Source organism: Cervus canadensis, chromosome 11 (assembly GCF_019320065.1).
Source record: "Cervus canadensis isolate Bull #8, Minnesota chromosome 11, ASM1932006v1, whole genome shotgun sequence".
In the NCBI taxonomy this organism is placed as follows: domain Eukaryota; kingdom Metazoa; phylum Chordata; class Mammalia; order Artiodactyla; family Cervidae; genus Cervus; species Cervus canadensis.
Window position 1 is genome coordinate 49147819 of NC_057396.1, and position 60948 is coordinate 49208766.

Sequence of the window (60948 nt, forward strand, 5' to 3'; positions counted from 1 at the left end):
AGTAGAACATTCGGAAAATACTAAAAGCAAAAAGAAGATATGACAATCATGATAATTCCATAACCAACAAGGACCTACTGTACAGCACAAAGAACTCTGCTCAATGTCATGCGGCAACCTGGATGGGAGGGGAGTTTGGGGGAGAATGGATACATGTATATATGTATGCCTGGGTTCCTTTCTGTTCATCTGGAACTATCACAACATTATTAACTAACTATACTCCAATATAAAATCAAAAGTTTAAAAAAATTTTATAATAGTACCAAAACAACAGGAAATACTTAGAAATAAATGTAACAAAATAAGGAAAAACTTCACTAAAAATTAGAGTGAATTGTTAAAAGAAATTAAAGACCTAAATAAATGGAGATATTTACTATAAAGAAAGCCATCATAATAATTCCATAGTGCCAAAGAAGCACCGTTGCGATTTTAGCAAATTTCCTTATGAAAAGTGTTGGTCACTCAGTCATGTCCAATTCTTTTGTGACCGCATGGACTGCAGCCTGTTAGGCTCCTCTGCCCATGGAATTCTCCAGGCAAGAATACTGAGGCAGGTAGCCATTCCCTTCTCCAGGGGATCTTCCCGATTCAGGGATCAAACCTAGGTCTCCTGCATTGCAGGCAGATTCTTTACTGTCTGAACCACCAGGGAAGCCCAATTTCCTTACAAGGAGATTTAAAATATGAAATATTTTAACATATGAAAAAGTGAAAGAGTAATGTTATTGACAACCATGTACCCACCCTCCAGCTTGAGAAATAAACTGTTATGTATACAATCGAAGCCTGGTGTATCTGTTTCCCATTGTATTTCTTTCTTCCCTGACAAGAGGTCCTTCCAGGCTTCTCTCTATGCATATTGCTTTCAGTTAGTTGATGTCACTGTGATTTTACAATTTTGTTCCTGTAGAGTTTAGGAGAGACAGCAGAGTGTCCCCAACCCTCCCTCAGTTAGTGGTTCTGAGTTTTTTTTTTTTCTTATGGAAAACAGAAAGTGGCTTTGGACGGGCTCCACGCCTGCACATCTGATTCTGGGCGATCAGCAGTGTCACGTCACCCTTGGTGGTTCCAGCCCCAAGCGTGCCACTGAGGACCTGGTTCAGTGCAGCTCCCCCCATCTCCCCTCCTGTCTGTTTTCTGTGCTCCCCATCCTCCCTCTCGGCTCCTCCCCTCGCAGCCTCACTGCCTTCTCCTGTCAGTCCCTCCCCTGGGGGTCCCACCCGTCTCGGGCACCTCTCCTCTTCTAGGTCACTGCCCCTCCTCCCCTGAGTTGCTCAGCCGGGCCGGGCAGCTGCCCGGGTGGACAGAACAGCTCTGCCTCCTAGCAGGAGTCCTGCTGCCCGAGAGTTGTCCAGTCCCTCCCGTCTTCCCCACCGATGTCTGAAATGCCTTCACTTCAGTGAACTCCTTGGTGACCAGGACTGAAAGCACACTTAAGAGATCATCCAGTATCCTCTCTTCCCCCCAGTTTACTGAGGAAATTGGCTGAGAGGGGAGAACCGATCTGCCCGGCATCACTTTGCAGGGTGGATAACAGAGAACAGGAAGCAGGGGTTCCTACCTCTGTTTCAGTGCCCCTGAGACCTCTCTCACGGGGCAGCACCCACTAGGGCCAGGCCACTCCCGGAAACCTGCTTCCAGGGAGCTGGTGTGTTGTGTTGGGGATGGGGGGTCGGTCATGCCCACTGTCACACGTCTGGAGCGAGGCAGCACCTGCGGCAGGGGTGTGAACGGGACCAGCCGAGACCTGGGAGTTGCGTCCATTCAGGGGAAGAGGTTCAGAGCTGGTGAGGTTTCAGAGCTGGTGAGGTCTCAGATCATCTGAAGCCCACTCCTTCCAGAAAGAAGGGGGCTGGAGCACAGAGGGACTGTGCTTGCTCGGGATAACACACACAGCCTGCTGCTTTCAGTCACCTGATTCCTACTGTCTGTCTGCCCAAACTGCCATACTGTTGGGGAGAAAGAAACTCACAAGTCCCAAGGAGACACGACCTCTCCTCCAGTGTTCGTATGTCCCCTTTCTCTAGTTTTCTGAAACACAGATGTGTGTTGGTGGGAATGCATGGGCCTGCCTGAGTACAGTGATGAGACAGACCAGACTGCTGCATGGTTTAGAGGTCATTCTGCAAAAGGTTACAAATACCAGATGAATTTGATCTTTACCCAAAAGGATGCTGTGAGGTGTAGTGAATCAAGAGACAGGATGGAGACCCAGCCCCATCATTTACTACTCATGTGACCTTGGGCAAGTCATTGAACATCCCTGAGCTTCCATTCCCTCATCTGTAAAACTGTATCACAATAACATATAATGTGCAGGTTAAATAAGATGGTATTGAGCGAGCACCCAGCACAGAGCTTGACACACACATTTACCTACAGTAAGGGCCACCTGTGTGTCTCCAGCAGATGTCCTAGGCTCACACTGGGTGCTCTGCCAAGACCCTGAGCTGTACCCAATTCCTTAGACCTTAATAAGCATGTCCCACCCAGGGCTTGACACCACGGAGAGTCAAAAGTGAGGGGGATTCCTTCTAACCTGTCACAGAACTCACAGTCTTTCTGAGGAGCTAGCAGTATGCATGCTGTGATTCTTACTGCTGACGGATCAGATATGCCAGGACAGGAGCAGATGTCTTGGGAGGGAACACATGGAGATGTGGGGTGGAGAGGCAGTTCTGGCCCCACCACATGCTCTTTGGGGATAAAAGTTCAAGATTTTGCTCGGGACGCCAGTTCCCAGCACAAGGCCAGGGTAGAGCAGACATTAGGGAGTCACGGTGGGCAGCCCCTCCTGCTTCATCCAGACCCCTTTCAATATAATCCACAGGCATCCAGGGATGCGGTAAAGACCACATACTCAGAGGTAGCTCCTCCTGGGCACAGCGCAGCTTCTCTGCCACTAACAGTAGAAAGCGGGACAAGCCTCCCAGTGACCTCGCTGAATCTCAGTTTCTCATCTGCAGCCTGAAATAATACCTGATGGGGTAGTCTCCTGATGGGGTTGATTTATTCCATGAAATATCATGTACAGAGCACACCCTCTGCATGACGCTGGCACAGTGGGTGCTCTCCAAAATAGTGGCAATTATGTTCTGTGTTAATCCCATCTTCCCAGACAATGAACCCTTGGAGGGCTGTGCTAGGGTCTTTTTCTCCTCGGTCCCTTAGACCCAAATGGTGCCAGGCACCCAAGTTTTTTTTTTTTTTTTCCTGAACCATTGACCAAATGACTGAAGAATCTGCTAACCTGAGAGAGGGGAGAAGGCTAGGATTTGCCATTTGGTGTTTTCACACGGCTGAGGTCATAAATGATGAATCACGTGTAATTGGATGCTGAGTCTCCATGTGGTTTCCAATTTGTGATCTCATTTTATTCGCACAGCCCCGCCCCCTGCTAACATCATGTTTTGCAAGAGGGTATGGAGAAATGGGGATTGGTCGCCCCAGTCTCCAGATGGGAAAACTGAGCTTGAGAGAGGCTGAGTAACTGATCTGGGTCACCTGGCAGTTAATGCCATGGCTGGGGGCATTCTTCTCCCTTCTAGCCCGAGGGTTTTTGCAGGAGTTCTGTGCTAAGTGTGGGTTGCTCCAGGTTGCAAGGAATGGAGACCCATTTATTATCGTGGGTACATTTTGGGGTGGTGAGGGAGCATGGGATTTCTCAGGAGGAATGGCCTTTTTGATACCAGGGTCTACACTGTGACTGTGGTGGCTTGGCAGCCCCCGCCCCCAGCCCCCTTGAGAGGTGCAGCCTCAGCTTCCGCCTTAGCCCCTCCTGGTCCCATGACCCAGCCTCTTGCAGTCTCTGCTTCTCTTTCCTGCCTGTGTTCTGTACCTCCCATTTAAACCACCTAAAACACAGAATCTGTTAGCTAGACAAGCGTTTTGGTTGCAAGGAGCACCAGTTCTCTCAGGCCATCTTAGGAATCCATTTCTGCAATGGCGGGACACATGGTCTGGAACTAGGAAGAGCTCAGGCACCAAGGCAGCCCTCCACCCACTCCACTCTCACATGCCACTGCTCTGACCCTCTCAGTCCAGACCCCTGCAGGGCACATGCAGACAGGCTGAGCTAGTCACCACTGGTGAGCTAATCATCTCACCAGCCGACCCTTTGCAGACACCAACTGGGGCCCAGGGACCCTGGGAGCTGATGCTCGCCTGACCTCTCGACAGATCAGTGGCCTTCCCCGGACAAAAACACCTGCCCAGCAGTGCTTTCTCAAAAGAGTTCAGGGTAGCTGCTTTACTAGAAGAAAATGTTGGACAGGTTAGGCTGTGAACATCCTTATCCATGTGCTCAGTCAGGTCGGACTCTTTGTGACTCCATAGACTGTAGCCGATCAGGCTCCTCCATGGAATCTTCCAGGCAAGAATACTGGAGTGGGTTGCCATTTCCTACTCCAGGGGATCTCCTCCACCCAGGGGCCAAACGCATGTCTCCTGAGTCTCCTGCATTGGCAGGTGGGTTCTTTACAACTGAGCCAGTGTGAACATCCTTATTGCCTTCAGATTGACTTTGCCTCTACTTATCCTCTACTTATCCATCGCAGTAATCCAAATCTATGCCTCTGCCACCAATGCCGAAGAAGCTGAAGTTGATCAGTTCTATGAAGACCTAGAAGACCTCCTAGAACTAATACCTAAAAAAAATGTTTTATTCATCATCAGGGATTCAGTTCAGTTCAGTCACTTAGTCGTGTCTGACTCTTTGCGACCCCATGGACTGCAGCATGCCAAGCTTCCCTGTCCATCACCAGCTCTCGGGGCTTGCTCAAACTCATGTCCATCAAATTGGTGATGCCATCCAACCATCTCATCCTCTGTCATCCCCTTCTCCTCCTGCCTTCAATCTTTCCCAACATCAGGGTCTTTCCCAAGGAGTCAGTTCTTTGCGTTAGGTGGCCAAAATATTGGAGTTTCAACTTCAGCATCAGTCCTTCCAATGGATATTCAGGACTGATTTCCTTTAGGATTGACTGGTTGGATCTTCCTGCAGTCCAAGGGACTCTCAAGAGTCTTCTCCAACACCACAGTTCAAAAGCATCAATTCTTCAGTGCTCAGCTTTCTTTATAGTTCAACTCTCACATACATACATGACCACTGGAAAAACCATAGGTTTGACTAGATGGACCTTTGTCAGCAAAGTAATGTCTCTACTTTTTAATATGCTGTCTAGGTTGGTAATAGCTTTTCTTTCAAGGAGTAAGCGTCTTTTAATTTCATGGCTGTAGTTAACATCTGCAATGATTTTGGAGCCCCCCAAAATAAAGTCTCTGTTTCCATTGTGTCCCCATATATTTGCCATGAAGTGATGGGACCGGATGGCATCAGGGATTAAAATGCAAAAGTAGGAAGTCAAGATATACCTGGAGTAACAGGCAAGTTTGGCCTTGGAGAACAAAATGAAGCAGGGCAAAGACTAACTGAATTCTGCCAAAGGAATGCACTAATCATAGCAAATACCCTTTTTCAACAACACAAGAGATGACTTTACACATGGACATCACCAAATGGTCAACACTGAAATCAAACTGATTATATTCTTTATAGCTGAAGATGGAGAAGCTGTATACAGTCAGCAAAAAGAAGACCTGGAGCTGACTGTGGCTCAGATCATCAGCTTCTCATAGCAAAATTCAGGCTTAAACTAAAGAAAACCAGGAAAAACACTAGGTCAGTCAGGTATGATTTAAATCAAATCCCATATGAATTCACAGTGGAGGTAATAAAAAGATTCAAGGGACTAGATCTAGATAACAATGCACCTTAAGAACTATGGACAGAGGTCTGTAATAGTATACAGGAAGTGGCAAACAAAACCATCCCAAAGAAAAAGAAAAGCAAGAAAGCAAAGTGGTTATCTGAGGAGGCTTTACAAATAGCAGAAGAACGAAGAGAAGCAAAAAGCAAGTGAGAGAGGGAAAGAAATATCTGATTAAACGCAGAGTTCCAAAGAATAGCTAGAAGAGACAAGAAGGCCTTCTTCAATGAACAGTGTTTAGTAATGGAAGAAAACAATAAAAGGGGAAAGACTAGAGACCTCTTCAGGAAAATTGGAAACATCAAGGGAGATTTCCACCCAAAGATAGGCACAATAAAGGATAAAAATGGTAGAGACCTAGTAAATATATGATAGATGCTGAAGAGATCAAAGAGATGGAAAGAATACATGGAAGAACTGTATAAAAAAGATCTTAATGAACCGGATTACTATGATGGTGTGGCTAGTCACCCAGAACCAGACATTCTGGAGTGCAAAGTCAAACGGGCCTTAAGAAACAGTGCTGTTATTAAAGCTAGTGGACGCGATGAAATTTCAGCAGAACTATTCATATCCCTAAAGGAGGATGCCAGCCAGGTTTTGCATTCATTATGTCAGCAAGTCTGGAAGACCCACCAGTCACCAGAGGGCTGGAAAAGGTCAATCCTCATCCCAATTCCCAAGAAGGGTAGTACCAAAGAATATGCTAACTATTGGACAATCAAACTTATCTCCCATACTAATAAGGTCATGCCTAAAATCTTGCATGCTAGGTTTCAGTATTATGTGAACCAAGAACTTCCAGATGCCCAAGCTGGGTTTAGAAAAGGAAGAGGAACTAGAGATCAAATTGCCAACATTCGGTGGATTATAGAGAAAGCAAGGGAATTTCAGAAAAACATCTCTCTCTATTTCATTGACTACGGTAAAGCCTTTGTCTATGTGGATCACGACAAACTGGAAAGCTCTTAGAGAGATGGGAATACCAGACCATCTTACCTGCCTCCTGAGAAACCTGTAAGCGGGTCAAGAAGCAACAGTTAGAACCCTGCATGGAACAACTGATTGGCTCAAGATTGAGAAAGGTGTACGACAGGGCAGTCTGCTGTCACCCTGTTTGCTTAACCCCTGTACTGAGCACATCATGAGAAATGCTGGGCTGGATGAGTTATAAGCTGGAATCAAGATAGGTGGGAGAAACATCAACAACCTCAGATATGTGGATGATACCACTCTAATGGCAGAAAGGAAAGAGGAACTAAAGAGCCTCTTGATGAGGGTGAAGGAGGAGAGTGAAAGAGCCAGCTTAAGGCTAAATATTAAAAAAAAAAAAAAAAAAACTAAGATCATGGCATCTGGCCCCATTCCTACATGGCAAATAGAAGGGGAAAAGGTGGAAGTAGTGACAGATTTCCTCTTCTTGGGCTTCAAAATCACTGTGGACGGTGACTGCAGCCATGAAATCAGAAGATGTTTGTTTCTTGGCAGGAAAGTGATGACAAACCTAGACAGTGTGTTGAAAAGGAGAGACATTACTATGTTGACACAGGTCTGTATAGTCAAGCCTATGGTCTTCCCAGTGGTCACGTACGGTTCTGAGAGCTGGACCTTAAAGGCAGAATGCCAAAGAATTGATGCCTTTGAACTGTGGTGCTGGAGAAGACTCCTGAAAGTCCCTTGGAGAGCAAAGAGATCAAACCAGTCAATCTGAAGGGAGATCAACCCTGAGTATTCACTGGAAGGACTGATGCTGAAGCTGAAGCTCCAGTATTTTGGTCATCTGATGTGAACAGACGACTCATTGGAAAAGTCCCTGATGCTGGGAAAGATTGAGGGCAGAAGGAGAAGAGGGCTTCAGAAGATGCGATGGCTGGACGGCATCACTGATGCAATAAACATGAACTTGGGCAAACTCTGGGAGATAGTGAGGGACAGGGAGGCCTGGTGTGCTGCAGTCCATGGGGTTGCAGAGTCAGACACGAATGGGTGACTGAACAACAACTACTTATCCTGGAGTGCCCCTAGAGGGCAGGATTCCCAGGCCAGGGTGAACACTAGTCTCTCTGAGGTCCAGTCTACCAATGGGGTATTTTTTGCCTTAGGTGTGGTGGGTAGAAGGGGCATATAACTCAAATCTGGCAATTTATGTGTCCACAGGAGCCATTTTCATCAGTAGGGGCTATGCGAGTAGAAGGCTCCCCGAGGCAGGAGTTCTCTCTTCACTGTAGATGAGTCTCAGAGCGTGAGCAGAGTGAAACAGTCAGTGACTCCCTGGGTTCACGGTCAGAGCCCTGTCAGCCAACCAGATGTGTGATAGATGAGGACTCAAGGCAATTGTGGCATTGAGGTGTTCTGGAAAGTTCTAGGCAACAAGTGGGCAGGTGCAGATGTGGTTAGGTGCCCCTATGGGTGTAGGGGAATGGCTAGAGTGAATGTGCAGGCCCCAGAGAAGCCCTCCTGGAACCAGCCCACTGCAGAGCAGAATTCACTGTGGCAAGGCCAAAAGAGGAAGAAACGGTATGCAGGCCCCCCACTCCAGGTGAGCCTGGGGTTCTAGAGACCACAGGGGGCAATGCTCAGGGCTCTGGTGAGGGACCCGGCACAGTCAGGCCCCCTGGAGGGAAGTCAGGTGTCTTTGCGCTGCTGACCACTGGCCCCTCCTGCTCTAGACCCTGCATGTGGCCTGTGTGAGGGCCAGGAAGATTACAGCTCTGGCTTTTATTCCAGGAAAGGGCCTTCGCATCTGGTCTGATTCATGGGGGTGTCAAGGAGAAGCTACCTAGTAGGGAGCAGCCAGGCTCTGCCATGACTCTCTGAGGGCCAGGATCGACCTGTGTAACGTGTTCAAAGGCCGCCACTGAATCCAGTCAAAGATGAGGCACTGAGGGCAATCTGGTGTTTCTAGTCACGGGACGTCCCAGCACCCTCTCAGCTCTCATCCACACAGACATCCAGGACAGAAGGCTTCCAGAGGCAAGTGACGCCTCCTACAGGCTGTCTTCGCTGTCTGAGAAGGAATCCAAGGCCTCCTGGGGTAATATGCAGAGGTTCCAATCCCAACTTTACTGCCCGACCTTGGACAAGACATTAACTGTCCCAAGCCTCGGTTTCCTCAACTGTCACCTGGGAAACACAATATGGATTCTGTTTTGTGAGTTCATGTGAAAGCACCTTGAACACAGCAGAGCTCTGTGTACACCTGAGCACTTCTGGCCGTTCGAGTGTAACAGGACTTACCAGAAAGCAGGGGCCTGCCTCCAGTTCACCTTTGTGAACCGAGTCTGGCATGCACCAGGTGCTCAGTAAATCTTTGCTGAATAAGCCAATAATGGGAAAGGAGCATTTTGAGACTCATTATTAACAAGGGTCACTCCATCAGCCAACAGAGGAGACCAATTGGGCCTTGTGGAAAGGGCACTGGGCCGGCAGACCTAGTCCTGCCACTGGCTTGTTAAGGAACCTGGAGCAAGTCTACCATTCTGGGTCTCAGTTTCCTCATCTGTTCAATGAAGGGTTGGATAAGAAGAGTCCTCAGGCTGCTTCTCAGTCCTGAGGGCCTAAGGATTTGCTGGGAGTTGACAGCAGGCTCACACGCATCTGGATCCATGAAACCATTCTCCTGGTCCCGCCCTCCTCTCCTCCTGTTTTCTTCCTTCATCTTCTTGGTATGTTTTGCTCTAATCAGGCTGTTTTCTTTTGTAGGCGTTTAAATACCATTTTGGTCTCTTTATTCTTATGTGTCCTAACCCCCCCCACCCCCATCCCTGACCTCTTCGCTGATTTGGGGAGCTCCCTGTAGGCTGCCCTGTCTCCTCCAACCACCTTATAGGCAAAACCGTCCTTCCCCTCGGCCTGCACATCCCCATAGCCCCCATCAGACTGGGACAAGCCTCAGCTTCTCCCTTGGGTTGGACCCAGGCTGTGGCCGCCCTCACGCTGGGTGGGGGGAGGGCAGAGTGACAGGCTTGCTGACAGACCAAGGCGGCGCTCGGAGGGGAGCAGGCCAGCGGCCGCAAAGGTGCAGCATGTGCCAGGTGGGCCTTGCCAGCTGGGGCTATTTTTAGAAGCCATGTTTGCAAATTTTGTGTTAATAGTGTCTCTGTCCAAACTCTAGCTCCCAGGGCTTAGGGAGGCAGAGAGTCTTTGAGAAGAACTCCCTCCCTCCTTGTTCCTCCCCTCCTCCTCATTAGTGTTCTTCTCCTCACAGGTGCCTGGGATCAGTGGGGGGACTCCATCCAGGTCAGAGCCCTACCCAGCCAGCCATCTGCAGACACAGGGCAAATGTGGGGGGATTGATGTGGGGGAAGGGAGGTGAAGAGGCTTATAGCTGGGGTCGTCAGAGGCCCAGTCTCGGAGGGGAAGGTCCCAGACACAGGACCCTTCTGTCAGTGCTCACGTCACTGCATGGACACTGTCAGTTGCCTGGTCTGTCATCCCCCCACCCCCACCCCCACCACTGCATGCATGTGATGAACCCAGGCTCCTAGTAGGCTTTGTATGTCTCTGATGACGCCCACCCTCACCCCAAGTCCCCTGACCGGTCTTCACTGAGTCTGTTCTGACTGAGGCTGAACTTTGATCCCGAGGCACCAGAAATGCCTTGAATTGAAATACTGCTCAATCAGTGTATCTTCCCAGGGTGCTGAGAGGGTGCCACCTGCTTAGAGCTGACAACTGAAGGATGAGTAGAAGTCAGGTGAAAAAGTGGTTGGAAGGGACTTCCACATGGTGGGAGCAAGTTCTCATCACAGGAGGCCCTAGTGGGCCTAGGGTTCAGTGATTCTGTGACCTGAGCGGCCAGGGGAACCTTCCAAACACAGGGGCTCCCCAGGAGGAGGCTCCCATCTTTCCTTGGTCCCCACCCACCCACACAGACCTGCACCCCGACAGGCACACACACTACTCCATTCCACCCAACCACCCAGGACAGCCCAGGATGAAAGCCTCCCCTGGAGAGCAGTGCCACGGGTACATTCCCAGGGGATCCTAGTGACCCGTCTGGAAGGAACCTCAGACAGCCGCCCTGCTCCTGCTGGATCTCTGCTTGAATACTCCAGCACTGGGGAGCTCACTCTGACCTGCGGCTTGACAGGCAGGGCGCATGTTCTGACCAGGAAAATACTTCCAGCTGAAACCCATCGTCCTGTGACACTGGCCCGAGCCTTGGTCCTCCTCTGCTGAGAGGCAGCCTCCTGTAGTTCCTGGAGTCACTGGTCTTGGATTCCAGACCTGGCTCTTCATTTAGAACTCTGTGACCTTGGGCAAGGCACTCAACCTCCCTGGGCTCCATCTGTAAAATGGGGCTATAAACAGAGTTGCCAAGTGAAAGTGAAAGTCGCTCAGTCATGTCCAACTCTTTGTGACTCCATGGACTATACAGCCCATGGAATTCTCCAGGCCAGAATACTGGAGTGGGTAGCCTATCCCTTCTCCAGGGAATCTTCCCAACCGAGGAATCGAACCGGGGTCTCCTGCATTGCAGGCGAATTCTTTACCAACTGAGCTACAGCGGTAGGAGACATGAAATGACGTGGGGAAAAGTTTTAGCCCAGGGCCTGGACTACAGCAAGCGCTCAACAAATCTGAATTCTTAGTGATACTACTAGGTTACCATCCTTACCATGGACCGCATGGGGACACTCCGAGAGGGAAGAGATGGGGCTCTAGGTGGCCCCCCCAGTGCGGGGGCGGGGGGGAGGCGGTGGCAAGAGCCGCCGACCGGGGGGCAGGCCGGGCAGGGGCGGGCGGTCGTGGCCTCAGGGGCCCTCTCCCGGCCCCGGCCCCCCTCGCCGCCAGGGCACCACTAGGCTGCTGCGCTTTACGAGCGAAAACAAACACGTCCCACAAGCGGCCCCTGTGCCGCGCGGCCCCGCGCCCGCCAGCGCCGCCGCCTCCAGGTCAAAGCCGGCTTTGTGCCCGCCCCGCCGCCCCCGCGGCCCAGGCGATTTTAATTAGTGTCTGGGTCTGCGCCGGGAGATGGGAATCAAAGCCCCCGTTCTTCCAGCGTGCCCGCCCCGACCCCCCGCCTTTCAGCCTCGCGGATCCCCGGGGCTCCGCGTACCCCTGCTGGCTGCTGCGGGAACTGGAGCCTTCCCGAGCAGCCGCCTTGAGTTCGAATCTTGCCTTTTTATAATGGAGGGACCCGGGGCACTTTCTTGGCGCTCTGAACCGCGGTGTGTCCGTTAATAATAGCATTCACCCGGTCAGCCCGCCCTTAACGTGGGCGCTGGGAGGGTTTACATCAGAAAATAGGAGGGCTAGCCCTGGAGCAAAGCACCGATCGAAAACACTTCTTAGGGGAGAGGCCGGGGAACAGGGTGGGGGTTGGGGGTGGGGGGGTGGTGTGTGGGTGTGGGTGGGGGTGTGTACACGGGTGAGAAAGGGCAGATTGGCTCTTTGGAAAGTTCACTTGGGAACTGCCCCACAGCGGAGGGAGTTGAAGGGTTGGGACTGGAGGCAGTGGCTTGTGATGAGGGACCGTTTGAGCGGCTGAGGCAGCCACCAGATTGGGGGTGGGGGGTGAGGAGGGGGCCTTGAGGGGGAAGGTCCCACCATGAGCAGCCTTCTACTACCTGAGGTTTGACCCTTATACTCTTGAGGCCTCATAAAGAGTAGCCAGGACCTTCAGCTCTGCCTGAGATGCTTGTTTAAAAATGACAAAGCCTGGCCTTACTCCACACCTGCTGAATTTCAACCTATGGCCTGGGATTCCAGAACCCACGCTTGGAACAGTCCTTATGTTGGTTCTTGTGGGCGAATATGGGGTGTGCAGAGGGTGAATGAAGACCATGACTTTTCCATAGTCTGCAGGAAAAAGTGTAATCCTTGGTCCCCACTCCCCCAGCACCATGAGTGAAGTGGGACATTGAGCCCCTCATTCCCCTCATAGAGCAGCATGCCCTTCACTACACCTCAGTGTCCTTGCCCATAAAATGGGCGCAGCCTGGCTCATCCACCCTCCCTTTTGGGGCTCTGGGAGGACTAAAGGTGCCCTTTTGTGGGAAAGGGTATTAGCCCAAAGAAACTCTAAACAGCCCCCTCTCCCACACACTGCCATTAACCAGCCCCTCTAAAGGCATTGTTGTGTGTGCATGACTAATGCTGCTCAACACTCTTCTGTGAATCCCAACTGCCTTCAAATTAAAACTCTGACTCTTCAACCTAACATTCTAAATTGGGTCCTGGCCTTACCTCCAGCCTCCTTTCTCACAGTCCCTCATCTTGGTCCAAAACAGCATCCTTACCCTGTCCCAGACACCTGTGCTTTCCTGCTTCCTTGCCTTTGTCCCAGTTGGACATAACACTTCGTCCCTCTCTCATCTCCCCCATTTTCAAACAGACAAATCCTGTCATTGCTTTATTATCCTGTTGAAGGGCTACCTCCATTCCTGCCCCACCCTGCCCCTGAACCAGTCTTCTGTGAACTACTCCAGCACTCTATTTCAGTTCAGTTCAGTTCAGTCGCTCAGTCGTGTCCGACTCTTTGCGACCCCGTGAATCGCAGCACGCCAGGCCTCCCTGTCCATCACCAACTCCCGGAGTTTACTCAAACTCATGCCCATCGAGTCGGTGATGCCATCCAGCCATCTCATCCTCTGTTGTCCCCTTCTCCTCCTGCCCCCAATCCCTCCCAGCATCAGGGTCTTTTCCAATGAGTCAACTTTGGCGTGAGGTGGCCAAAGTATTGGAGTTTCAGCTTCAGCATCAGTCCTTCCAATGAACACCCAGGACTGATCTCCTTTAGGATGGACTGGTTGGATCTCCTTGCAGTCCAAGGGACTCTCAAGAGTCTTCTCCAACACCACAGTTCAAAAGCATCAATTTTTCGGTGCTCAGCTTTCTTCACAGTCCAACTCTCACATCCATACATGACCACTGGAAAAACCATAGCCTTGACCAGACGGACCTTTGTTGGCAAAGTAATGTCTCTGCTTTTTAATATGCTATCTAGGTTGGTCATAACTTTCCTTCCAAGGAGTAAGCGTCTTTTAATTTCATGGCTGCAGTCACCATCTGCAGTGATTTTGGAGCCCAAAAAATAAAGTCTGACACTGTTTCCACTGTCTCCCCATCTATTTCCCATGAGGTGATGGGACCAGATGCCATGATCTTAGTTTTCTGAATGTTAAGCTTTAAGCCAACTTTTTCACTCCTCTTTCACTTTCATCAAGAGGCTTTTTAGTTCCTCTTCACTTCTCTGTTAAAGCATGAATTACCATCTACACTGGTTAAGATCTTGAGTTTGGAAGTTTGATAAACCTGATTTGTTGCCATGATTACGTGGCCTTGGGCAAGTTCCTTAACCTCTCTGAGCCTCTATTTCCTCCTTGTGATTACTGAGGGGATTCGGGGACTTAAGGTAAGGGAAAGTGCTTGGGGCAGTCACTGCAGTATCACGGTTAAGACTTCAGACTTTGAACTAGAGGGCATGGGTTTGAAACCACATTCTACATCCACTCATTGGCAGTATGCTTTCAGATACATGCTCAGTCACTCAGTTGTGTCCAACTCTTTGTGACTCTATGGACCATAGCCCACCAGGCTACTCTGTCCATGGGATTTTTCAGGCAAGAATACTGGAATAGGTTGCCATTTCCTTCTCCAGGGGATCTTCCCGACCCAGGGATCAAACCTGAGTCTCCTGCACTGGCAGGTGGATGCTTTACCCCTAAGCCACCAGGGAAGCCTATGACTTTGGGTAAGATTACTAAAATCCCTCTTTACCTCAGTTTCCACAGCTATGCAATTTGGATAATATTCGTGTAGCGAATAGACTATGGGATGGCCCTCGTGATTTCACACCCTGTACAATGCCCATCTTTGAGTGTGAGTGGAACCTGTGATTTGCTTCTGGCCAGTGGAGTGTGTCAGAGGTGAAGGGATTTTGCAGATGTGATTAAGTTCTCAAATCAGTTGATTTTGAGTTACTCAAAAGGAAGATTATGTTGCCTGGGCCTAATTTAATAAAGTAAAAGCTCCTAAAAGGAACTAGACCCTCCTTGGAGTAAGAGACTCTCTGTTGCTGACTTCTGAAAAGTAAGTTGTTATGTTGTGAGACTATACATCCATGGAATTCTCCAGGCCAGAATACTGGAGTGGGTAGCCTTTCCCTTCTCCAGAGGATCTTCCCAACCCAGGGATTGAACCCAGGTCTCCCACATTGCAGGTGGATTCCTTACCAGCTGAGCCACAAGGGAAGCCCTATGTTGTGAGAGGGCCCATGTAAAGGGCATGTGGTGGTCTCTAGAAATCAGGAGTGGCCCCTAACTGACTGTGAGCAAGAAAACAGGGACCTCAGTCCTGTTACCACAAGAAGCTGAGTTTTGCCAATAACCCAAGAGTGCTTTGTGGTGGATCTTTCCCCCAGTCAAGTTTTTGATGAAACCTCAGCCCCTGCTGACATGGGGATTATGAACTGGTGAGCCTCTGAAGCAGAAAACCCAGCAAAGCTGTGTTCAGACTTGTGACCTATGTAAACTGTGAGATAATGTATTTTTTTAAAAGAGTAGTTAATGTACAGTATTATGTTAGTTTCATGTGTATGATATAGTGACCTGACAATCAAATACATTACAAAATGATCACCTTGACAAGTCCAGTAACCATTTGCCACCATACAAAATTATTAGTATTACTAATGCTAATGCTGTAGATTATGTCCTGCAATTTATTTATATCTAGAAGTTTGTATCTCTTAATCCTTCTTACCTACTTCACCTATTTTGCCCAGTGCCCCTTCTCTCCATCTCTGTTGCCACATGCTAGTCCAGGCTTCCATCATCTTTTTCATGATGCTGCTGCTGCTAAGTCACTTCAGTTGTGTTCGACTCTGTGCGACCCCACAGACGTCAGCCCACCAGGCTCCCCTGTCTCTGGGATTCTCCAGGCAAGAACACTGGAGTGGGTTGCCATTTCCTTCTCCAATGCAGGAAAGTGAAAAGTGAAAGTGAAGTCGCTCAGTTGTGTCCAACTCTTAGCGACCCCATGGACCACAGCCTACCAGGCTCCTCCATCCATGGGATTCTCCAGGCAAGAGTACTGGAGTGGAGTGCCATTGCCTTCTCCGCTCTCTCATGATGGCTATGATAAATTACTCATGGATGGCATTGTTTCCATTCTTGGCTCCCTCCAAGGCTTTTTCTCCCACAGAAGCCTGAGGAATCATCATAAAACACGAATCTGATTGAGTCACCTCTTTGCTGAAAGCACTTCCAGGCTTTAAAAAAAATATGGGGGTGATATTCAGAATTACTACTGATTTGGCATAGGCTCTGGGCAATCAGAATAGGCACCAGCATTGACAGCCATGGAAGGGCATCCTCCCTGAGCCCCATCCCTGTTACGAGGGCCCTGGAAGGGCTGGCATCTGCCTACCTCTCCAGGCTTTCCTCCAGAGCCTGTTGTCCCTGCTCCCGGCTGCCTGTATCGCCCGGCACCACTGCCCAGCCCGACTGTTTTGCTGGGCTGATCTGCTTTCACTTCCCCAGATGTACCACATTTGTCTCCAGGCCTCTGAACATGCTGTCTCCTAGGGCTGGAATGTGATTTCCCCACTTTCTCTGGCTACTCCTTTAAAGTCACTAGTTGGGTATCTCCTCTTCTGGGAAGCTTTTTCTGAAACCCCTCCCCCAACACCATGGTCTCTCACAGTCCCTCCGTGCTTTTTTTTCATCAGTGTTTGTCACCTTCAGCTGTCATATTTATGTCTTTTTTCCTCATCAGACTGGGATCTTTTTGAGAGTTCACTGGGACACGGTGGACAGTTACATCATCAGTGCTGGTAGTAATGGGTGATGATGGTGGTGATAGTGAAGGGTAGGACCACCCTTAGATCCAGGCAGGGGGGACCACCATCCTGGACCACACCCTCTAGAGGGCCCCACTCTGACCCCCTTTCAGCTGCACCCCTACCCATGTAGTGCAAGGAATCCATAAGTTGAGAAGGATGTGTACCCTTCAACATTTTTAGACCAGGGAACTTGGGATTCTGGAATTCTCTGCCCAAACAGCCCAAGTCTGCTTCCAGGACTGTGCAGTCCTCTTCCCCAGGTCTGTTCTCTAAGCCTGAGGGGTGTTTGCCTGGGGGGAATGGGCAAAAGGAAGAGGATTTGTATGAAATTTGGACATTTTTCTAGTTACTATTGCTACATAACAGATTACGCCAAAGCTTAGCTTAAAACAAATATTTTTGGAGGGGACTTTACGTTTTTTTTATTGAAATGTAATTGATGTACAATATTATGTTAGTTTCAGGTTGCTACATAATGATTTGACATTTGTATACATTGTGAAATGATTACTACTATAAGTCTAGTAACCATCTGTTCCTATATAAAGTTATTCTAATGTTGTTGACAATATTCTTTATGCTGTACTGTATATTACATTCCTGTGAGTTATTTAGTATATAACTAGAGGTTTGTTATCTTCATCCCCTAAATGTATTTTGCCTACCACCCACGTCCCTCCCTTCTGGCAACTACCCACTGGTTCCCGGTATCTATGAGTCTGTTTTTATTTTGTTTGTTTTGTTTTTTAGACTCCACATATAAATAAGATCATGTGGTGTTTCTCTTTCTCTGTGTGACTTATTCCACTTAGCACAATGCCCTTTAAGTCCATTCATGTTGTCAAAAATGGCAAGATTTCATTCTTTTTCATGGCTGAGAAATATTCTGTTCTCTATGTATGTATCCTTACCGTTTCATATGTTGATGAACACTTAGGTTGCCTCCATATCTGGCTATTATAAATAATGTTTCAATGAGCATTGATGTGCATATCTTTTCAAATTAGTATTTTTGTTTCTTTGGGTAAATACCTAGAAAGATTTAGAAGTATTTAGAAGTGGAATTGTGGTTCGTATGGTAGTTCTAATTTTAATTTTTTGAGGAATCTCCGTGCTGTTTTGCATAGTGACTACACCAATTTATCATCCCACCAATAGTGCACAAAGGTTCAGTTTTCTCCACATCCTTTCCAACACTTGTTGTTGTCTTTTTGGTAATACCCATGCTGACAGTTGTGAGGTGATATCTTGTTGTGGTTTTAATTTGCTTTTCCCTGATAATTAGTGATGCTGAGCATCTTTTCATTTGTCTGCTGGCCATATGTCTATCTTCTTTGGAAAAAAATGACTATTCAGATCCTCTGCTCATTTTTTAATTGTTTTTTTTAATGTTTAGTTATGTGAATTCTTTATATATTTTGCTTGTTAACCCCTTATCAGATGTATCATTTGCAAATATCTTCTTCCATTCACTTATGCTGCCATTTCATTTTGTTGATAAATTCCCTTGCTGTACAAAAGCTTTTTAGTTTGATGTAGTCCCATTTGTTTATTTTTGCTTTTGTTTTCCTTGCCTGAGGAGACATATCCCCCAAAGTATTGCTAAGACTGATGTCAGAGTGTATATTGCCTATATTTTCTAGGAGTTTTATGATTTCACATCTTACGTTTAACTCTTTAATCCATCTTTATTCTATTTTTGAATATGGTATGAAAAAATAGTCCAGTTTATTTTACATGTAGCTCTCCAGCTTTCCCAATACCATTTATTGAAGAGGATGTCTATTTCCCATTGTACGTTCTTGCCTCCTTTATTGTATGCTAATTACCTATATAAGTGTGGGTTCATTCTCTCTATTCTGTTCCACTGATTTATGTGTCTGTTTTTGTTTTTGGTTACTGTAGCTTTGTGGTATAGCCTGAAATCAGGAAGCACCACACCTCTAGCTTTGTTCTTCTTCTCAAGATTGTTTTGTCTATTAGATTTTTTGTATTTCAATACAAACTTCAGAACTATTTGTAAAACAATTGTTTTTTTTAATGCTTGTGAATTCTGTGGGTCAAGAACTTGTATGGGACACAGTAGGAATGGTGCATCTCTGCTCCATAATGTCTGGGCCTCAGCTGGGAAGACTCAGTAACTGGGGGCTAAAGTCATCTGGAGGGGTCTTTATCTGTATATCTGATGGGTGATACTGGTAGTTGGCTAGGAGGTCAGTTGGGGTTGTTGACTGAAGCATCTGTGGATGGCCTCCCCATGTGCTCTGGGCTTCCTCACATTATGGTGGCCGCAGAGTAGTTGGACTTCTTATTTACAGCAAGTATCTTAGTAAGCAGAGAAGTAGCTGTGTTGCTTTTCCTGGCCTAGACTTGGAAGTCACCCAGCATAATCTATTGGTTACAAATGAGTCACAGCCTACCCAAATGTAAGGGGAGGGGACATCGGCCACACCTCTCAATGAGAGCAGTATAAAAGCACTTGTAGACATGTTAGACATGTTTTAAAACAACCAAAGACATGCAGGCTAGGGTATTTCCACCTAGTCCGTGTGTGTATGAGGCCCCCTCATAGTTCAAGCAGAGCTGGAATGAGAAGAGAGGCGGGCCGAGAGTTGGAGGCTAGGGAATGGCCTTCCTGTGCTTCTAGGTTCTGGCAAAGAATTCAGAGAAGTCAGAAATTTTAAAATTGAACTTGGCCTTCCGGGCCATTAAGAAATTATGTTTGTCAAGGTTGGAAGATAGAAGATATTTATTTAATAGTTTGTTTAGTTTGATTTATAGCTTTTAAATATTTAGGATATGATAAGTAGGCTCTATTTGTATTCCTGGCTGGACCCTGCAAATGAGAAGCGTGGTCTTTGTGATGGAGGCAGCAGCAATGGTGGTGGAAATGGTGGTGATGATGGTGAAAATGGTAGTGGTGATCATCTGAAGGCTCAACACTTATTAAACATCGATTATAGGTAATTAGTCAACCACATCACATCACCATTGTCTTCACCATCATTATTTCCCTCCTTTTCTTCTTCAAAAAGCATGTACTATGGGGGCTGTATTAGGGGCTGGGAATGCAAAGATGACTGCAATGTGGTCTCTGGCTCAAGAAGCTTACTGACCAGTGGGATAAAGGCTCAGGAACAGATCTTTGCAATACAAAAGGTTGAATTACAGAAGAACCTACAATGCTGGGGGCAGCAGAGGGGACCAGGAGAGCTATTCAGAGGAGGGCTTAAAATCTAAGCTGGGCAGAGAATAGGGAAAAGCATTCCAGAAAGTGGGAAGAGCATGTTTAAGTTATGGAAGAGAGGACAGTAGTTTAAGAAGTGATAGCTTGGAAACAGGGATTCCTTTTGACCCTGTGTGTGCTATCCACACTCTTATTTGGGGAGGCTACTCCCCCAATCCAATCACAGGATTCTAATACCTCCTTCCTGATCACCCAAGATGGACCATCTGAGTCCTTTCCTAGGATCTTTCTATTGGAATTAGAAGGGAAGAGCCTTTGTATATTATCTGAGAGGGAGCTATCAGGATGCTGAACAGGTCACAGTATGTCTGCTTCTTAAAAGAGTTGGTTGGAAAGGAAGTGCTGATATGCAGGGTAAAACAGAGAGAGCACCCTGATGGTGTCGATACCTGTGACCCAAGCATTTCTAGAGCCCACGTTCATCCCAGCTTGATCAGATGAAGCAGCAAACTGGACCCTGGGATGCAGCTGGGAGAAGAGGTGAGAGAATTGGAGCAGCAGGAGCCAGATCCCCAAGGGCCAGGAGAGGGAATTTCGATACTATTCTGAGAACAAAGGGAAGACATTAAAGCAGGTGCTTAATGGAGGGGAGACAGGGTGAGATCTGTGTTTTTAAAGATCATGCTGTTTTGATAGGCAAGACTTGCTAGAAAGGAGAAGGGGTGAAGAGGAGAGGCTGATGGTAGGGGGCTTGTGAAAAAACAGATCTCATCCTCACCCCAGATATCATGGGCCAGAGGGAAGGGGCAGACTTTGGAGTCAGACCCTGTGGGTTCCAGTCACAGCCCCAGCTCTTCATTGCTTTTTGACTTTGGGCAAATTATGTGGGCTCTATTTTGTGCTGGGGATGGATAAGTGTAGAGAGAGACATTAGATGTCATGTGGTCATTCAAACAGCCTTGAGCTGGGGGCCAGAGATCCTCGTCCCAGTTCCCATTAGAGAAGGTCATGGCTCAGGTGGTAAAGAATCTGCTTGCAATGTGGGAGACCCGAGTTCAATCTCTGGGTCGGGAAGATCTGCTGGAGAAAGGAATGGCAACCCATTCCAGTATTCTTGTCTAGGAAATCCCATGAACAGAAGAGCCTGGTGAGCTCTAGTTCATGGGATCACAAAGAGTCGGACACGAGTGAGCAACTAACACTTTGACTTTGAAGATAACTCCTGTGCGTAGAAACCCATGCCACCCCACCCCTTCCCAACCTCAGCCAACCTCCTAAGGCACTTCCTGTTCATCTTCCACAAACTGACCCTGCAGGAGAAGAAAGCCGGCAGTGGGTCTATTCCAGGGACCAGGGTGAGGGGAAGGAGGGTGGCCAGGCCTGCCCTGGAGAGAGATGCCATTGTGCCTGGTGGAGCCCCAGGCCTTCCCTCACCCCCAGGCCAGCCCCAAACCACAGGCCACGTCCTGTTTCTCAGAAATACTGCCATTTCCCAGAGCCCAGGGTTCGTGAGGGGACAAGGGGAGGTGGCTTCACAGTTGCTAGAGGAGGAGGAGGAGGGAGGCTCTCCAGGAAACCTGGAGGCCAGGCTTGGCCTTATAACAGGATGATCAAGTTTGGAGGCCAGAAAGCTACATGAGAAAGTTGAGTGGAGCAGAGGCTATGCCTGTCCTAGCCCAAGACCTGATCCTTCCAGTGCTCTGGGATCCTTCAGGTGCAGAATCCCAGACCTCCCTCTGGAACCCACCCCCACAACCCCCTCCATTTACTGATGTGTGATCTTGATTAGGTCACTTCCTCTCCCAGAAGTTTCTTCTTCACTGTGTAGTTGACAGTCTTCACCTCACTGAGTCGTCCTGGCCATCAGATGAGACATTGGATTTGACCGTGCATGTGGAAAGGGATGTACATGCTTCATCCAGAGCCCAGGCTATGCCCAGCCTGGCCACCAAGCAGGATGGCGGATCCCACGGGACTCCCTACAGCAGTCTTGGGGAGTGCCTGGAGACCACTCCATCCTCCCTCCCATCACACTCATGGGGAGCCCAGCCAGGGTTAGGCAGCAAGTTGGTGACTAAGGAAGAATGGAAAGTCACTATGGAATAGAAAGTGAATGGAAAGTGAAAGTGAAAGTCATGGGCCATACAGTCCATGAAATTCTCCAAGCTACAATACTGGAGTGGGTAGCTGTTCCCTTCTCCAGGGGATCTTCGCAACCCAGGGATCAAACCCAGGTCTCTCACATTGCAGGTGGATTCTTTACCAGCTGAGCCACCAGGGAAGCCCAAGAATACTGGAGTGGGCAGCCTATCCCTTATTCAGGGGAATCTTCTCGACCCAGGAATCGAACCGGGGTCTCCTGCATTGCAGGCGGATTCTTTACAAGCTGAGCTACCAGGAAAGCCCCTGGTGTGAATGGATCTTAACTTGTTCCTAAACCTTCCCTTCCTCCATCCTCACTCCTGTTTCTTCTACTTTTTCCTTTCCCATGAGGTGTCCTCATCACCAAGACTTGCTTAAATTCTGTCTGAAAAACCCGCTTCTTCTATCTTATGTCTACTGCCAGTCACTGCCCTGCCTCTCTCTCTTCTTTCACTACTCAATCTGTTTCCTCACCTCCCAGACACTGCCTCAGGCCCCCACAACCTGCTCCTGCCTTCCGCCCCTCCTGACATGGCCCATTGCCATGGTCCCCAGAAGCCCCCTCTCCCCATGGAGAGCCCTTTCCAGGCCTCATCTATTGGACTCAGCCATGCACTCTCCTGACTTCTCTCTTGCCTCCATGTGGTTCCTTTGCTGATACCCCAGGGCTCTGTCCTAGTCCCCTTCTCTTTTCACTCTATAGTCTCTCCCACCAGCATCTCCCATCTCCAGGTGTTAGTTACCACCTGCAGGCCGACAGCTCCCAAATCTCTGTCTCTGGTCCAGCCTCCTTTCTGGACCATAATATACCTAAAGGACTGGGGTTCTCGCCTGAGACTCAGCTCAGCTGAAACTCCTGGGTTCTCCCCTCAGCCACCCCGTGAGGCACCAGCTCCACCAGACTCCCTGCTCTTCCTCAGCCTGACATCCATTCCAGCCCAGCGCCTCTCTCCTGCCCAGGCACTGTCCTCCCTTCCCTGGATCCCACAACAGCCTCCTACCTGGTCTCCGTCTCACTCCTCCACCCCACCCTTCACCAGCAGGCAGGGCCAGCTTTCTAAACCACAAACCTGACCGAAGCACTGAAAACCTTCCAGGGCTCTTTGCTGCCCTCGGGGTGATGCCAAAGCTTCTCGGCTGGGTATTCAGCCTCACCTCCCTCTGCTCTTTGCCTCACATTTTATTATCCAGCAACAGTGAACTGTTTGTGGTCCTCCCTGTAAGAAGCTGTTTTTCATCTCCCCTCAGCGATCTCTTCCTGTGCCACTGTCCACCTACCTTTCCCTCCCTCCCCTCCACCTTTTCTTCTAACTCCTGCTTATCCTTCAGACCCAGCGAAGTGTTCTCCATCTGGGCAGGGGCTGTGTTCCCCATGGCCCTGTGGTCACAGCCCTTGCACTCATGGTGTTGTAAAGACTCATCTCCTGCTCAAGATTTTGGCTCACTCAGGACAGGCAGGGAACCATGTTGGTTCCTTATATCGTGTTGGTCATCTAGCACAAGGCCTAGACCAGAGTAGCTCAGAAACTGTTTTAAGAATGAATAAAGGGAAGGAAAAGACAACTCAGAGTGATGTCAAACCCTGGGAGAGCTGCTTAGAGATTCTGAATGTGTTGACACACTCAGAAAGCTCTGGACCAAAGTCAGGAGGTTCTGATGTGCTGAACATGCCTCCCACGGTGGGAAAGATTTTGGGTGTATAGCACAATTTTCGAATAAGTCCATCAGAGAAACCAGGGAGGCAGTTGGCCTGCAACACCAGGACAAGCATATGGGGAAGTCATTCCTGTCCTGAGGTCCAGGAAATGCCTGTGCTCACAGATCCCTGCCTCCAATCCCATTCTCCAGTGAGGGAAGGGGTCCCTGTGCTGGGAGGGGCAGGGGTGGGTTCCAGGAGGCAGGGAAATCTCCACTGAGTTGAAGACATCTGAGTTAGGCTGAAGGATGACCAGTTAACGGTGTTAACTGATTCCTGGGCTTTCAACTCAGGAGATTCAGAAGCCACCCTGGACTTCAAATTAACTCCACGTGGTGAGCAAGCAAGGCTGGAATGAGGAGTCTTCTCCAGGAGGGACAGGCAGAAGCTGGGAGGAGCTGGATGTCTTCTTACTCTGAGGATGAGGGGGAGATTCCAGGCATGTTCCTCAAACCCCATTGTCTCAGAAAAGGCCCTGGGGAGTGGGCAGGGGGATTTGGGGATGATACCCCTCCCTGCTCAGTGAGGCCAGTGAGGCAGCTTAGCTGACTTCCCCAACCTCAGATGCCCAGGGATAAGACAGGGGCTCGGAGCAGAGCCAAGTGGCTGCAGGTGGCAAAATCCAGCTCACAGGCCACTTGACACCATCTCTCCATGGCTTCCCATCAGGTCTGGGGATGGGGGTGACGTGTGACTGCAGGTGAGAGCACAGGTCTGCGAGTCAGTAGGTCTGAGCTCTGGTCCTGGCTTCATCACTCATCACTGTGAGGCTTTGGGGAAGACACTGGGCGATCCTGAGCCTCTGTCTTCTCCTCTCTAAAATGGGGGTAATTCCTATATTGTTCACCTTACGTAGAATCACGGGCATTAAAACGTCTTTGAAAGGGAAAGGAACTGTACCCATGGGCAGGATAAATGACTGATGTTGTCTTTAATTGTAACTGTTAGGCCTTCTTCCCAGACCGTGGTGCCAAGGTTGGCAATCTGACTGCCAAGTCTTGGAAAGCCTCTGAGGTGAGAATATTCGGGTTTATAACATTGGTCACGGTGGAATGGGAAGGAGTGCGAGCTTGGAGCAAGAGACCTGGCATACAATTCCGAATCTGCTACCGCCCTGCTCTGTGGCTTCAGGCAAATTCCTGCTCTCCCCTCAACTCTGTGTCCTCATTGTAAAGTGTAGCTGACGATTATCAGGACCCCTGCCCTATCTGCTGGGAAAGCACTTTGAGGCTCCGTGCATACCCCTCGGCTGGCTGACTAGTCAGTCCCCCTCACTTGGCTCAGTGCCAAAAAGTTATGGGAAGCGGGGCTGGGGACAGCAGCAGCCCAGAGCAGGGGGGAGGCCACGATGGGGTGGGTACTAGCCCTGGCTCTCAAAGCCACTCACTGGGAGGACTGGGGCCAGCCTCTGCCCCTTCTGCCCCTCAGTTCCCAGGCCTATAAAATGGGGATAACCAGGCCCGCTTGTAATCACTATGAGAACACACAGAGACTGGAAATGGACTCAACAGGCAGGGTTGAGGGGTAATGCAACTTCTTATTTATTAATATAAAACAACAAAAATGATAAAGCTCATATCTGCAACTGTTCAGATCTTTGTTATAAGGTCTTGGTCATTTTATCTGGACTGGCCGTGACCTTCAGCTCCGGGGTCTGGGCTAGGAAGACGTTCCAGTGACCTGCATGGAGAAAAGAGGAAGAATTGTGTGTGGGTGTGCAGAGTATGTATGTGTAAGGGTGTGTGTGTGGTGTGTGCATGTGCATACACGTGTACAACTGAGGCAGGGTGACTGGGGTGGGGAAAACTTGGGACAAGGAGGACCGAGTAGCCTGGGTTTGAAGCCCACAGAGGGGAAGGAGATGGGGACCCCATCCTGCCCCCATAATCCCAAGGGTTCTGGTACAGGAGCCCACCTTCAACCTGACACCTGTCGGTGACCCTCCCCTCTGTGACTTCCTCCCCACCCACCTGGGTCTATCTTCCTCAGGGTGGTAGGGAGTAAGCCGGGGGCCTCTGTAGGAACGTGGTTAGGAGGTTTCAGTGGGAGAGGTTCCAGTAGAGCGGCTATGCAGCACCAGGATTTAGGGGCTCAGAGTCCCCTCTGACAGCCCTGTCTCCCTTGCCCCAAGACCAGATCCAGCTGGCTCTGCTTCACCTTCCCACTCCCGAGCTCTCGAGCGCCTGAGTTGGGAAATCTCTGGCCCAGACACCCACTGGATTCCTGTGCCGGGAACTGACGTCTGTGGCTGACAGCACCCCCCTCCCGGCACCAGCAGCCTGGAACTCCCCAGGAGGCCCCAGCTTCTAGCCTAACTCTCTTCCCAGGCCCCCGTCTTCAGCCCAGGGTCCCACCTTCGTGGGTGCCGGTGAGCAGCCGGAAGTTCTGTGCCTCTTTCTGGAAGTCTTGCTTCCTGACTTTCTTGATCTGAATCAAGTGGAAGATTCCTGAGGGCAAAGACAAGGGCATGAGCAGGAAAGGGAGGGTGTGTGGTCAGTGAAATGGGGTGACTTAGACACAGGACAGACTCAGTCACCTCCCTTCCCTCCCCTGTTCTGACCAGACACCAAATCCTGCGGACTCAGTTTCCTAAATATTTTGAATCTGTTCACCCTATCCCCCAGTGTCATCTTTCCCCTCTGGGCCCCATCGCGTCTTACCTGGGTCACTACCCTAGACTTCTGACCTTTAACCCCGCCTCTCATCTGTGATCCTGGCTGCAGGCATTGGAAAACATGCCTGTTACCCTCTCACCCCCTCCTTCCATGACCCTGCTCCTCTCACCATCATCCTGTGCTCACACCCCTCACCTGTCAACAACACAGAGGGGCCAGGAGGGAAGGAGGGAGGGAGGGAAGCTGCCAGGCCTGTAGGGCCTGATCAGTCTTTTTTTTTTTCTGGACATAGAATGTATGATAAAAATCAACAGGTGATTTGCTTCAGACACCAAAGCACTACAGGTGTCAGGGTTGTAGGCTCCCTTTCAGCTCAAGGCTCAGTTCACCTCATCCCTTGCCTGTGCTCCAGCCCTAACCAACTCCTTGAGGTCCCTGAAGGGGTCAAGCCTTCCCATTTGCCATCCCCTTTGCCAAACTCTGTCTTCTGTTGCCACAGGTGAACTTCTCATCCTCCCAGCCTTACCTGGGAGGTCTTCCTGATTCTCCCTCCTCCCTTAAATAGTTATAATTTCCTCCTTGGGTTACCCACAGCTCTTGGCTTCTATTTGTGATTGTTCCTATTTCTAACGTGCTATCATTGTGTCTGTTCTTGCCTCTTCCACCAGACTGGGAATGGAGAGGACTTTCTTCTTGGGTTCCCTGAACCTGGTCCACATTAGGCATGCTGAATGAATGAATGAATGAATCCCTGGATGGATGGATAAGCAAATATATGTGTACCCTGTCTAGGCCAGGCCCTGAGGGGGAATGAGGTATTAGCTGGATCTCCTGATGTTTGTATCCCCCGGGGAGCTGGCCACAGGCACCACACATGGTGCAAAACCCTGAGCACTTGGGCCATGAGGTCGCGCCAGCTGTTACCACCAGGGGCCGTGGCCAGAAAGAACAGATGTGACAGCAAGGCCTCTGCTAGGCCAGTACCACCCTCAAGAAAACCAAGAACTGGCCTTGCTTATGGGAATCCGGGTGGGATCCCACCTAGGGGCACAGACTGCTCTGGTCCTGGAACTGAGCTCCAGGAAGCTGGGAATGCCCAGCACTGTGCTCAGGCCCCCCGCCCAGGTGCCAGGGAGAGAATATGGGAGAGACTTGCTCCAGAGGCCAAGGCTGCATCACAAGTATGAGATGGGACGGGTCTTGGTGCCCCAGCCTGCCACTGCACAAACCCCCAAACACAAATTGGAGAAGTGACTGGGAGGAGGGAGGTCTCCACGCTGTCGCTTGTAAAGCGTGATTGAAAGGTCTGGGCTCTTGGGCCTAGAAGCAAGAGCTTGTCTGAGGGTCATGGTTGTGCCTTTTGACTTGTGAAGGGTGTGCCAGGCCTGAGAGTGGCTGGACCCTGTGTCCCAGGCGGAGGGGTAGTGGTGGCTGAGTTCCAAGAGACGGGACAGGCTCGGCTTATTGAAGAAGCTTCTCGAGCAGAGCCATTCATAGAATGGCAAGTGAACCACCTGTCTGGAGGTGGGGTGGGGCTGAGTGCAGTCAGGGGCTGGAGACCATCAGAGAGGCTAACAGAGGGCCTTCCTTCCCTAGGTGGGGGGAGGAATTGAGAACCTTGAGGTTCCTTCTACTCTTGAAATGCTAAAATTGAAAAATCCTTAACACTAAGCCAGTTCTCTGCTCAGACTCTGGGCCTGGGGCTGGCCCTGCTCTGGTGTGGCCTCAGCCCAGTTTTTAGCTCACTTTGTCTCCAGGTCAATTCTCCTCTTCCTCTCCTGGCCCCCAGGCCTGCTGTTTCCACTTGTCTAGGTGAGGAAACAGTAACGGTCTCCCACTGACAATAGGCCCTTGGGAGAGTTTGTTTTGACTTTCTCTGTCTGGGGCAGGGAGGGAATGGGGCGGGTACTGATGGGGTATTTCAGCCACCCAGGGGCTTAGGAGGTGGTGGGGTGGACAGGTTTGCTAGTGAGAGGGTGGCAGGGCCTGGCATTGTGAAATTGAAGAGTCCTTCCTACTTCTACCTTTTCACTGTGCCCCTGGTAATGAGATTTGGCCTTGAGCTATGACCTCCCCCTCTCTTTGCCATCCTGTGCCTTCCTCAGGTCCTTCCCTAAAAACATAAGGTCACGTTTGTGGAGGCGGCACTGGGGACAGTAAGACCTGGGTTTGAATCTTTGCTTTACTGTTTAAACTGTGTGATTTTGAGCAAGTCATTTTACCTCTCAGACTCAGTTTTCTTATCTGCAAAATGGGGAATTAATACAATACATACCCTTCAGGTTTCTTATGTCTGTGAACTGCAACACATTATACATAGTACCTGCTACTCACCAGTCACAGAGCGCCGGACATATAAGCATGGGCTCTGGAGCCAGAGTTTGAGGCTGTCGCTGCAGTGTGCCCCTCTTGCCTTTTTACATCCTGTCCAGCCCAGGCCCACCCTCCATGAAGGTTTCCCTGACCAGCTCGACTCCCAGGGAGCTCCTGCAAGCCATGAGGTCCTGAGGACAGAGGCTCGTCCTGTTACTCTCTGTGATGCCAGAGCGGGTGGAAGGATAAACTTGCAACCCCACCTGTCCAGGGACTGATGGACTCCCAAGGCTCAGAGCAACCATACGATTACCGAACCTCCTCAGCCTCTGGTCAAGTCCCCTCCCTGCCCTTGCTTACAAACTTCCGTGAATGGAACTTGCTCCCTCCCTTCCACTGCAGGAAGACTTTCAGGTTGAGAAGGCACTTCCTCTCATTTAAGGGGAACCTGCTTCTCTGCCATTCTAACCTGACTGATGAGGTAGGATGAGAAGGGTGCAGACATTTTTAGCACTTATTATGGGTCAGGGGTGGTACCTATGTCATTTCACTTAAGCCTCTCAAGCCCCTTCTCCCCATTCACAGAAGAGAAATTTGAGGCCCAGAGAGGTCAAGTGATTGCCCAAGGCCACACAGCTAAGAAATGGCAGAGCCGGGATTCAAACCTAGGTCTGTCTGATTCCAAAGCCCCTGCTTGTTGTTTTGACCCTTGTGGCCACTCAGAGCACAACTGCTCCCTCTGCCTGGGGCAGTCCTTCAGAGCCATGAAGCCAGCGGTCCTGTTGCCCTGAGTCTTCTCTTCTCCAGGCTGAACAGCTCCGCTTTCTCGGTCCATTCCTCCCACGGCAGGGGGCAGAGTAGAGCAGGGAAGGAGCCGCATCTGACGTCACAAGACCTGGGCTCTAGCTCCTCCACTTACTGGCTGTGTGGCCTTGGGCCAGGTACTTCACCTCTCTGAGCCTCAGTTTCCTCATCTGTAAAATGGGGATAATAATACCTAACTCTCAGGATCGTTGAGGATCAAATGAGATGATGAATGTGAAAGCACTTTGTAAATTTCAAAGTGTTTCACACATTGGTTATCATTGTCATCATTCTTATCATCATTCCCTCTTCCACCCCCCAACTCCCCCCACCTCCCCGCTGTCAGCCAACCACACCAGTAGAGAAAAGTGACCTAAGAACTAATTCCCAATTAAAGGTTTAATTTGTTTTACTCTATCCAGGGGATTTACTTTTAACAAGAAGAGCCCCAAAGCTGAACTCTCTGCAATTCCCTTCTCTTAACCTTCAGTTGGTGATAGAAGTAGCCTGCTGAACAGGGTAAGTTTTTCACAGAATGAGAAATATGTCGACTTACCTTAGAGGGCTAGGATCCACCATAAAGGAAAGGCTAGATGAGACTAGCCTTGAGGATTTGAGGATGCTGTGAGGGCCCTCCTGCCTGAAAAGATCTCTCCTCCCAGTCTGCTGAAATTCTACCAATCGACAGCTCTTTGTTTCATCGGGTAAGCATAACTCTGCCCTGGCTCCTCACAAAGTGTAACAACCCCTTTCCCCCAGGAGAGGGAGCACTTCAAGGCCCTGACATCTCAGAGTGGGTGAGAGTATCTCAACTGTCAGAGTCACTATCTCCCTCTATCTTGGAATCTGAGACTCAGAGCTGGAAGATGACCTGAGGCAGGTCTTCTTGGGCCAGAGGCACTTAATCAATTCCCTTAACACCCCTGGGAGGGGGCGGCTGGAGCACAGGAAGGGGGACAGGCCAGAGTGGGAATGGGCCAGTGCTCACCTTTTACCAGCTTCCAGAGGTAGATCTCCACCTGCTCAGAGGCCTCACGCTCGAGGGCAAAGCGACGCAGGTTGTCTGGGCTTGGGGATACTGATGTGTGGACGAGAACTCGACCCGATGCCTTCGGACACTTGGTGGCACTGATCTCACTGTGGCCAGGGTCTGCCTTGTCCTCTGGGAGAGACAAGGAGCTGTGAACGCCCTGTCTCTCCACTCCTGGTAGCCCAGGAAGAGGGACCACTGGTATGACATCCCCCTCAGGGTCATTAGGGTCCTTGGGAAAGTTCTGGTGCCCCTGGGAAGACAAGGAGATCTCTGGGGAACAGAGAGCGGCCCTCTCGCCTATTCTCCTCCCATTGACTAGCATGTCAGAAAACTTCTCACCCTTCAGGGCCCAGTTCATCTTCCACCTCCTCCAGGCAGCCCACCTGGAACAGCTTAGTTCACCCTATATCCTCCCACCCATAGCTTGTTAACCCTTCTTATGCCTCTCACTCATGCCCTTAGTTCTATGCTGCCTTGCATTGCCTTGTAATTGTTTCATTTGGGTATGTTTTCTCTCTAAAATAAACCCACAGGGGGAAAGGCAGGAATCCTATTCTTCAAGTCTTTTGAGTCACTCACATCACCAAACATAGGCTCACAATGAACACACACAGAAGGAAAGGTTTGGGAGAGGTTGAGGCGCTGATGGCAGTAATGATGATGGAGTATGATACGGAAGAGGTGGTGATAAGTGTGATGATAGTGACTGTAGTGGTGGTGGTAGGGGTGGTGAGGTGGGGGTCAGGATGGCGGTTATGTTTGTTTCTGGATCCTACAAATTGGATCCAGTCCTAAATCCTTGACATGCTGGAATTTCAAGGACATTCCCCAGAACTTTCCATGTATCAATACTCCCTGATTGTCTTTCAGGGACTGAAAGACTAAATCCCTACACATCTCCTCACCTTCTATTAGTTATGAAGACCTTTGAGGTGTCCAGCTAAAAGCTGTAAGCTGTCTCCATATCTTTAGGGGGAAATGGAGTAGGATCTGAGGGTGAGCCCAAGACCATGTGTGTTTGTGAAGGAGCCCAGCAGCAAGCCACAGCCATTCTCATAGAGAATTCAAGAGAATTCCTGGGTGGTCCAGTGGTTAGCACTCTGTGTTTTCACTGCTAGGGGCCTGGGTTCAACTCCTGGTTGGGGAACTAAGATCCTACAAACTATGCAGTGCAGCAAAAAAAAAAAAAGAGGAAATGTATTTTAAAATAAAGGAAAAAAATAAAAAAGGAATTCCCTGGCTGTCTAGTGGTTAGGACTCCATGCTTCTACTGCTGTGGGCCTGGGTTTGGTCCTTGGTTGGGGAACTAAGATTTTGCAAGCCACATGCATGGCCAAATAAATAAAGAGAATTCAAGTTGAACCCTCATCTGTCATCCCATCATGCTTCTCCCTCACCTTGCCCCTACTCTTTATTAGTCTATAAGTAATTGTTATCCCTTATGTCTAGGTATTGATTTGCAATTCATAAAGCACTTTCATCAACTCTATATCTAAGGCTCAGAAAGGTAAAGTAACCTGTCTTTGCCTAGAAGAGTAAGTTAGGTAGATAAGTATGTCAGGGAGCAAGCCCATGCAAACTCACATCTCCTGACAGCAAATTCTGGGGCAGGTGGAGACTTAGGATAATCATAGCCACTCAGCTATCTCATTTGTGAGCTGAGATGGAAGAATTAAGTAAACTCTATGAAATCATAGTACAATACTGGGCGCACAGTTGGTTCTCTTCCTCTGTTTCCTCCCCGTTCTTCTCCTTTCAGTTTTGCTAGCCAGCCCTGTCAGAGATGTGACCAGGACAGTGCCTTCTACCCCACCTGCCTTCCTTCCAGGCTTGAGGAAACGGGCCTGCCCCTTACAACAGCTCCTGCTGACAGTCACAGACTGCTCTTCTCAATGAGATGCTCTGACGTTTTTTCCTGCACAACCATTAATCCTAGGGTCACTGTTGAAAGAACTCAGCCGGCAACTCTGGAAGCCTGACTTCTAAAAGCTTTGTTCTCCCCACCCTCTGCTGTTTCCTCCCACCCTTGGCTTTTAAAACCTTCCTGCTTATGCCTTCCACTCATGCCCTTAATCCCACATTGCCCTGCATTGCCTTAAAACTGCTCGGCTGTGTTTTCTCTCTAAAATAGACCCATAAGGTCAAGGGAAGGAATCAAGTCTTTTGAGTGACTCATACCACCAAACACAGGCTCACAATGAACGCACATAGAAGGAAAGGTTTGGGAGAGGTTGAGGTGATGGTGGCAGTAATGACGATGATGAGTGTGATACGGGAGAGGTTTTAGAAGGACTTCTAGTTCCAGCTTCACTGCTCCTTCGTTGTGTGACTTAGGAAAGTCCCTTCCCTTCTCTGGGTCTCAGTTTTCCCATATGTTGATGAGGACTGAAGAAAGACAACAGTGATCAGGAGTATCGTCTTTGTGGGGATTCCCTGGCAGCCCAAGTGGTTAGCACTAGGCGCTTTCACTGCTGTGGCCTGAGTTCAATCCCTGGTTGGGAAACTAAGATCCAGCAAGCCTCATGGCACGGCCGAAAAAAAAAAAAAAAAAAGGGAGAGCATTGTCTTTGGAATAAGACAGACAGGATTCATATCCCAACTCTGTCACTTGCAGTTTCGGGACCTGGGACAAAGTATTTATCTTCTCATTCTGTAAAATGGAGATGAAGATGACTACCCTGTCCACTGTGGTGAGGATTGCATGCATTCATGCAAAACACCTATGTGGCATGTGATAAGTACGCAATAACTGTTGACCATTCCTCTTAAAAGGAGGTTCAAAAGGGAGGGGATATATGTATACCTATGGCTGATTCATGTTGAGGTTTGACAGATAACAACAAAATTCTGTAAAGCAATTATCCTTCAGTAAAAGAATATATTAATTTGTTTTTAAAAAAAAGTCCTAAAAAAAAAAAAAAGTCCTAATAGCCTAAGATTTTATGACTTCACTGAATCTAGGACATTACTTGATTCTGTGTGTGCCTGAGAGCCTCTGAATCTGTAGCACTAGTTGGTTCTGCACGTCTAGTATTATATGAGTTGGGCATTTCTCACTGCTATGTTTTTGGCATTCTGTGCATCTAAAAGCCCCTGAATCCCACGACTCTGAGTCCATGCCCCATCTATCCAGGCCCACATGAGATGTTCTACGTGTCTGTGCCCTGGGGAGAGAGACCCAGGCCTTGCGCTGGCCACTGCCCTCCCTGCCCCCAGGCTCTCTTTGTACCTGGACAAATCTTGCAGCACTTCCCGGCTACTTTCTCGGGGTGCTGGCAGGGGTACTCAGTGGGGCAGATCACCCGCTGGCAGTCCTGGCGGCCGTCCTGACAGGTGCACACGATGCAGGGCAGGGGTCCGAAGGAGCGGAAGGCTGGGTGCCACACCTCCCCATGGGAGTATGTCTTCCCACCATGCACACAGGCTGGGCCAAGGAAGGCAGGAAGGGAGGAGGGTCAGCACCTTGGGCTTGGGCCGGAGTCCAATAATGGGTGGGGGTAGGTCCTTGGGGTGCCCCTGCTTCACCAGTCTGGCCCAGCCACACTGCTTGTAAAGTAGAGGCCAGGGAATAAACCAGTCCCCTGTCCCTGACATCCCCCATCTCAGCACTCAGGGAAGAGGTGGGATCTGTAAGTTCTTGTTGAAGATTAAGAGACCTTCCTGCCTGTCATGGGCACCTATGGTGGGGTGCGGAGGGGGATGGCCTGATGATAGGAGACCTGTGCTGACACTATCTGGCCACGTGAGTGCGAGCAGGTCCCATCTGTTTTTGCAGCTTCAGTGTCCCATCTGTCAGAGAGGGGCTACGGATGCCACTGTGGCTCCTCCCACTCCACCGATCAGGGTGACCTGCAGTGAGGTCTCTCTCCCTGTCTGCTGCCACAGTTGTCTCCTTGACCCCCTTCCCTGATCCACCCCAACCATCCTCCTGCAGCCCAGCTCTGCTTCCCCCTTCCTTCATCAAAACCTTTCCTTCAGATTTTTTTTTTCTTCAGATTTAAAAAAACAAAAAAAAACCCTTTCCTTCAATACCTCCTTATCTTGTAATAATTGATTTACATGCCTGTCTCCCCTTCTGGTCTATGAGTCCCTTGAGGAAAGGGACCATTTTCATCTCTCTCTTCTCTGCCTCTCAATTCCCAGCAATATCATACTCAAAAGAATATTGTTCTATGGCCTGTAGTCCTGGTTCCAGGACTGGTTCTGTGTCTAACTCAGTACTCTGAACCTCAGTGTCCTCATCTGTCAGATGGAAGTTTAGATCTAAGCTTCTATGAGTCTACCAGCCCATGGCCAAGTTAAGACTGGGGAACCACTGGGTGGAGGTGCAGGGATGGGAAGTGGGAGCAGACAGGGGGCCCCTTTCCCACCTCAGGGTCTGCAGAGGCTCCGGTTCCCACCTTTTTTGTGTTTCTCCTTCAGAACAATCTTGACCGTGGTGCTGCCTGCCTCCTTTGGTCGGAAGTGGCGAGGGATGACGCCCAAAGGGGCGCTGGGCCCGGTGGGGGATGGGGTGCTCAGGTCTCTCTTTCTCCCACTGTCCCCTGAACACGGATCCTGGGAATGTCTCTGCAAAGGGCAGGAAGGATGAAAATCACTGACGGGCTGCTGCCAGTGCAGAAGCAGAAAAACAGGCTGCAGTGAGAGGCCTGAAGGTGGCCCTTGTGACCGGGCATAGGATCTAAGCAGAAGGAAGGTCTGATGGGGTCAAAGACACTCCTAGGCAACAAATCTTTGAAAATTCTCAGAAGTCAGTGGTTTGGAAGTCTAGCCTCCACTGAGCCCTTCTTCTGCTGGCAGTGCCAGAACCTTGTGGCTGAGGTGAGCAGAGGGGGCTGAGGTCTTGATCTGAAAGGTGTAAGTGATCAGGGACCCGGAGAACTTAATATTTAAGAATCAGAGTGAGGATGAGCGTCAGGAAATTCTTTGTCTGAGAAGATTTAGGTGATAGGACAGGGAATGGACCTCCAAAGATCCCACCCGACTGCAGAATCCCCCAGGTGAGAGGACTGAGAGCAGGTCCTGTCCAGAGATGATGGATCTTAGGAGCCCTTTTTCTGAATCCAACACCCCAAAACCCCACACCATCAGATCAGGTCTTGAGAGGGTTGGCGGTGGGAGCAAAGGGTATGTGAGACAGCCGTGAAACAGAGCAGGAGCTTCCTGGTCCAAAAATTGGGGATTGAGAAAGGAGCAAGTGGGCTGGGGGCAGAGGTAGAGTTTATCACCCCCTCACTGACACTGAGTCACATTCCTTCTTCTGCAGCTCCTTCCTGACTGTAAAGTCTCTGAGACAGTCCTTCAATGTCTGGACTGAGTCCACAGGAGTTCCCAGAGTGAAAACTATGTCCCGGGCCCCAGCACAGACCAAGGAACACAGGAGGTACCCAGAAGGAATGGACGAGCCCAACACCCCTATATGACTTACCCACATCATCCAGCAGTTCAGTGAATAGCTGGAACTACTTACTGGAACTAAGTCTGGTGGGTTTCACTTAGCTGCCTCCTATGACAAGGACAGGGGCTTCCCAGGTGGTGCTAGTGGTAAAGAACCTGCCTGCCAATGCAGGAGACATAAGACACACAGGTTCAGTCCCTGGGTCAGGAAGATCCCCCGGAGGAGGGCACAGCAACTCCAGTATTCTTGCCTGGCGAATCCCAAGGACAGAGGAGCCTGGCAGGCTACAGTCCATGGGGTTGCAAAGAGTTGGACACAGCTGAAGCGACAGCATACGCACACCCATGGCAGGGACAGGGAGGAAGGTGGGTGGCATGGTCAAGACCCCCTAGAGAAGGCCCAGCCTGGGAAGGGGGTGAGCTGGCAGAGGAGAAGGGAGAGCTCATTATTTCAGACCCCTGGGGAGTCTCTGGGGAGAGGAGTCCCGCTTCGAGTGTGCCAGGGTCCAGGTGACCCAGGCTGAAAGCACAGATAGAGCTGTTCAGAGGGGAGGCATAGCGCGGCGGGTGGACAGGGACGTGAGTCAGTGTGAGCCCATTCTCCCGGCTCTTTTCTCTCTGACCAGAGAGAGTCAGGCAGTTTAGCCCATCTGAACGCTAGACCAAGATGGAAAGGGGTCAAGATGGAGCTGGAAAGGTGAGGCAGCCCCAGAGAACTGGTACCTTAGGAGCGGGATGGAAGGCTGGCCCAAGTCAGAGGCCACTCCCTCAGAAGGCATGCTGCCCAGAGGCGGCCTGCATAAGGACAGACACGTGCTCTGGACAGGACACTGTCAGAATTTTCCAGGAGGGAAATCAGGATGCTGGACGCCTGCCTCTGCCCTGTGTGGTGTTTCTGTTTTTTTCCCCAGACCCCTCCTTCCTCACCAGCCCCTATGGGAGCTGTAATGGGAGCCTAAAGAGGAACCTAGAATCTGGTGGCGGCTAATGGAGCCAACCCAGGGGACAAATGAGACATGAAGACGATAACTGGGATTGCCTGCTCCACAGTCAAGGCGATTCAGGCCCAGGATACCAGCCCCTTCGCCGCCCCCTCCCCATCCTCTCCATAAAGCTGTGCGCTCACCACCCCTCGGTGTGACTGCGTGGTGTCCTCCTCAGCCGACTTCTCACCGGACCCATCTAGAAACCCAAAGGGAAGTCCGGTCAGCCTCCACCTCCTCAGCCTTCCTGGCCGGAGCCCTGCGGGCCTCCCCACCTCTAGGCTCTGCCCCTCCAAAGCCTGGCGCTACTCCTGCAGTCCCCATACCAGTAGCACCCTTGGCCCCACGGGTATTTATTCCTACTTCTCCTTACACGTCTCCTCACCTTCGGGTTGATGAAATCCCTACAACTGAACTGCAGACTGTATCTCCACACTGGCCTGTTGGTCACTTAAGACTGAACCCCTTGGCTAGGCCAGAGCATGTCATTCAGTGTTCGTTTCAGATGGTGTAGGGGCTGCGAATCCCACCCCCACAGCCTGCCTAGCTGCGGTCCCCCAGCAGCCTCTCAGCCCAGCCACACCTGAAGTCACCAGGCTTGGCTTACACTATACACTCCCTGGCTGCCCTTAGCCCCTCTGTCGCTCCCACTGGAACAGCCTAGGACTCCTCCATCCCCTACCTGCCTGGGCCCCAGCACTCAAAACCCTTTGAAGTCCAGCAGCTTCCTAGAGCCCCCCTTCCCCCTGCCTCACATACAGTCTAGCTGCCACTGAGCAATCTGTATTCAAAGACCCAGAACACAGAAATCAGACTGCTTGCTAGAAATCACCAAGCACAGTGCACACACAGCACCGCTGAGGCCCACAGAGGGGAAGGAATCTGCAGGAATTCACTGGAAGAACCAGGACTAAACTGGTTCCTGGTCTAGTGCTCTTCCACAACCCCAACATCTGGGGAAGCATTCCACGGTGGAGTACTGCCCTCCTCGAGGTCTGCCTCCTCCAGGAAGCTTTCCTGGACTACCTCAGGCCACAGGCCACATCTGTGCACTTCATTTTACCCAAGCTGTTCACCCTTCACTCGCCACTGTGTTGCCTCTCTCTGTTCTGTACAGAGATGCTACTTGGATTCTGCTCGACACAGGAGCTCGGAGCCCCAGTGAACCCAGGCCTGTGCCCAGCTCTGCGATGAGGAAGACAGGAGGAGACGTGGTCTCTGCTCTACAGACCCTTCTCCTGTGCCTCTTCTGATCCTCTTGGCCTCATCTGACTGCAGGCATTTTGTCCCCTCGTTGCAGGCACTGCAACTGCACCCTCTTCACATGGACTGCAGCCAGCTTCCTTCAGACTCAATCTGGCAGCAGGTGCCCTCATGCCACGCCTCCTCCATGTCTCTGCCCCCAGGTCTTATCTCCGCCTCCACCACCACTCCCATCTCCATTCCCAGGACAGCCCAACACAGTAGGGGAGTGGGAGGGAATGACCCCGCCTTGGGGTGAATCTTTGACCAGTGGGAGTTGGTGGCTGGTGGACCAATTCCTCCTCTCCCTCTATCACCTCCAGACCTTTCTGAGGAGCAGAAGGCTACTTGGAGCAATAGGTCGCGCTTGATGTCAAGTCAAGGCCAGCTCCCCAACACATTCCTGTGCTGTTTTTCCCTCCCTCCCTGCTTCACTTTCCATCCCCTCCTTCCTGCTCCCTGGAATAACAATACAAATACTGCACATTAGCCTCTGGCACAGGCTCAGCTGTCTGAGGGGTGCAGCTAAGCCACCACCCTGAGGAAGGAATTGGGCTGGGTGACCCCTGGTCCCCCTAACAGTCCATGGCTAGGTCCCTGTGGTGGGTGGGTGCACACTGCCAGATGTAGGGACAGACTCACCTTTGCAGGCCTGGCAGCAGGAGGGGGGCAGCGGGAGGGGTGCAGGGCAGCCTGGTTCCGGGCAGGTCATGAGGCCGCAGTAGATCTGGCCCTCCTGACAGACAGAGCACACAGGAGCTGGGAGATGAGCTCTGCTGAGGACCAGCCTTGGGGCTGGGATAGCCCCTGCTCTGGTGGTCCATGGCCTGAGGTCTCCTCTGAGGTGGGCAGAGGGGGAGTCGCACAGTGTCCGGGGCAAGACCCAGGCAGCTCAGAGGAGGGTCCTTGAACGCTTCCCACTCACTCCAGGCCCCAAGGTAATAGTTATCCTTCAGCTTCTAAGCCTTTTCATACCCAGGCTCTTCCTAGGCTTCACAGCAACCTAGTGAGGTGAGATTTTCCCAACCTACAGAAGGGAAGGCACTGTGGAGGGGCCTGGACCCCCTGAAGTCAGAGACACACCCAGCAGAATGGACTAGAACCCATGTTTCAGGCTCTTCCTCCTGCTATCAATGTCCTTCTCCCCTGGCTAGAGCAGGGAGCCCAGCATAGACGAGTGGAATGATTGCATGTCTCTTTGGGCCCATCTTGCTCTCATGCAAACTCTAGGTCCCCAACTTTAGGACCCAGCTTGGAAAGGCAAGACTGCAGGAGAAAGGGCCTTCTGGGAGTCAGGAGGCCAGATGACCTTTGGTGAGTCACTTCTCTGGGCCTCAGCTTCATCATCTGTGAAATGGGGGCACTGCTATCTGGATTGTGAAATCAAATGAGGGAACGGTTATGAAAACCCTTTTTAAACTGCAAGGCATAATGTGTCCCTGGGAGGAAGTGAGATTACTTCGAATCCTTCCCCTATTCCTTTTCCAGCGAGTCTCAGAAGTAAGGATTCTGATCCTTCAAACAAGTCCCATATAAACAGGGATGCGAAGAAAGAAGGGGAGACCCAAGTATCCAGGGGGAGGGGACAAGGGATCACAAGAATGCTCTCACCACCTGACCCTTCCATGAGTTCTCTCTTCCCACAGCCCCCTCTTCATCCAGGTGCAGCACAGTACAGGTAAAGGAGTGTGGGTTTGGAACCATGTGGCCCTGCATCTGAATCCTGAGTATGTCACTTAACTAGCTCTGTGTGTGTGTGTGAGTGTGTGTGTGTACGCGCATGCGCTCAGTAATGTCTGATTCTTTGCGACACCGTGGACTATAGCCCACCAGGCTCCTCTGTCCATGGGATTCTCCAGGCAAGAATACTGGAGTGGATTGCCATTTCCTACTCCGGGTAATCTTCCCAACTCAGGGATCAAACCCAAGTCTCTTATGTCTCCTGCATTAGCAGGCAGATTCTTTACCTCTGTGCCACCTAGGAAGTCATGTGACCTTAGGCCAATCACTTAATTGCTCTGAGCCTCAGTTTTCTTATCCATAAAATATATTAGTGATAGCCTTCTCATAGGGCCATTGGGATACTGTATATAAACATAAGGCATTTCCTAGTAGGTACAGTACCCTAGTTTACTTCAAGAGGCCCAGGCCTTGCAAAAACAACCATTGTCTAGGTTGATTTCTAAGTGGTCCCTCTTATAAGTTGTTTGCTCTGCAGCACAGATACCTTGAAATTCACACTCAGAGTGATGGGATCCTTTCACTGAAAAGACGGGAGACAGATCCGAGAGAGATGACTGTCTCTAATGGTCACGCATGGAACCGTGGCAGAGCCAGAGCTGAAACTTGGGTGTCTGACGCCTAGAATGGACCTCTTACCCGCCCATCACTGCTGAATCAGATGATTATTTAATCAGAGAGGACCTTGGAGATCACCTTGTTAGACTCCTGGGTGTGCATGCATGTGTGCTAAGACATGTCCAACTCTGTGCAACTCTATAGACAGTAGCCCAACAGGCTCCTCTGTCCGTGGGATTCTCCTGGCAAGAATGCTGGAGTTGGTTGCCATGCCCTCCTCCAGGCTATCTTCCCGACCTCATGTCTCTTATGTCTCCTGCATTGGCAGGCAGTTTCTTTACCTCTAGCACCACCAGGGAAGCCTAGACCCCCTTACACACTCAGAAGAACTGAGGCTCAGAGAAGCTTGCTGCTCAGGTGGTAGGGAAATCGAGATAGCAGGGGTTTCTCCCACCAGTGCACAGATGTACTAAGCCCAAGGGTGAGGATGACATGCTGAAGGCCACCTACAAACGTGCAGGAGGGCCAAGCCTGGAACCCCCGAGGAGGAGGGGAAGACTTTCCAGCTCTTCCCCTGGAAAGCTGGGTCCTGCTTGGCTTCAGTCTGTGTCCTGATGACACTGCTGGTTGAGCTCTGCCCGACCTGACCCTAGGCCTGGCTCTGCCCGAAGCAGGGGGTTTAATTAGCTTCCGATTAAATTACATTTACTACAAACAGTCTGGCCCCGTCTCTGCACCCTAGGATTGATCACTGATCATTCATTCATTCATGCTGTGCCAGGCCCTGAGCTGGGGGCCCTGCAGGATACAGAAATGAGTTGAGTATGTCTCCTGCCCTCAAGGAGTGCAGTCTACAGAGGACACAGACATGGCCAGGGTCAGTGCAAGGTGACCAGGCAGCTCAGGATGGCGTGAGCAGGAGGTTCCCACCCACAGATGTTCCCTGCCCTGGAGCCCATTCATTCTCCTGCCCTTTGACTAGGAGGGGCAATCCCCCCGGGCCCAGAGCACTGGCCTGCATGAGAGGGGAGTCGGAGGTCTTACGGCACAGCTGCAGAGGACACACTGGTTGGGCAGGTGGGAGGGGAGCAGCTCGCGGGCACTGAAGAGCTCGCCGTGTTGGTACGCAGTCCCATTATGCTGGCAGGACCTTGGTGGGGCCCGGAGCCCAGAAGGGGTATGAGGTTCTGTAGGTGGGGAGGGGAAGGAGGAAGAAGAAGATGGTCTAGGGCTTTATCAGAACTAACTGGGCCACTTCTCTGACATGTTTGTATCTTATCCCTTGTTGTCATTTAAACCATGCTCTGGCCTCAGCCTTCCCAGCCAGACCTCATGTTGATGAACCAAGAGGAACCCTGACATTTCTCTCTGACCATGTCACTCCCGCCCTTGGCCTTTAAGCCCCTGAGTGTCAGAGGAGGCTCTGATTGCAGCAAGAAGGCAAGGCCAGAAGCCTCAGCTCCGCTGAGTGCCACTCAGTTTAGACCTGTGTTAGTTCATTCAATGTTTAGTAAGCATCCATGAAGCACTGGCTAGTGCCAGGCACTGTTCTAGGTTCTGGGGATACAGAAGTGAACAAAACAAGGTTCCACATGGAGTTTCATCCTAGTGGAGCTCACTGGTGTGATCTGGACTGTGCTTGATCTTGGAGTAAGTGCCTGCCACTCCCTGGCCACCAGACACCCTCCCCATCACCTGCCAGTTAGCCTGTCCTCACCCTGCTAGATAGAGGGGATAGCCCTCCAGTTCAAGGGGAACCTGCTCCTTTTTTCAAGACACCTTTACTAAGCACTTTCTCTGCACCAGGCGCCATGCTACATGCTGGGAATGGAGTGCAAATAAGGCCCAGCCCCTCACATCAGGAAACTGATGGTCTCACTGGGTAGAGAGACAGGCCCCAAGCAGTGACACTGGTATGGTCTGGGCTAGGGCAGATGGGAGCACAGAAGTTGTGGCAGCATAAGAGAGGCGCCCTTAACTCAGCCGGGAAGGGCGGTCAGGGAAGGCTTCCTGAAGGGGCTGATGGCTGAGATGAATCTTGAGGAATATGCAGACCAGGCAGGCAAAGGGGCAAGGCTGGGAAAGAGGGAGGGAGTGAGGAGCATGGGAGGAAGAAGGGGGCTGGGCCGAGACACAGTGAGGAGCAGTCAGGACTCCTGGGGTCTGCCTCAGCCGGGAGGAGGTGTAAAGTACCCTCACTGGGCAGGATGAAGCCTAGAGACCCTGCTCCGCTAGTGAACCCAGGCCAGGAAACCATGACCCAAGTTGGAGTCACAGTCAGATCCCTACTGGGATCCCACTTGGAAAAGAAGCCCCTCTATGCCCATACTCCACACAGGTCCCTAGTCTCCCAAGAGAGCTGCTTCCAGAGTCTGGAGCTGAGGCTGCAACCTGGGACTCCCTCCCCTTATCACCTTCTCGATGTTACTAAACACGGGTCCTCCTCTTGACATCTCCTGCCTTCCGAGTTGGCCCCCGCACTGACTGCCCCTCATTTGCCACTTGCCTATGTTGGTTTCTTCTCAGATCACCTCTCCTCTCTCCTCTCTTATCTCTACTTCTTGGAATCCCAGTCTCAGAGGCTATTAGTAGATTCTTAACATCATGGACATTTAGCCTTGGGGCACATATTAGAACCTCTGAACCGCAGCACAGGAGGAGTCTCAGAGTACATATGCCTCAACTCCTGTGGCCATTCCCAGCCCTGGGCGGTAATCCCAGGGTCACCCTGCAGGGCCTCCCAGCCCCAGCTCACTCACCTTCACTTACACGGGGTGCATCCACTCCCTCAGGCTTTGGCCACCCCCTGAGAGAACGGAGCCAGCGTGTGCCATCAACAGGTCAAGCACGCCTGTTTTTCTTCAGCTCTTTTCCAGGTTCCCTCCCTCCTCCTGGCAAGCACAGCTACTCAAGACTGAGAAGTCTGTGGCCACCCCAGCCCTCCTCAGGGATCCATGGAGGATGTCTTCCGTAACCACCTTGGTGTCTCAACAGCTCTGGTGGCTGGGGTCTGCCCTTCTCATTCCAGGGACCTTCTCTGGCTGTGTCAGGAGTGGGTCAAGGGCCAGTGGGCCGGTGGGAGGCTGGCCCAAGGGCAGACGCGAGGTCACTCACCCACACAGCGGGGACAGCACTGCTGCGGCTCGGTCACGGGCTGGGGGCAGTGCACGGGCGGACAGTGGAGGCGGTAACAGCTCACGTGGGCATTCTGAAGGGGACACAGGGGTCAGTCCTGCTTCCAAACAGCCATTGCCTCCCACTGTCCTCTCCTCAACCCCCCTCCCGACTCTGGGGCGCTGCACTCTTTTTAAGCCTGCAGTGGGATAAAAGTGATAAATTCCACGTGTCCAGTCTCCCTCCCGCCTGCTCACTTGTGTGGCTCACTCATCCGTATCCCTTCCTACCACGGACGAGCGCACCACGTGCCTGGATTTGCACGGATCTCGTGTCCCTTAGTGGTGAGGGACGAAGGAGAGAAATACAAGTAAAAGACTTGGGTTATTTTGACACTGACTTTTTTTTAAAGATTTTCTTTTTTTAATGTGGACCATTTAAAAAGTCTTTATTTAATTTGTTACAACATTGTTCCTACTTTATGTTTTGGGTTTTGACCCTGAGGTATGTGGGATCTTAGCTTCCCCAGGGAGTGAACCCACACCCCCGACATTGGAAGGCAAAGTCTTAACCACTGGAGTGCCAGAGAAGTTCCTCAACATTGATCTCAACTGTGCTGTCTTAACTCCAAGACTTTGTTCTTTTACCTCTGGATCTGCGCCTCCTGGCTAATGGAGGACTGTGACACACGAAGGCAGGTGACAGGGAAGTGGAGAATACTCAGGGCTCTGTGATCTGCTCCCTAAGTCTCTGAGAGGTGTGGGTGATCCCACACACAGCCTTGGGACTGGAAGCAGAGGAAGGGCCTGAAGTTCTTAGGCTTTTTCAAATACAGCAAAGGAGAGAGAAGGGGCAGAGAAACATTCACAGGAAAATGAGCAGACATGGAAGAGCTGGAGGGAGAGGCCACCCCTGGAGGTTTTCCCAGGAGATTTGTCAGCCTGTCTCAGGTGGCCCACACCTTCCTCTCCCTTCTGCTCTAAGAGGTGTTGCCCTGGGTTGTAACAACCCAGTACATCTGTCTCTTCTATCCAGCGGAACAAGGACCGAGCCTCATTCTGTTCATCTCTCAATTGTCAGCAAGGGGCCTTGCTCCAAGCGAGTGCCTACTGAAGTCTGAATGAGTGAATGAATGAGAACCAGCAGGGGAGGGAGAGATGGTCTCTTTCTTGGTCAAGTGGAGTTAGCTTTGTTTAAACTTTGAAGTTGCCGAGTGAGATTCCAGACCCTTGGCCCACCTGACAGCCCCCAAAACACTTCTACCAAAGCAGCTTCCTGCCCCATGGAGAACCCTGGACCAGGCCCTAGTTCTGGGGTCACTGCTTCCTAAGATGGCCAGAGGTGATCACAAGGATTAATCCATGCTAAAGGGCATCCTAGAGTCCACAGAATCTGTCTGAGCTCTAAAAGTGGTCTTTTTGAGGCCTGGGACCCAGGGGTGCTGGATAAACATCCAGAGGGTGAATGGAGCCCCTCAGATGAGAAACTAAGATAGAATGCAAGGAACTTTGGTATCTGAAGAGTTAGAATCTGTCTCTTGATTCTGGCCTTGAAAGTATCAAGGAATGGAGACGATGAGTGAGATGCAGCAGCAAGTAAGGTGGAAACAGGCTAGGGCGCAAAAGGTGAGGGGGCAAGGTGAGAGGCCTTGCAGTCAAAGGGTACCTCTCAGGAAAGTCATAACTACCATTTATTGCATGGCTACTAGGTAGGGGCATTATGTTATAGAAATGCATTATCTCACTGCTTACTCTCAACAACCCTAGTGGTACGTATTATTATCCACGATTTTAAAATGAGAAAAGAACCTCTGAGAGGTTGCCTAAGACACACAGCAGGTGAGCACTGCGTAGGTCTGTGCACTTTCCGTGATGCAGAAAATGCCTCAGGTGGAGGGAGCAGGGCCTCATTCATTCACTCAATATTTACTGCATGACAACTGGGCGCCATGTCCTCTTCTGCACCAGGGACAGTAAGCAAGAGACAAGAGTTCTGCTCTCACGGAGCTTCCATCCTAGCAGAGAGGGAGACAGACTATAAAAAATAAACAAGGAGGAACCAGATCATGTCAGATGTTAAATTTATAACAGGAATAAAACAGGGTAACGTGATTGCGTTAACAAGGTTAGACTATTTTAGAAACAGCTGTAGAGAAAGCCTCATAAGGAGGTAACTTTATGTCGTGCACTGCGAGATGAGAAGGAACCATTCCTGGGAGATCTGGGGGAAGAACATTCCGAGGGGAGGAGCAAGCTAGAATGAGTTTGCAGCATTGGCGCAGGTAGGAGATGAGGTTGGAGAACAAGGCAGAAGTCAGATGGTTCAGGGGGCATAGATCCCACAGCTGGCAATTTCAATTTTACTTTAGGTGCAATGACAAGCTATTGGAGGGTTTTAAGAGCTTCTGAATGACATGATTAGTTTTCTGTTCAGAAAAGATCCTTTGAGCTGCCATGCAGTGAACAGATTAGAAAGGGGTACAGGAAGAGGGTTTCCCTGGCAGTCCAATAGTTAAGATTTTGCCTTTAATGCAGGGGTGCCAGTTCGATCCCTAACTTGTCGCGGGGGGGGGTGGGGTGGGGGGGGGGGAGCTGAGATCGCACATGCCTCACAGCCAAAAACCCAAAAAACCTAAAACAGAAGCAATATTGTAACAAATTCAATAAAGACCTTAAAAATGGTCAACACCAAAAAAATATTAAAAAAAGAGAAAAGGGGTACAGGGAGACTCTGGGATGCTCACAGAGCAGCCCAGGTGAGAGAGGAAGGTGGCTTAGATTAGGGGGAGTGATGATGATGGAAAGAAGGAAGGAATTCAGAGTGTATTTTGGGGATGTCAGCTACAGCCCCTTGGGGTGAGGAAACTGGGTATGTGTGAACTCCAGGGAGGGAGAAATGAATTAGCTCCACTGATCACAAAACTTGGACTTGGTCAACTGGACCGCATGATATGTCTGGAATTTTCTGTTATGGTTTCCTTCTTGTTTTTTGGCTATATTTCACAAAGTTCTTTTTGAAAAGGCTGATTGGCCTCAGATGTGCTAAGAAACCAAGGGGAGGCAGGGATGGGGGGCTGTGCTCCCATTGGCATCAGGTTTGACCAGGGGCCAACATGGTAGAAGCCGTGGGGAGTCAGAGGAAAAGACCCCAGGGGAGTAAGTCCCCAGTGGTCAGAGTCAGGAGAGGGGCTGGAGCACCCCCCTCCACCTTCTGGTGTTTCCTCAGAAGGTCTCCTCTGCTCCTACTCCAAGGACTGATTTAACAAGGGAGGCTCTCATAGCCTTGGCTGTGCAGGGAAAGAGGGGTCCAAGGGGCTGGCTCTAGGTGGGACTAGGTACCCCACTCCCCAGCACCAGCACCTGGACAGACACACCTCTGGACTTCACACCAATGAGGCTGGCCCCCGGCAGCTGAGCCAGGGCCAAGGGGATTCAAGCCTCCTCAATCACTCTCTCCTTCCCCATCCTCCAGCCCCACACCCAGCCTGGGAATTCTGGACCACATGAGGGTTTCATTTACCCCACCTAGTTGACTGTACAAGGTCCTGTGCTGGGTTGGGGTGGGCTGGGAGGACAGAGGTTTTCAAAAAAATCTGGTCTCTCAGAGTGCTCGGGGCTGGTGCACTGGGATGACCCTGAGGGATGGGATGGGGAGGGAGGTGGGAGGCGGGTTCAGGACGGGGAACACATGTACGCCTATGGCTGATTCATGTCAATGCATGGCAAAAATCACTACAATATTGTAAAGTAATTAGCCTCCAATTAAAATAAATAAATTAAAAAAAAAAATCTGGTCTCTGCCCTAGTTGATGCAGCCTTCGGCAAGACCCCGACCTGGGCAACAGTAAGTACCCAGGAAGACCTGCTCCTAGGGCTCCATGGAGGAGGGGCAGTAACTGACAGACAGACAACCATTGTACCTGGTTGACGGTGATCAGGAGAAAGAGGCAGAGAAACTTATGTGGCCTCCAGAGGAAGAAAATACTTTCAGGTGAGGGATCAAGTAAAGCTATTGGTGGAGGTGGCATTTGAGCAAAGTTGCAAAGAATAAACATTTAGACCAGCGGCATTGGGAAATGCAGCCTAAGGCTGGGCAGCAAGAAAGGCCGCTGGAGGAGGAAGCAGGAGGAAAGGAAGGATTAGGGAGTCAGGTCAGGAAGACTCTGCCTTCTGCTGCGTGGGCACGGGAGGCTGGTGGCAGCAGGAAAGAAGGCTGGGTGAGAGAGGGTAGGTTTGTGTCCTCATCCCAGCCCAGCCACTGATCCACTGTGCGATTTATCTCTAGGAGGCCCACAGTAGGCATCTATGCCCATGCCTGAGATAGTCAGTAGTGAAGTGGTGTGGCCCCAAGCCCCTCAGTTGCTACTGATAGACCACAGTTCTATGGGGGCCTGGTTCCAGAGTACCCCCCACTCCAAAGTCAGGCTGTCCTCTTTCCCTCCAGGGTGCCTTCCCTGGGGATCTCCCAGACATACCTGTCACAGGAGGCCAGAGGAACCTACCTCGGAGCAAGTGCAGCGAAGGCAGTACATCAGGCCCTGAGGCTCCAGGTAGGGGTGCCAGCTCTCGCCGGGGGCGTATCTCTTCCCATGGAAAAGGCAGAACATGTCTGGGCCTGGCAAACCAACCAGTGCTTTGTGAGTCCCAGGAGGCTCCAGCCCGGAGTCCCTGCTTCATCCCTCCTTCTTTCTGACTCTAGGAAGGATGTCATCTGGACACTCCAGCAAAAGAGAATCCACAGGACATGCTCTCCTAGTCAGGGAGCCAGAATGACTGAGTTTCCATATCAGCTTGACTGGCTGTGACTGTGGGCATGTCACTGGCCTTCTGCGAACTTCGACACTTCTCTCACAGAGTGGTTAGGGGATCAAGCAGTGAACATGCTTTTTACAGATTTAAATTGTGGTAGAAATGTTAGTTATTATAATTAGATGAATAATCTGAGGCCCAGAGAGGCCAAACTATACCTCTTAGGACACACAGTAAGTCAGTCATCAAGCAAGGATGACACCCGGAGCCTCTTGACTCTCAGGGCAGTGCTCCTTCTGCTCCCATAGTCACTCTTGCTTCCATTTCCTCTGTCCCATTTTGCTTATTTATTTACTACATCTCTGCACCATCCTCTCTCTTGCCCCCTGCTGCTCACCTGCCTAAACACACACACACACACACACACACACTCTCTCTCTCTCTCTCTGGGCCACGTGATGTATCTTTTGAATAAAACTACTGAAAGCAGCTCCCTGCTTTCATACTATGCTGTGTCCCTATACATACTCACTGAGCTCTGATCCTTAGGTGCTTGAATCAGGGAAACAAAGTGCTGCCTGGTGAAAGGTTGTTACAAAACTGACTTTTAAAATATCCCTAAAAATGGTCAATGGTACTGTGACTGCACATCAATTGATTATTTTTGTAATGATTTACAACTGATATTTACAAATGATTTACAACTGATACAAACAACTGATATGTTGTCAACATGTAGATGAATGCTTTTAAGAATGATTGAAATAGTTTATTTCCTTATGTGGGTTAGGTATCTCTCCTGCAATCCTGATTTCTTGAGACCTCCACCCTCTGTCCTTTCATAGCCAGTCAGTTGCCCAGTCTTTTGAGCTCTGTCTGGAATACTCGTGTCCTCACCGCTTACTAGCTCTGCACCCAGCCCCAGGTCAGGGCTCCATGTCAGGGGTTGAGACCTCCTTGCCCTGCCCCTCAGCCTTTGGCCTTATCCCTTGCCAACCCTCCTGCATACGGGTACCTCATGATTTTTACAACAGAGAAGGGATGCTATCATTCTACAAAAAACTCTCCATTACATAAAGAATAATCTAAGCTCTTTTAGGGGGGAATCTGGAAGGCCCAGCACAAGCTAAGTGTCTGTAAAGACATACTAAATTAAATGAGATTGAAATTTGGAGAAAGGAACCAATGTTTATCGATGACATTCTATTTATATAAATTACTTATCTTATTAGCATCAATGTTTTGACAATTAAATTAGATAATGCTTGGAAAACGCTCACTTAGCCCAGTTCCTGACACATAGTTGAATGCTATAATTATGACAATTATGGTAACAATGACCCTGCTGGATGGACATTATCATCTGTTCCAGATTTAAGAGGATAAGGCAGTTTCGCAGGGTCATTGGGATTGTTACAATTGTTAATTGTAAGAAAATTAGATGAGAAAACTGAGGAGCTGCAAAGACCAAGCTGACTTGCCTGAGGCCACCCAGCTATCGATTTGAACCCAGGACCCCATGCTCCCAAGCAGACTTCCCTTCAGTTCACCTCACCTGCTATGGTTTTTTTGCTCAAACTCAGGGCCTCGAGGTTTCTTGTCTCCACTGGCCACCATCCCCCTTTCCCAAATTTTTTTTTCTTGGTCCTCTATTAATCTAGAATCTAGAGGTTGCTCTCCATGCCTCTGTCCTGTACACTTTCTAGAGTCTCACACTTCCTGAATCATTCTCTTAGACACTTAAACTCTGCAGAATCACAGAGCATCGAAAACAGTATAGTAGCAGGAGCAGCTCACCCTCAAGATAGGAATTCCCCCTCCACGTTGAGGGTGGGCTGGGATGGAGGACAGGAGTTAAGGGCCATTTTTTTTTTTTTTTTTAAGGGCCATTCTTAACCTTTAGAAAGTTGCCTTTGTGAGAAGCTGAGACCAGCCTCCTTGGCTTCCCGCACTGCTTCTGTTGTGCCACTTGGGTTTCCCAGAACAAAGATTTGAGGCCATGGCCATGATGCCCTCAGGGTCTGTGCTTCGGGGGCCACTGAGGACCATGGCTTGGTTTACTCCCCATCTGCTCCTCAGCCCCACAAAGTAGAGGGGGGATCAGACAGCAGATCCCATTCCCAGCAAGGCCCCGGCTGGCCCGTATCAAATGAACAGTGTTTATCTCTCAGCCTCCGCTGGCAGAGAGGGCAGGACACAGGCCCAGCTGGGGTGCTTGTCAGAGCCAGCCCAACTCTCCAAGGATTGAATAATGTCTTTCTTCCTCAGTCCCCTCCCCCGACCAGGAAAGGGCGCAATTGCAACACTGCTGAGGCCTTAGGACTTAGCCTTGCTGTTGAAGAAATCCTGTCCCACCTTCCCTGGGACAGCCCTGCAGCCTGACCCTTGTGCCAGCTGGCACCCCCACTCCCTCCCCGCGCCTGCTCAGAGTGTGAAGACAGAGAGAATACATCAGCTCATGCCCAGGTCAGGAGGCCCCTTCTCCCCACTGATGGACCTGGCAGCAGCTAAGAATATGGGGGTCCTGGCAAACTGTCCCTCAACCCCAGGAGCCACAATCCCCACCCCACCACGCCCTCCAAGGTGAGAAGCACAAGGAAGGGTGGCATTGCCTGGAGCTCCCTCTTCTAGGGAGGTGAGTGCCCAAGGCCACGCCAAAACCAGGCAGGAGGAGGAACTGGCAAGACTGCAGGCTGCCTCCGCCATGCAGCTCTGGCACTCGCCCCATCCTTGCACTTGGCTGGTAGGGGCTCTAGCTCCTTATGCCACGAATTCACTGTGTGATGTTGAGCAAAGACCCTTGCTTCCCTTCTCTGGGCCTCACTTTCCCATCTTCAAAATAAGGAGTGGGCATGAACTCTGATCTTCACAGGTTTTCTGTACAGATACTTTATGAATCCATGATGTCAACATTCTAAGACTCCAAGGTTCTAAGTTTCTCAGACTTAAGATTTGAGAATTCCAAGCTGCTGAGAGCCTACATATCATGAGACAACAAAGCTTCTAGAACTGCATGATGTTGTGATTCTAAGATTTGATCATTTCAAGCTTCCATGATTCAGGATGTGTTGATGGTTCTGTATACCTAGACTCGCAGGGGCTCCAAACAGGCTAGGATGAGGCCCAGGCACCCAGTGCCGCCGATCCTGAGAGACACGGAGAAGGAGGCAAAGTCTGCTTCTCACATCCCCTCCCTTCTCTTCCCCTTTCTGTGGTCCTCTGTGGTCTTCCCACTCTGGCTCTGGCACCCCACCACCACATCTCCAACCACCCATCATCTGTTTCTCCAACTTACGGACCAATTGCACTTTCTCTCAGGGGACTTTAGCAGTTAATGACCCCAGCAGTGATGTCTAATCCAGGAAGACATTAGTGGAGGAAGTTTTTGTTTGAGGAGGATGATTAGAGCTGTTCTAGGCTTTAGAGAGACAGAGAAAAACAGGGACAGGTCTCATCCCCCTCACCCAGTGTGTGTATAGTCCCCAAACTCTGATGTCAGAGTCAGATAGGCTGGGGTTCCAATTGAATTTGGCTTGTATTTGCAACCATTTAGCTTGCATTTAGACAAGCTATTTAAACACTTCAGGCCCCAGTTTCCATATTTGTCAAATGGTCGAGTAATAATCTTGACCTTTTGGGGGTTATTGCAAAATTAAGTCAAATAACATATATAATATGACTAATGCCTGTCACGTATTAGATGCTCAGCCAAATGGTATGCTAAAAACAAAGAGACAAAGCAGACCTTGTTGCTGATCCCAAATTTCCCTAACAATTTCTGTTTCTCATAGTAGTCTTCTTACTCCCAGAATCCTATGGGCAGCCCCCAGGTACCCAGAACATCATGGCACCTGCCACTAAGGTCAAACCTTCTAGGTCTCAAGGTTGGAGGCAGAGAGACCACAGGAGGCTGTTACAGTCATCTCTTCTGAGATCGTGCTGGCCTGGAGCAAGGCAGATGCAGTGCTGGGAGACAGAAATACAGATTTGAGGACTACTTACTAGGTACCATGGGTAGGTTTTCAGACACACTGATGTGGGTAGAGAGGGTGAAGGGGCAGTCAAGGATGGGACTGAGGTTTCAGGCCTGAATAACTAAGTGAATGTGGGGTTCTTAGCACATAGGCAGCAAATGTTATCATTAATTTTGATGTTTTATTATCATTAGTAATAGTAACATTGGTTCCTGAATTCATGTACTGGACATTTTGTATATCAAGTTATATATGCCCATGGACCTAGTACATGCCTAAATAAGACCTAGTGCCCACCCTCAAGGAGTTTGCAGCTCAATGAAGAAGACTGCTGCTGCTGCTAAGTCACCTCAGTTGTGTCCGACTCTGTGCAACCCCATAGACGGCAGCCCACCAGGCTCCCCCGTCCCTGGGATTCTCCAGGCAAGAACAGTGGAGTGGGTTGCCATTTTCTTCTCCAGTGTATGAAAATGAAAAGTGAAAGTAAAGTCACTCAGTCGTGTCCGACTCTTAGCAACCCCATGGACTGCAGCCTACCAGGCTCCTCCTTCCATGGGATTTTCCAGGCAAGAGTACTGGAGTGGGGTGCCATTGCCTTCTCCAAATGAAGAAGACAGATAAATATAATACATACAGTCAGACAAATGCTGACAGAGGAAACATGGGATCTTCGGGGAAGTCTTCCCTGAGCAGATGCCTGAACTGGAGCTTGAAGGAGTTAACAAGGTGGAGTCGGGCAGAGTAGAAGCTGCATGCAAAGGCATGGGGTGAGAGTGACTGTGGTCCATGTAGTCCCCGGAAGGTGACTGGGGTGTGTTGGCTGCTGGTTCCCCTCCCTGCAGGAAACACCCAGTTGGCTAGGGCAAAGCCGAACCTCTTTACCTGATGATTGAACTTTGTTGACCTAATCTGAATTCAAGGTAGCTATGTTTATCAGACAGACTCTGGTATCTGTCACAGTGTTATCATGTCACTCCACCCTATGATGAGCAGGCTCCTGCTTTTCCTGCAGAACTCTCTGTGGTGGCCCTTTTTTAAGCCTCACATCCTCTTGCTAAACTTCTCACTCTTCCCATCCCCACCCAGCCCCCACTCTCACTCCTTCATGCTTCTGTACCTTTACCCATGATCTTTCTTCACCTGGAATGTGATTCCCCATCTCCAGTGTTGGACCAACTCCTCATCCTCCAAAGCCCATTTAGATGCCATCCTGTGAAGCCATCCCAAACTCCCAGGCCACTTGCCAGTCCTTTCCGGTGATCCTACAGACTGAGTTCAGCCCTCTGCCACAATTTGCATCATACTAGGTTAGAAGTACTTTTTGAATGGACTTCTCTTCTGTACTGAACTGTGAGTTTCTTGAGAGCAAGGGCCAATGGCATTCATTTCTCTATCCCCAGTGTTCTGTGCAGAGCCTACACAGAGCCAATGCTTGGTAAATGAATATGTGATGAAAGAATGGAGTTAAGGGAGGTTTTGGAGGAGGAGGCGATTGCTGGTCACTCATCTTGGAAACCTCCTGCTTCAACCAAAAGAGAACTTCATCATGTGACAGAAGAGCCAAATCTCTTTGGGCACTTTGGCCTTGCCGCCTAACAGAAATTGGCCCTGGACCTCCCCTTTCCAGTTCCTATTATCTGAACTCCTAAACTATTCACCAAACATTGTTTACAAAAAAGCAGGAGCCCAGGAAGATATGAGGCTGAGTGATTTCATGATCTTCACATGTAAGTCTAAATTCCCAAGCTGTCTCATCCAAGGTTATCCCATAGTCTGCCTTGAGACTCTCATGGTCCCTTAAGATCTCTTAAGGGGTAGTCAGGAGTGGGTAGTGTTGCTGGGAATTCTTCCAAGAGGAGGCAGAAAAGACAACAAGAATATTCTGGGCTGCAGAACAGGTAGGATGAGACCTAGAGAAGGGCACCAGGTGGACCTGGGGCTGGAACTGTGGCTGGTCTGACCCCAGCCTGCAAGAACTCAGGAAACCTGAGTGAGCCAGCCTGCATGGGGATGTGAGAATGTTTACATCTCTTCCCTCAGGCCCACTCTGCTGTAGTTTATTTATTTATAGTTCCCTTTCACACCAACAAACTTGCTCCTCTCTGAGACATAAGCTCTGTGCTGGGTACTGGCACTCAATGAGGGAGGCCTCCTAAGGGTATCAGAAGTAAAAACCTCAGCTCTTCAGTGGATGAGCTGTGCAGTCTAGGGAAAGGACCCTGGCTTCTCTGAACCTGAATTCTTATCTGGCACATGACAGATGCCTAGGAGCATAGAAGGACCTCAAAGGAGAGAGTCAGCAAACCAGGAAAGACAGCTCAGTTGCCTGGCAAGGGTCAGTGGGTGGAAAAGAAGCTATTTACCTTCTCTTCTTCCATGGACATGTATTAACACATTTATAGATTCAAAAAAATCTTAGAAGGAGAAGGAAATGGCAACCCACTCCAGTATTCTTGCCTGGAAAGTTCCACGGACAGAGAAGCCTGGCAGGCTACAGTCCATGGGGTTGCAAAGAGTCAGACACAACTGAGTGACTAACACACAAAATCTTAGAAAGTTAGGGATTGAGAGATTATGTCCAGTCCCCTATTTTACAGATGTGGACACAGTCTCAGAGACGGCCTGAGCCTGGTCTAAGATAATTGATTTTTGCCAGCATGAACGCCAATGCCAGTTTTCAGATCCAGGTGGGTGGGGGCTTCTTATAGGAATGCCCATCCCCTAACGGACAGGATCAGAAGAAATGGCTTTAAAGTGCAAACAGAAGGATTCAGCTGAGATAAAGGAAGAACCTTGACTATAAGCATGGGTAACAGAGTATGAAACAGGCTTCTCTGGATGAGATCCTGCCCAGAGGCAGAGGGACGCCTGCAACGATCTCTGTACTGCACCTCCCAGCAGCACGGCTCACACACCAGTTCTCTCATTTGGGAGTCCAGGGGATTCACAGTCTCTCTCCCAGAGCCTGGTGCCATGGTCGGCGGCTGGGGGAACTTGAGAGGCCAGCCCTGGAACAGGTGCAACAGCTGGAGCAACGGCACAGCTGCTGCCCGGCTCCGCTCAGCGGCCTGCAAGCGAGTGAGTGAGACAGAGACCTCTACTGGTGGGAGAGAGAGGTGCAGAACCTCCCGAGAGGCAGAGAGGGATCTGACTGGAGCCAGATGTCAGCCCTCTGCACCCACTGTCCCAGGCCCTCTAGGCCCTTTCTGTTGGTGTCTGAATATCCACCAACAGTGGCTGTCTGAATATCCACTCCTCCCGGAGGGCAAGGGTACCAGGCTGAAGACCCACACTCCCCCAACTCCCTTTTCCAAAGGCCAGAGTGGACCCTGAACCAAGGCAATAGCATCTTTGGGTCTTAGAATCATGGGATGTTAAAGCTGGAAAAGTCCTCAATGATTATCTATTTGACTCCCACCATCTTGCTCTACAGCTGGGAAAACTCAGGGGCAGAGAAAGGCAACCTGCCGTGGGTCACAGTTGGAACTGGAGGCAGAGCCAGGACTGGAGCCCTGACCTTCCGATTCCACCGGTACCATGTCATAGCGTGGAAGCTCCCTTCCTGCCCCCACCCTGCTTCTGGGGTCTGGGGTTTTGTCACTTGGGACCAAAAACTTTGATTTCCATGGAATACAAAAACCTTGGAGGTAGAAGAGCTGGTGGTTTTACCTGATAATCGACTCTCTCCTGAAGTCAGGACTGGATGGAGGGAGAGATGAGAAAACATAACAGCTGTACATCTTAAAGCAGGGGGCAGTTAGGAGAGGGGGCACAGTTAGTGAGGAAGAGCGCGAAGGAGAGGAGCTGGCAGAGGAGGAAGAGCACTGGAGAGGGAGTCAAGGTACGGGGCAGGTTCTCATTCCACAGACAGAAGTGGGGACAGGTGCCCAGAGTGACTGACGTTATACACACATGTGGCTCAGCCTGGGACTGTACTGGTCAGTGACCAGATTAGGGGCCCACCCTGGCTAAGGGCTCTAGGTGGGAATGGAAATGGGGCTTGATCCATAGTAGTGTCTGAGGATTAGAGTCAGTCTGCGGCTGGAGTTGAGACTCAGTTTGGGCTGGGATCAAGGCTCAATCTGTGGCTGGAAATAGAGCCAAGGATAGAATAACTTTTGCTTGAATACCCTTGCACTTTAAACTAAGGAGCAAGCTGCCATACATGTTCACAGGCCCTACACATTCTGCAGGACTGGGCCACCTCAGGAATCAGACACCACAGGGTTTGAGAATTTCTGTGAGTACCCCTTCTGAAAGCACCTGAGATGTCACCAGATTTCTTACTTATAACAGGCCCCAGATCTTACTAACTAAACTTACTGAACTAAGACGAGGGCCTTCACAGGAGATCTTCAGACAAGACCTTAGCAAATGACTATAGGGTTGTTTCTAGATTCATAGGTTATTAGCATTACACAGAATGAGGCTCAAAGAAGGAAATGGTTTGTCCTAATTCACACAACCAGTAAGTGTTAAATCTGGGACTAGGATCCAGGTCTCCGTTCTTTTCTTTAACAGATTTGCTGTGTGACCTTGGACAAGTCACTCGCTCTTTCTGGGCTTCAGTTTAACTGTGAGGAATGGCACACTGAGGGGTAGAAACAGGTGACTTTCAAAAGTTCTTTCAGCTTTGAAACCACAGCATCTTACACCCCTTTGACTACCTCCACATCACCTTAACTCAACAATTCTGCTCCAAGGTTTTTCTTGCATGTCGGTAACTAAGCTCAAGTCTAGGAGAGATGGAATACTGGCAGCACCTAGTGAGAAATATGGCCCGAAGAGTGGAAGCACAGAGGAGGGAAGATCAGAGTGGATCAGATGGCAGGGAGAGTTTTCTGGAAGAGGTGTGACCTAAGCTAGGCTTGTAGAGGGCTGACAGGCTCTGGGAGGCAAGGAGGAGAGCCGTGGGTAGGATGTGAGCAATCTACATAAAGATGATTCTAGGCCATCTTTCTAAGATGCATCCAGGGCAATGAAATCTGGGGGTTAAGAGCCATGTGCCAAGGGCGGCAGGCATTAAGGGCATCCTGTGCTAATTCTCTTTTAAGAAGCAACAAGAAAGTGTTGGGAGGAAACCTCCAGGCCTCAAGGAGGAGGAGGAGACACTGACAGAGCAGTAGGCATTGTGCTGGGCACTTACCAGTCATCTCTAATCCTCCCAAGAAGCCTTCAGGTGAGTGTGTGTCTTAGATGCAGAAAGTGAGGCTCAGAGACGTTGTCACTTACGAAAAGCCACACAACTACTAAGGGGCAGAGTCAGGACTTGAACTAACACTGGGCTCTTTTCAGGACTTGTTACTAAGGACTTCTGTGAATCTCATGCTGGTGGCCGCCCAGAGACAAACAGACATGCAGCCTGCCCTGATGATCAGAGATAGGAATGAAACAATATCCAGTAATGCTGGCTCCAGAAAGTCATGTGTAAAAGAAGGCAGAGATGGAGGAGCTGAGCTGTGGAGAGGAACGTGCTCTAGGCTGGGAAAATGGGGTTTCATCCCAGGCTGTGCCCTGTGTAACCTGGGGTGGACCACTGCCCGTACTGGGCCTTGGTTTCTTTACTGGGTATGTCTGCATTTGAACTAAGATGCTTTTTTCTTTTTAAGAGAATCTTTGGTTTTGTTCTTCACCCTCCCAGCTTTCCAAGAGATGGTCAGAAGATGGGTAGGAGATCCACCACCAGCCTATTGTGGAAAGAGTGAGGAAATTGAGGTTCAGAGCATTGATATCAACTGACTGAGGTTACACTGTGTACGAGTGGAAAAACATGAATTAGGGAATGTGTTTTTTGAGAACCTACCATGGACCAGCTAGTTGCTGGTGCTGGTTGCTTTCCATGTTTTCTTCAATTTAATCCTCAGAACAGTCCTTGGATTTTCACTCCCATTTTATAGATTAGGAAACTGAGGCTCAGAGACATATCTGCCTCCTACCAGCTGGTAGTCAGCAGATCTGGGATAATGAAGACCCTGGTCTATCTCCCTGTGCCCTGCTGCCTCCCAATGTCACAGCTCAAAATCAGAGTTCCTTCCAGATGCTGTGGGACCAGGGGGAAAAGCATCAGATTGGGAACTGAAGAGTTCTGGCTTTGGATGGCTCACTAGCTCTGTCAACGTGAGCGAGTTTCCTCTCTCAGTCTAAGTTTTCTCATCTGTAAAATGCAAATGGTTAATACCCACCTGACCGGAGTGTTGTAAGCCTCAAAAGAGAAAAGCAATGGGAAAGTTATCCTAGTTAACTCTTCTTTCTTTCCACCAGCTCTCTTTAAATGCAATAGCCTCTTCATCATCACATCCTTGCCGCCAAATATGCCGGACTCCCTGCTAGGAATAAGCACCCCCGCTCCTCCAGAAAAAGCACGGCGCCCTGCCCTCTCCCCCACTGTTCTCAGCTCCCTCACCCTCGGGGTCCGTGGCCGCAGCCCCCTCGGCCCTGAGTCTTGCCCAGTCCCCCCTCCCCCAGTCTGGTCAGCCCGAACTGGTCCGCAGAGAAGCCTCCACCCTCCTCCACCCTCCCGGCACAGGTGCTCCCTGGATGGCTGGCAGAACAGTCTGGGGTTCCAAGTCCTGGCACTTTCCAGCACATCCCGGGGGTACCCTCTTCTGCCACCCAGCACACCCACTCCGCTACTTACGGGCTCGTGCGTGGGAGTCCAAGGGGAACCAGAGCAGCGCGAGTCCCAGCAAGGAGGAGAGGACCCTTACCTCGGGAACCATCCTTCTTCCCCAGGGCCAGGCCCTCAGGCGCTGAGCCGGGCGGGGACTTGGGGGAAAGTGAGATGAGGGGGACACTGACGCCCAGGGGCACAGCGCAATCCGCAGACCCGGAGAGGGTTAGGGTTAGAGATTCAGAGAAGGGTTGAGAAGAAGGTGGTGAGGACAAAAAGGGAGGTCCAAGGTGGGAATAGGAGGAAGGTGGAAAGCAAACGGAGGGAAAGAGTTGGAGGGATGCAGGACGGTATGCAAGAGGGGAAAGCAATTAAAGTAAAGGGGAAGGTGAGAGGGAGGGGAGGAGAAGAAAGACGGGAGAGGGAGGACCACAGTCCGCCGAGCGCGCAGCGTTGGGCCAGGCGCGCGGGACCGGCGGGCTGCTCCGGGCGTGCGGGCTAGCAGCGGCCGGCGCCCCCTGCTCGCAGAACTCGGGGTCGGGCTGCCGGGTCCTGGAGCCCGGCGGCGCGGCGGTACCCGCGGCGGCGACGGCGCGGCGGCCACGGGGGGAGGCTGCGCGCGGGCCGGCTGTGCACGCCAAGGGCGCCAGGCGCCGCGCTCGGGCGCATTTGTACTTTGCCGCGGGAAGCAGGCAGCCCCGGCCTGGCGCTGGCCTAGCCCTGGCGCCTCCTCTGGGGCACCGCGGGCTCGGTGGATTGGCCACCCGAGAAACAGGCCCACTTTCCCCCTCCTCTCTCGTGCCGGTCTCTGGGACAGACGCTCCAGGCGCCGCGCCGAGAGGAGGCGAGGGGGCTGGGGAGGGGGAAGGAGCCACCCGGGCCACGGGTTTTAACCCCTGACTCCCCGCGGCGCCCCGAGCCCAGGAGGACCGAACCCTGTTAGAAACTTTCGGGTGGGGAAGGGAGAGATGTCGGGGTCGGAGAGGCGAAGCGGGCTGCGGAACCGAGAGGCGCTCAGGTGAGGAAGCTCGACGGTGCTTGCACAGAACCCCGCCTCTGGATGAAATCGGGACACTTGCTGTTCTTAATTGTCTGTGCACTTGGCCACTCCACCTGAGTCTGTTTCCCAGATCCCCTTGCTAAAATGGGGATCTTAGTATCTTAAGTACCTTTTAATGTTTTTAATGTCTTCCCACAATTGTTTCTCACGTGGGATGAGATAATGAACGTCAAAGCACTCAGATCTCAAAAAGAAGGGGTCCCAATTCCAGTCGCTTGGAATGCTCTGACCAGTTATCCCCGAATCCAGAGGCACCATGCAGGATCCTCGGCCCTTCCTCTGCGAGTCTTCTGCTCCCTCCCACCCCACCCTGGCATTCCAGAAGCAGGACACAGTCTTTCCTTTGCCTCTGCAGGCAGGGCCTGAACCTTTCTGAGAGGGTTGGTCATACTCAATCCTCTTGAGTAAGGGCTTTAGGTCGAAGCATTGTCTTTCTTACCTGAAAGTGATGGGGTGGGGGTGGGGGCAAGGGCCTGGAGCCCCCCACCTCAGCCCAGCCTTGCTGCCCCATACCTCGTGGTATGATTTAATGAAATTAATGAAATGAGTGTATGAATTAATAGGACCCAAGAAGAGAACCACCAGCTCTGTCCAGACAAGAAACGCTCAAACTCTGAACTCAAAAGGACAGGGCCCCTGTCCTGGCTCTCTCCCTAGCTTGCTTGGATGTCTTGGGTAAGTTCATTCATCCCCATTTTGGACCTCAACTTCATCCGCAGAGGAACTTCTTGCAGAGTTGCTGGAAATTCAGTAAATGTTGGAGGGGAGCAGACTAGGAAGAGTAAGAGATGAGACAGAAGGGATGTTGAATCACATCCCACTCTGGCAGGGAATCACATTTCCAGGTTGAAACACTTCTGACTGTGTCTGTAAAAATAACTTCCTGGGGTAAGGCTGGGGTCCCCACCTCCTGTGTTGCCAGTTGATGCTCTCCAAGAACAGAGAGTGCTGGAGGAACCAGTGTTCCCCGAAACAGAGCTTCTGGGGGACCTCCCTGGCAGTCCAATAGTTAGAACTTTGCCTTCCAGTGCGTGTAGGGGTGGGGGTGGGAAGGGTGCAGGTTCAATAGTTGGTTTGGAAGCTAAGATCCTACATACCTTGTAGCCAAAGAATCAAAACCTAAAACAGAAGCAATATTATAACAAATTCAATAAAGACTTAAAACATGG

At 50.5% G+C, this 60948-nt stretch overlaps 1 protein-coding gene across 3 annotated transcripts; it reads right to left on the reverse strand.

Annotated features, from left to right (window-relative positions):
• Nucleotides 1-25105: 25105 nt before the first annotated feature.
• Nucleotides 25106-59524, reverse strand: CHRDL2 (chordin like 2). 3 transcript variants are annotated; one of them, XM_043482495.1, is made up of 12 exons: nt 58747-59524; nt 47889-48001; nt 43388-43481; nt 41318-41460; nt 38618-38711; nt 36880-36932; nt 34754-34922; nt 33583-33777; nt 30309-30482; nt 29436-29490; nt 25943-26035; nt 25106-25268 (listed from the first exon to the last, which is right to left on the reverse strand). In XM_043482495.1, the coding sequence occupies exons 1-12, from the start codon at nt 58826-58828 to the stop codon at nt 25208-25210; spliced, it is 1326 nt and encodes a 441-aa protein (XP_043338430.1). In that variant the 5' UTR covers nt 58829-59524; the 3' UTR covers nt 25106-25207. The 3 variants fall into 3 exon arrangements, with proteins under 3 accessions (XP_043338430.1, XP_043338429.1, XP_043338432.1); XM_043482494.1 differs by having other exon boundaries at nt 36877-36932; nt 58747-59523; XM_043482497.1 differs by lacking the exon at nt 29436-29490 and having other exon boundaries at nt 36877-36932; nt 58747-59523.
• Nucleotides 59525-60948: the final 1424 nt, after the last annotated feature.

Bases quoted from the DNA above. Each gene is read 5' to 3' on its own strand.
- CHRDL2 (XM_043482494.1), bottom strand. From the start codon at position 58,828: ATGGTTCCCGAGGTAAGGGTCCTCTCCTCCTTGCTGGGACTCGCGCTG. The intron at 29,491-30,308 runs GTGAGCACTGGC...CCCATTTTACAG, and splicing joins CCTCTGGAAGCTGGTAAAAG to ATGAGGAAACTGAGGCTCAG. The intron at 26,036-29,435 runs GTAAGTGGAGGA...CTTTGCCCTCAG, and splicing joins GGCCCAAGGCCACACAGCCA to GAATCTTCCACTTGATTCAG.